Raw genomic sequence first — 71,809 nt, 5'->3', positions numbered from 1 at the left:
TTCGGGCGACAGGCTGCCGCCCCAAGCCTCGCTCGCCCGCCGGGACCTCCCGCCGGGCGCGCAAGGCTTGCAGACACTCGCCCGAAGCACGGGGAGCCCTCCGGAGGGCTCCCCGTGCTTCGGGCGACAGGCTGCCGCCCCAAGCCTCGCGTGCCCGTCGGGACCTCCCGCCGGGCGCGCAAGGCTTGCAGACACTCGCCCGAAGCACGGGGACTTGCTGCCCGCAAGCCTTGTGAGCCTGCGGGAACTCCCGCCGGGCTTGCAAGGCTTGCGGATAGCTTCCTGAAGCCTGGAGAGCGAGAGGGGTCGGTGCGCACCGATGCCTCTCGCTCTCCAGGCTTCAGCGAAAGCCTGCATTCGCACCATAGGACGCACACACATTTCCCCTTCATTTTTGGAGGGGAAAAAGTGCGTCCTATGGTGCGAAAAATACGGTAAATTGGTGAGAATGTGTAGGATGAGTAGTAAGACATGTTGGAAATGTAAAGATAAGGTTGGAGATTTTTACCACATGTGGTGGACATGTGAGAAAATCAAACAGTTTTCAGAACTGATTTATAACAAATTGAAAAAGATGTTCAAATATACTTTCCCTAAAAGCTGGAAGCCTTTTTGCTAGGCTTGATGGGAGAGGAAATAGAAAAAGCAGATCAGAGGTTATTTATGTATGCTACGACTGCTGCTAGAACTTTGTACCAGATTTGCCAACAGTGGAGGAGTGGCAGACGAAGATGGTGGATTATGCAGAACTAGCAAAACTGACCTGCAGGATCCGAAACCAGGAGGAAACAAAATTCCAAAGAGAGTGGAGTAAATTTATGGATTATATAAATAATAACTGTAGAAATTTGAAGACTCTAGCAGGACTGAAATAAACCTTACGATGTAGACTGGACTGGATATAATAAGAAACTGTGGAAAGGTGACTGAAGTAAGAAAACCTGTTGAAGGGAGGGAATGAAGTTAATGCTTGGCAGTGTGTTGGGAAAGAATGTGGGTAAATGATTGCTAAATATTATTGTACTTTGTTTGTTTGTATTAAATGAAAAATCAATAAAAAGCATTTTTTTAAAAAACATATTGTTTGGTTTTCAGAGGCAAAATCCCTTTGTGGGGAAGAGAAGAGACCACAATGTTGTCCCCCCCCCCCAAAGCTCTAACCTCTTTGTCCTGGAGGGCAGGGGGAGAAGTTGGAATTAGCTTCCCAATAAAGCCAGAAAGCTTGAGCCTCGAGTTCGCTGACCCTTCCCTGAGTTGGGCAACACATTTGAAAGTTCCATTTGGGGGAGCCTGCAGTTCTAGGATTGTCACATTCAAACTATTCACGTCTGCAATTTGCAGTCAATTATTGTCTGCTTATTATAGTATTTGAACACAAGCATTTCCTAGAAAGAAATTATAAAAGAAGCAATTTCCTAGGGAATTGTACAACATATGTTTCGCTTTTTGTGTGCGGCAGCTGTGATCCCCCCTCCCCCCAATTCTCTGTGGCTATTAATTCATTTGGCTGCTGTCAACATCTTGCACAGAGTGTTTTTGGCATGTCCCTTCCTTGTGTGTTAACACTTCACATGACTGCATGTGAAATGCAATGTAGAAGCAAGACACTCATTGTTACCAAAAAAACCCTCAGTTCAGTTGGAACTCTGCATATGCCCTGGAAAAAAAGTCTATTTTTGCTTGGTTTTGAGCAATGTGTATAGTACTATGGCCAAGAAATCAGAGAAAACCAACACTGATTGGTTTTCTCTGTGGTGGCTGCTGTACAAGAAACAGCCTTGGAACTCTTGCTATATCTAATAAAAATACATATCTGTATAGTGGTACCTCGGGTTACAGACGCTTCAGGTTACAGACGCCGCTAACCCAGAAATAGTACCTTGGGTTAAGAACTTTGCTTCAGGATGAGAACAGAAATCGTGCGACGGTGGCACAGCGGCAGCGGGAGGCCCCATTAGTTAAAGTGATACCTCAGGTTAAGAACAGTTTCAGGTTAAGAACAGACCTCCGGAACGAATTCAGTTTTTAACCCGAGGTACCACTGTACTTAGCTAGTAATTAATTGCAGAAAAGAAACAGAGAGACTTCCTCCAGTGCATATTTTCCACTGATTTTTGGATTAAGTCTAAATTTACATTTACGGGAAAACATTTCCACCTTCCCCTACAATACCCAAGTTACCTGGCTGGGAGTTACCGTATTTTTTAAAACAATTTTAATTAAAAGTTTTCAACATAAGGGACTTCCGGGTTAGCGCCATCGGCTAATGGCGGATTCCCTCCGAGTTCCGGAGGGAATCGGCTCCATAGGAGTTGGGTCTTGCCACGGCGGCGACGCGGGGACCCTCAGAAATCACAGGCGGTGAAGCCTGTGAACCTGGTGACTCGGCGGGCACCATTAGCACCCCCCCGACCCGCGAAGGAGCCTTTTTAAAGGCTACGGAACGGGGGACGGGGTGAGTGGCGCGGTGCTGAGAGTCGACTGCTTCTCCTGCGGAGTGAAGCCACGCTGCCATGGCCGGAGAGCGCTGACTTTTTCTTGTGAATTGGACCTCAAAACAACAACCCGTGAGTAGTACGGAATTTGGATTTGAAAAGAAAATCTTTTTTGAATTAGGCACGATCGGGGAAGGCGTAAACAGGAAGCCCGTCTCCCCGTCCTGTAAACAACTTAAAACAAGGACCTGCTAACTAAGGTCGTGAGAATTCTTTCTCTTTTATTGGGCAAAAGACACTAATTTCATGATTTGGCACTACAAGTAATTGTACTGGAGGATAAGAGCTAATTTTGAGCTGAGGTACCACCCCCCCCCCAGACTCGGGAATGATCCGCGAGAAAGCCTGTTGGAAAGGTACTGAAGAATTTGACAGCTGTCAAACTAGCTGTCAAGACGGAAAAAGGGAACTTTGTTTCTACTGCTTCTGCTGGCTATATCTGTGACAATTTGATTATACTTTGTTGAAAATAAGGAAGAACTGATACAAACTAATTTGGCTTTTGGATTTGAACTGGAAGGAATACTAAGTAACCAAAATCCCTCTAGAGGGGGTTTTGGGACATTACAAGAATGGCTGAAGGAGGGGAAATTCAAGCTAAGTTGGACAGAGTCTTTGTTCTCTTGGGAAAGTTACAAGGCCAAGTTGATGTTTTGGCTACAAATGTTGCAACTCTGGACTTAACAGTAAACAAATACATTGAATTTGATAAGGATTTGACTCAGGAAGCTTATGCAGCTGGCCAAGAAGAGAAACTTGAGAGATTTGAGAGTGAGGGGAAAGACGTATATGTTGTTCCTGAGGAAAAGGAAGGAGGAGCTGCAATGTTGTCAAAGATAAAGGAAGGCCAGAGGCCTGACATGATGGCTACAAAGGAAAATAAGAACTTGATGAAGAAAATCTGGTTTGAATCGGAAACTGAAAAATGGAGGGATCTCCTTATGTGGAGATCTGAAGACCTAAGGATTACAAATCTGATTAAGGTGGAAGGTGGAGCTTTGGGGACATTTGGACTTGAAAGGATTAAGAAACAAGATTCAGGCTCCACTTTTAAGTATGGAGGTCTGGCTGGAAGAAACATGGACCCTATTGGACTAGAGCTTCTCCGAGATTTGGTGCTTAATACCAAGGACTATCAAAAAAACCGGCAGAGAGGAATTGAGAGAGAATTAAGAGCCTCGGACGTGAGGTCTCCAGGCTGATAGTAGATGGACTGATGGACGTTTGTTGGGGATTGAAACCGGGAAAGGGGGGGTGGAGTTTGGGAATCCAAAGGGTGTATAATCTAACTTGTTCTGTTTTTATTTTCTTTGGATATTTGTATGAAAATTGGGGAAATCGTGGAAGGGAATTTAGGCCGACTTTAGAAAAAGGTTTAAAGAATAAGCAATGATGTATAAATATGAAGTCTATAAGGCAAAATTGGTTTTTTTTAAAGAAGAACTAAATATAAAAAGGTTTAAAAATAGGGATAAGAACTTGTTGAACCAACAATCTGACCTGGAATACAAGAGGGAGAGGTGTGGGGAAGTCAGGGAAATATGTTATAGAAAATAAGGATTGTGGGACTTCCGGTCGGCGCCAGCGATTAATGGCGGGTTCCCTCTGAGCTCCAGAGGGAACCGGCTCCGTGAAGCTTGGGTCTGGCCGCTGCGGTGAAGCGGAGACCCGAAGAAATCACAGGCGGTGAAGCCTGTGAACTTGGAGACTCGGCGGGCTCCATTTGCGCCCCCCCCCGACTGCAAAGGAGCCTTTTTAAAGGCTTCTGAACGGAGCGGGGGTGAGCGGCGCGGAGCTGAGAGTCGTCTACCCTCTTCACAGGGTGAAGCCGCAAGCCATTGTCGGAGAGCGCTGATTTCTTTCTGGACAATTGGGACTGAAAGCAACTACCCGTGAGTAGGAGCAAGAAGCTTAAATTTTAAAAACGATCTAAATTGGGTACCGAAACGGGAGAAGTATAAACAGGAAGTCTGCTTCTCCCGGCTTGTAGATAGAGCAAAGCAAAGAGATTGTAAAGCAGTAACTTTGAAAGACGCTTTTTTAAAGACCTTAAATCCACCACCAAAAAAGAAGTATCCCCCTCCTCTTGGCAGGGGTGGAGGGGAGAGTTTTGAGCATTAATTTCCTGCAAGGACAGTGAGAAGTAAAGTTTTATCTGCTGCCTCTAAAATCTGGGAACGGACTGCGTTTGACAGCTGTCAAAGTGTTAAGGGCAAAGAATATTGATACAAAGAATATTGATACGACTGCTTTCAGAATGGATTTGGACTTAAAAGTAACTTTTGATTGAAATTGTGTATATCTAGAGAACAAAGGGGAGCTACTAGGACTTTATTTGTTGCAACTGAAATTGGAAGTGTGTCCCCCTAGAGGAGATTATTTTGTAGCAAGCACCAAGCTACTAAACAACTGAGCCTGGAAAATTCCTTTCCAAAACAAAGTGACTAGGCGTGAGACTGACCTTGGACTGTTTATGGGAGTGCTATGGCAGATGAGAAGGGCAAGATAGAAGAGACGGAAGAAAAGACGCTCAGGTCTGGTAAACAATACAAAATAGATATCGCTCAGCAGAGAAGGGCCTCAACATCCGGAGCAGTAAGTTCAGTAGGAGCTGCGGCTTCACAACTAAAGCCAAAGGCTATGTCATCACAAGATCCATTGGCTCAGGCACTTAGTAAAATTAATGCATCTCTGGAAAATCTAGCCAAACAGGTTGCAGAGACAAATAAACAAGTAGCTGAGGCCTCAGCAAAAATTGATTTGAACACTACAAGTATAATTGAACTGGGAAAGAAGGTGAACTCTAATACACAGTCTATTGATAAGTTATTGGAGGAATCGGCCTCGACTCGGAAATTAGCTGAGGAAGTGAAGGAGATTGCAACTGCTGTCCAGGAGAAGATACAACCGGTATACAAGAAACTTGAGGACCATGACTTGACCTTGTCTATGATCGAATTGCAAGGGAAAGAGAGGAACTTAAGACTCAGGGCAGTACCGGAAAAGGAGAAGGACAATTTGGTGGACTATCTTACAAAGGAATTTACAGACTTCTGGCAAAAAGACCTGGGGAAGGAAGAATTCAAGATAGTGAGTGCATTTAGGATTGGCAGAAGACAAAGAAAGAACAGAGCAAGGGACTGTCTGATCACTTTAAGAACAAAAGAAGAAAGAGATAAAATTTTGAATCTACAGTATCAAAGAACCCTGGAGATTTTCAGGGACATACCTAAACTTATACTGGATGTTAGGGCCCACTACAGAGATCTTGTGGGCCTATTGAAAAGAAATAGAATTCTCTTTAGATGGGAATTCCCCCAAGGCCTATCTTTCAAATTTAAAGGAAGGAAAATAAGAATAAGGACAGTGGATGATAAAGACAAATTTTTGAACGACCACGAGGAGGATCTACAGAAGGGGGTGGAAGCTGGAGAGGAGCCAACCGCATCAGAAGGAATTGGAGACATAGCAAACTTATCATTTGGACTTCCTGAACCGGGGAAAGATACACCACCGACAGAAGAAGAACAACAACTTGGTGCAGTTGGTGGGAGGAGCAAGTGACTCACTATGGCTCTGCAACTTCTAAGTTGGAATTGTAATGGACTTAATTCCCCTCGAAAGAGAAAAAGTGTTTTTCACATATTAAGAAAAGAACAATTGGATTTGATCTGTCTACAGGAAACACATGTAATGAGGCTACACAGGAAGATGCTTATTAATAAGAGATTGGGACAAGAATTTATTTCATCTGATAAGGTCAAAAAAAGAGGAGTTGTGATATATGCAAAGGAGAAACTTTCACCGAAACAAATTTTTAAGGATGAACAAGGAAGATATTTGGCTATTGAAATTCAACTTCAAGGAGAGAAATTTCTGATTGTAGGGGTGTATGCACCGAACGAGGGGAAATCTGAATTTTTTAAGAAGCTGCATGAAGTTCTTCTGGACTATATGGACTATAATATAATCTTAATGGGAGATATGAATGGAGTTGTTTCTACAAATATGGACAAGGCACAAAGACAGGTAATCACCAAAGATGGTAAATTACCAAAGACTTTTTTTGAATTGACTGACAATATGGACCTGATTGACATCTGGAGAACTAAGAACCCCCTAGGGAGAGAGGGAACTTTCTTCTCTGAAGCTAAAATGACCTGGACTAGAATTGACCAAATTTGGAATACTAGAGGAATGGCACCAAAGATAAAAAAAAGTGGAAATCTGCCCTAAGACTTGCTCAGACCATAATGCAGTAAAGATGGAGATGAAGCAAATGACACCCGGCTCCTTTAGATGGAGGATGAATGACACTCTATTGAGAGATGAAGAAGTATATAAAAAGGCCTAAAAAACCTTGAGAGATTATTTTGAAATAAATATGACTACTAATGTTGAAAAAAGAGTAATCTGGGATGCCAGTAAAGCCGTGATGAGAGGGTTCCTGATTCAACAGAATGCAATAAAGAAGAGAAGCCGAAATGAGAAAAAGGATAAAATTCTGGAGAAAATAAAAGAAGGAGAGAGAAAACTGAGAGTAAAGCCAAAGTCACAGGAGATCTTGAAAGAAATAAAGTTACTTCAGGTACAATACATGGAATTGATGAACCAGGAAATAGAATGGAAAATTAAACAAATGAGACAGAAGACATTTGAATCAGCAAACAAATGTGGGAAACTACTAGCTTGGCAACTGAAAAAAAGACAAAAATTAAATACAATTACAAATCTGGAAGTAGAAGGGAAAGATATACATAACCCAATTGAGATTAGAAACTGCTTCCAGAAGTATTTTAAACAACTATATGCACAAGGGCCACAGAACGAAATGGACATAGATCGATTCTTGAAGATAAATGGATTACAAAAAATCTCACAAGAAAGTAAACTTATGTTGAACTGTAAAATATCTGACCAGGAGATAGAAGGTGCCATTCAAAATATGCAAGTAGGCAAGTCTCCAGGACCGGATGGGTTGACTTCCAGCTATTACAGACTCTTGAAAGAGTGGCTATTGCAACCATTGAAGGAAGTCTGTAATGAAATCTTGGAGGGGAAAAGGGCACCGGAATCGTGGAAAGAGGCCTATATTACACTAATACCAAAAACAGAGACTGAAAAGACTCAATTTAGGAACTACCATCCCATATCCTTATTAAATGTGGATTACAAAATCTTTGCTGACATTTTGGCTAAGAGATTGAAAAAAGTACTGATTGAGGAGATTCATAAGGACCAAGCGGGCTTTCTTCCGGGTAGACATCTTTCTAATAACTTGAGGAATATAATTGACATTTTGGGAAAGCTAGAAGTGAACATAAATACTAAGGCAGTTTTGATATTTGTGGACACGGAGAAAGCCTTTGACAATATTTCTTGGAGTTTTATGAAAAAGAACCTGCAGGGTATGGGGGTAGGCCATGGTTTTGAGAATGGTATAGGTGCAATATATTCAGAACAAACGGCCAAATTAATTGTAAATAATGTGGTTACAGAACAATTTAAGATAGAAAAAGGGACACGACAGGGATGCCCAATTTCCCCACTGCTCTTTATATCGGTCCTGGAGGTTTTGCTGAATATGATTAGAAGGGACCGAATGGTTAAAGGCATACAGGTCGGAGCTAAACAGTTCAAATTGAGAGCATTTGCAGATGATCTAGTTTTGACATTACAGGAGCCAGAATCTAGTACCAAAAGAGTTTTAGAATTAATTCAAGAATTTGGTCAGGTTGCAGGGTTTAAATTGAACAAGTTAAAAACTAAGGTTCTTGAGAAAAACTTAACACCGATTGAAAGAGAGAAGTTTCAGAATGAAACAGGACTGACTGTGGTTAAGAAAGTGAAATACTTGGGGATTAATATGACAGCTAAAAATGGGAATTTGTTTAAAGATAATTATGAAAAATGTTGGGCTGAAGTGAAAAAAGATTTAGAAATTTGGTCAAATTTGAAGCTTTCCTTGTTGGGTCGAATTGCAGCTATAAAGATGAATGTATTGCCTAGAATGTTGTTTTTGTTTCAAACATTGCAGATTTTGGACAAAATGGACTGTTTCAAGAAGTGGCAGAAAGACATTTCTAAATTTGTCTGGCAGGGCAAGAAGCCTAGAATAAAATTTAAGATATTAACTGATGTAAAGGAAAGGGGTGGATTTGCCCTGACAGACTTTAAACTTTATTATGAGTCAGCAGCATTCTGCTGGTTGAAAGACTGGCTGCTTCTTGAGAATACAGACATTTTGGATCTTGAAGGCTTTAACAATGTATTTGGGTGGCATGCATATTTGTGGTACGACAAGGTTAAAGCACATAAAGCTTTCAAAAGCCATATTGTCAGGAGAGCATTGTTTAATGTTTGGATTAGATATAAGGATCTATTGGAAAATAAGACTCCAAGGTGGTTGTCACCAATGGAGGCTAAGGCTCAGAGAAAACTTAACATGGAGGCCAGATGGCCGAAGTATTGGGAAATTTTGGAACAAGAAGGGGACAGACTGAAATTGCAGAGTTTTGAGAAATTGAAAGATAAAGTGCGAGATTGGCTTCATTATTAACAGATAATGGAGGTTTACAATTCGGACAAGAAAGTTGGTTTCCAGGTGGAAAAATCTAAATTGGAAACAGAATTGTTAGAATCCAAAACTAAGACTTTGTCAAAAATGTATAATTTGCTGCTGAAATGGAATACCCAGGATGAGACGGTTAAATCTGTAATGATTAAATGGGCACAAGACGTTGGACATAATATTATGTTTGCTGACTGGGAACAGATGTGGACCACCGGGATTAAATTTACGGCATGTAATGCCTTAAGAGAGAATATTATGAAAATGATATACAGGTGGTACATGACCCCAGTCAAGCTTGCAAAAATCTATCATTTGCCCGACAATAAATGTTGGAAATGTAAGGAAAATGAAGGTACATTCTTTCACCTTTGGTGGACGTGCCCCAGGATTAAGGCTTTTTGGGAAATGATATATAATGAATTGAAAAAGGTATTTAAATATACCTTCTTGAAGAAACCAGAGGCCTTTCTCTTGGGCATGGCCGGCCAAGTGGTGCCAAAGAAGGACAGAACTTTTTTCATGTATGCTACAACAGCAGCAAGAATACTCATCGCAAAGTATTGGAAGACGCAAGATGGAAGAATGGCAGATGAAACTGATTGACTGTATGGGACTGGCAGAAATGATGAGCAGAATCCGTGACCAGGGAGAAGAGTCGGCAGAAGAAGATTGGAAAAAATTTAAGGACTATTTACAGAAATATTGTAAAATTAAGGAATGCTGGATGATGTTGGATTGAAATTGAGTGGTTTCTAGCTGTAATGATATAAAGGAATATGGATGGAAAAAAAGGGTTTGGATAGAAAATAAGGTGATATTATAAGCTGTAATGCTTTAATGTAAGGATTTGCTGAACAAAGAATTTAAAAGGGAATACAAGAAGGGGGGGTATGAGGAGGTCAGAGAAATATGTTATTGAAAAGATTGTATTTTGAACTATATGTGTTTTTTAAATTTTTTTGTTTGTTTTTTGTTTGTATAAAAAATTGAAAATCTTAATAAATATCCTTAAAAAAAGAAAGAAAAGAAAAGAAGGATTGTGAACTGTATGTGTTTTTAAACTTTTTTTGTTTTTTCTCTTTTTTGATTTTTTATTGTACTATGGTGGAAATTTTTAATAAATATCATTTAAAAAAAATAAAAATAAAAGTTTTCAACATAAAATACAATAAGGCAAACTAATCTAAAGCAGAGAAATAAGAAAAAAGTAAGGAGAAGAAATACAAGACCCTCAACTGCAATTATATCTTAACCTATATTCCACGTGCAGAAGAATGGACCCTCGCAGCTCTCACCTGGGAGTTTTGCCCTCTTCCACCAGCCTCCCTCCCTGGCTGGGGGATGCTCTCTGCCCTGCCCCTCACCCAGGGACCGGGAGCTCTGCTCAGCTAGAAACTACTTAGGATCCTTTGGCCATTATATGGCATGAAACTTGCATCGATAGGTTGGGTAGAGGCTTACTAAATGAAAAGTACTTGGCATTCCAGGCCCTGCCCATCCACTATTGTCCTTAAAGTCATCAGCGTTTTGGAAGGAATTGCAGTCCCTGCTTTGTTCAGTTCTTAGGGTAATCATTTGCCAGACTGCTCCAGGCCACTCTTCCTCAGCCTTCCTTCATCGTTTTCTGTTCTGGGAAAACTTTCTTTGGTGGATTCTGAGGAACACCAGGTGGTGTGCAAACTTATCTCAAGGGAAGCCTGTGGAGACTTGGCTGCTTCTGGTCCCACCTTTATCACATGCAGCTTGCACCCGCTTCATGTTTCCACGCAGCTCACCTGCTCACTGACTAGAAGAGCCATATGGATTGGCCACCAAAGAACTGGCTCAGCCTCCAGAGTCCACCACAAGCACTGGGACTCTAGCAGACCCTGAGACACACATACACACACATTCTTTTTTATATATATAAATATTTATTGGAATTTTCAAAAAATAAAGAAAAAACAAAAAAAAAACCATAAAATTTACATTTCTTACTGTCAATGACCAATTTCCTTGACTTCCCCACACCTCCCCTTCTTGTATTCCAGTTCCAATTTTTAGCTCAGCAAGATCTTGTCCCCAAACTTTACCTTATTTTCTCTGATTCATTTTAGTTAACCAATTTTAACTTATAAACCTCAATCTTTATACATCAGTACTTATTCTTAAAAATCTTTTTCTAAGGTCGGCCCCAATTCCCTTCCCCGAATTCCCCATTTTTATGTTAGTGGCAAAACAAAATTAAATGAAACAGAATATAATTGTACACCCTTTGGATTCCCAAAGCCCCACCACCCCCTTTCCCGGTTTCGAACCCCAACCAAAGTCCATCAGTCCATCTGCAGTCAGCCTGGCGACCTCACGTCCGAGGCTCTTAATTCTCTCTCAATTCCTCTCTGCCGGTTTTTTTGATAGTCCTTTATATTGAACTCCAAATCTCGAAGAAGCTCTGTCCCAGTAAGGTCCATGTTTCTTCCAGCCAGGCCTCCATATTTAAAAGTGGAGCCAAAATCTTGTTTCTTACTTCTCTTAAGTCCAAATGTCCCAAAAGCTCCAGTTTCCACTTTAGCCAGGTTTGTATTCCATAGGTCTTCAGATCTCCACATAGGGAGATCTCTCCATTCTCCATTCTTCAATTCAAACCAGATTTTCATCATCCTGATCTTATTTTCCTTTATATCCATCTTAACCGGCCTCTGGCTCTCCTCAATCATCTGTGCCATTATAGCTCCTCCTTCTTTTTCCTTCAAATCATCATGTTCCTCTTTCATCACATTCTCAGATTTCTCAAATTTCTTTTCTTGTTCAGCTGCAAAAAATTTTAATTCAACTGCAAAACTTTCCTGTTCAGCTGCAAAGACTTGAGTCACGTCCCTCCCAGGCTCAGTAACTTTATTTACTGTTCCATTCAGTATTGTAACATTTGTAGCCAAAACATCACTCTGTTCTTGCAACTTTCCCAAGAGAAAAAAAGTCCTCTCCAGTTCAGCCAGTGTTTTTCCACTTACAGCCATTTTGTAATGTCCTAAACCCCCTCTAGAGGGATTTTAGTTTCTTAGTATCTTCCAGTTCCAACCCAAAAGTCAAGTTAGCCTTTTCTTCTTTATTTTTAACAATTTGTTACCAAATTGTAACGAATATAACCAGCAAAGACAACAGAAACAAAGTTCTCCTTTTTCCCCAACTTTGACAGCTAGTTTGACAGCTGTCAAAGTCTTTATGTCTCTTCTGCAGGCTCTCTCACCGATCGCTCCCGGGTCTTGGGGGAGGGGTGAATTCCGCTCTCAATGTTAGCTCTTATCCTCCAGCACAATCACTTATATTGCCAAAACGTGGAGTTAATTGCTTTTATCCACAAAAAAGAAAGGTATTCTCTCAACCTTAGTTGTAAAATCCTTGCTTTAAGATGTTTACAAGGCGGGTAGGCGGACTTCCTCTTTACACCTTACCCGGTCGTGCCTAATTCCCAAAAAAATTCCCTTTTAAGTCCAATTTCCGTATTACTCATGGGTTGTTACTTTTAGTCCAAATGTTCAGAGAAAGAAGTCAGCGCTCTCCGTCCATGGCATGCGGCTTCACTCAGTAGGGGAAGCCATCGACTCACAGCACCGCACCGCTCTCCGTCCCCCGTTCCGGAGCCTTTAAAAAGGCTCCTTCACGGGTTGGGGGCGCAAATGGTGCCCGCCGAGTCACCAGGTCCACAGGCTTCAGCGCCTGTGGTTTCTGAGGGTCCCTGCGTCGCCGCCGCGGCAGGACCCGACCCCTACTAAGCCGATTCCCTCCGGAGCTTGGAGGGAATCCGCCATTAGGCGATGGCGCTAACCCAGAAGTCCTCCATACACACACATTCTTGACTGAATTGGAAATATCAGGCTCAGTTAACGTCAAAACCTGCGTTCGCATCCAAAAAAATTTTTTTTGCAGAAGATTAGATAGATAGATAGATAGATATCTTTCCAAAATCAAGTACTGCTAGTTTTTGTTTCCATTTGTTTTCCAATGTATTTCAAATCAATGAAAAAATTGGTGTGGCACAAACATATTTTTATTCTGTAAGTGTGGCCCAGAGAAAACAGTTTGAGCATCATTGAGTTACAAGAATCCGAGAAAAACCTAGCCAACCTTGAAGAACAATTTATTCTAGAATGTGACATGACTGGGTCAGACATTGAACAATATGGCATGCAAAGTTCTTGGTGACAGGCCAGTGTTATTAAAGGTTAAGAACTCAGAACACTATTTCTAAATAAAAAGAGGAAAGGACAGGAGTTTCATATTTTGACTGCCTATTTTGCTGAAGAGTCAGACATAAGAGGGAATGGTCAAAGGACAACATTCAACACAAGACTAGTTTTCTAGCTGAAATTTATGTCGCACTTTTGCGAAATGCATGACAACAGCAACCTACACGGAGCCTTAGATATTAGTTAAGCAAGTGTGCATGTGTGGACATGTGTGCACATGTGTGCATTGATTTCCATTCTGTACATCAAACAGAAGTGAAGAAGGGCAATTTCAGCCCCTATTTCCATTTTTTTGTGAGGATTCTCTGACATACCTACAGTAGAGTAAGTCCCACTGAAATCATTCGGGCTTCCTTTTTAGTTGAGATACAAAGAATTCACTGTTAGAAAAATTTGAACTGGACACGTAGAAGGAAGCAGAATCCAGGAACCAATAGAGTAACATGACACTCTTTTAGAATAAAAATTTTGTTTTTAAAACCTGTTCCTTTGGACTGTAAGTGAATGAACACCTTAGAATTCTTTTAATCGCTGTAAAATATCAAAGTGGGCTATTTTTTCAGACATTTTTTTTCTAACAACAGTTCCCCAGACATTTTTAAACATTGTGGATTCAAGCCTTGTGATAAATGCTTGACCTATGACTAAATTGCCTATTTGTTGAATTAAAAGGGATGTTTAGAGAACATGAGAACAATATTAAAGTATGTGAACTCCAACTTGTTTACTTACAACTTATACCAACAAATCAGATGTACACACCAATATGTACAAAGCTAAGCAAAATTTCATAAGACTTTTGAGAAGCATTTTCTTACTATTGGGCATAAATATTTGCACCGTTAATGATCTGGTTCACTTTGTTGACTTTGGCATGTGCCAGTTAAAATAAAGTTTGCTGAAGTTGTGGTTCAGAATAATTCATAAGAGTTGTTTGACAGTGGAACAGACTGTGGTGATCACACAGGGTCCCCGGACGTTTCACCGTCAATTGATCCCTGTGCCACCACTTTATTTCTTGCTGCCACCACCCAGGCCCTACCTGGTAAAATACTGAGTCCAGTCAGGGTTAAATTGGAACATAAACTTCTGTTTATTTATTGCAGTTTAACAAGCGTGTGGTTTTCATAAACTGTCTCAGTCAATTACAATCATGGGGTGTCTATCCAGACCTATAACTTCCGCTACCTGCTCTCACTCACTAAACTACCTTTCAGATATTTACTTGCCTTCCTAGCTCCTAACTATTCCTGACTCAGCTTATTTCGCTACACTAACTCAACCTACCCACAGACTCTATCCCAATTCACTCCCACTCAAACCAACCACCCAACTCCCAATGAACTCCTCCCTTCGCCCCTCCCAGAGCTGGTTTTATAGACCCTCTGACTCCACCCCCCTGGGTTCTGATTGGGTAACCTGTTTAACTATTTCACCTCCAGCACTCTCATATGTTAACGTCACACAGACTCCCTCAAAAGGTGGTGGACTCTCCTTTTTTGGAGGTTTTTAAACAGAGTTAAATGGATTAGATGACTCTTGGTGTCCCTTCCAACTCTACCATTCTAGGACTATGATTCTATATCACCGGCTAATACAGGCCCTGTTGGGTAGGGGTAGCTTTCAGTCCACATGTGTTTTACTCCCTATCTAGCGTTTTGATCCACCTGCATCCTCCTCCACCTTGAGTAAAAAAAGGGTGCCTGACAGTTAAGTCCAGTCGTGAATGACTCTGGGGTTGCAGTAGTCATCTCGCTTTACTGGCCGAGGGAGCCGATGTTTGCCCGCAGACCTTCTGATTGGCAAGCCCAAGGCTCTGTGGTTTAAACAATTAATGGTTCTGTTGTCTCTTCAGGCAGTGACCCTGATATATAGAGATGGACAAGCAAGACCGTGAACTCCATTCCCTACCAAAATCCATCCTGCCTCCAGTTCCCAAAATGCAATATGGGTGTCTAAAGAATTAGAGTTGAATGTAAGGAACAATATCAGATCATAACCCTGTATCTTTAGAAATGCAAAATGAAACTCAATCCACTTTTAGGTGGAGATTAAATGAGGATTTGTTAGAGGATTGGGTTTTTTTTAGAAAAAGCACAAAAAACTTTAGAAGATTATTTTGAATTAAATCTTAATAAGGATACCAAAATTCAGGTAGTATGGGATGCCAGTAAAGCAGTCGTGATATTTATTTAGAAAATACATACAGAAGGAAGCAGAGAGGATAAAAGAAAAGGGAGATTTTAGAGGCATTAATGAAAAATGAAAGAGAAGTTTGGGAACCCAGGGAATACTATAACCTATATTCCAAAAAGCTCGCTTCTCAATTGCAACTCTGACCACTCCTAGGCTAAAAACACTGAAAGAAGTCACAGCAAGGTTGGCTCAACTCACAAAAAATGTTTAGATAGTTGTCTGCACAGTTCTAGGAGAGCTAGAGACTTACTTTCTCTTTGGTGCAATTGCACCATTATAATCTGGCCTTGGTTGTGGGATAATTAAAACTGTTCCTATGACGCTGTTAGAAGAATTTAAACCCAAAAATGTTACCTTCCTTAAGGGAAAATGTAACCACCAAAAAGACACGCTTTAGGCTCTTGGTCGGGAATAAAGAATAGAGACCAAACCGGGAAATTCAAAGCAAGGTGGCTTGTAAGCCTGCTCTTTATTGCAAACAAAGAGAATTCTGTTGTAACAGGGTTCCTTGCTTCAAGAGAAGGAACCCCGAACAAGGGACAAGCCCTGATATTTATACACTTGGTTTTACATACAGGACAATGGATTACAGAAGACGTCAGGCTAGGCACAGAGTGAGTGGATTTGCAGGTGAATGACATTTCAGGGTAAACATCCATGTTAACAACAGTGCTTGTGGGTGATTTACATTGTTTTCCCTGGGTGATGTCAGCAAGAAGCTTATGCAAACTATTTTGTGACACATTTACTGGTATGTTTCTGTTTGCAGAGCAATCCGTGTGATACTTGGAGTGGGCTGATAAGGAGAGACATGATTTGAATGGTTTGCCTGTAGGCTGTCAAGGATATGCAGGATGATAGTAATGATTTTCCTTTGTAAATAAAGTTGTATTTTGTGAATGGGAGTTTGTGTTCTTTGTGAATGAATGTATAGTTTTTATGAATGAGATTCATGGCTAGCAGACTTAGTGGGTGTCGCTGCGCATTTGCGTCCATTCTCTGACAGGTTTTCGTTACTTTATCCTTCCCATGCAACATGATGGCTACATTTTACATCTAAAAGTGACAAACTTACACAGACTTACATTACTAAAGCTACATTTGATACAGACACACAAGCTCATGGGTAGGCAAACTAAGGCCCGGTAGCTGGATCCGGCCCAATCGCCTTCTAAATCTGGCCCACAGACAGGCCAGGAATCAGCGTGTTTTTACATGAGTAGAATGTGTGCTTTTATTTAAAATGCATCTCTGGGTTATTTGTGGGGCATAGGAATTCGTTCATTCCCCCCACAAGATCTGAGGGACAGTGGACTGGCCCCCTGCTGGAAAAGTTTGCTGACCTCTGCACAAGCTACTATAAAGTTCAGAAAAGTTACAGCCTTTTAGCAAAAAAAGGCAAGGTCTATACAGTGTAAAAAAGAAACGAAGGGAGGGAGGGGGACGGGAAAGGAGAAGGGGGGGAAGAGGGCAAGGAGAGAGAAATGGAGTTTACAGGTTTCGATACAGTGTGAGAGCATGTGGAAACTTCGTTGTGGCAGCAAAGATCTGTCCTTTATTAGTACAGGGACATATGCTGTTATTTTCCTTAAATCTCTTTCAACAACCCCATAGCCCAAACAGATGTTGAATAAATAAATACAACAAATGAAACAGCCAACAAGAAAGCACAGAGGCAAGGGGCAGAAGGATTTGTCGATATTCTTCTGCATGCAGCGTATGTGTTTTGTCACATACCGTGACCCCAGGCTTGGAGAACAATTTTGGTCTTGTATGCCAGATCTTTATCTCCCCCCCCCACACACATACACACCCAGGGGTCAACATCTAACGTCATGGTGTTGTCAGGTGACTGATGGGTGGGCAGTCAAGTTGGCTGGTGGAGGAGGGGTCTGCTTCACCAGCCCATCTGGCAAAGCAGCACCAGCAGGACTGAAGCCTTCACTCTCCAGTGGATGAAAGGAAGTTCAATCCACAGTGCTGCAGTTGTCCCTCCATGGAATGTGCAGATGAAGCAGCACCCAGGAGGACTGAATCCTGCCTCCCACTGGGTGATGTCTGCGGAGGGGCAGACGGCATGGTTTGGGAGAAATGGCCCGGCAGGGCAACATCATGGACCCCTGGCAGACAAAGAGGGTCCCACAGACCAGAGGTTCTCCACTTCTCTTCTCTTCTGTACCGTCCCCAGTTCAACAGGAAGACACATATACGCCTGAAGAAGGCTCTTAAGCCAGAGAGGATGGAAGGAAGATGTCTAAGTGGTGAGGTTGTAAATGTTGTGCATCTGAAATGTTTTCAAGGGTTACCAATCATTTTTAAGAGAACAATTTGACACCTCCCTTCAAATATTGTTTCCAGCTGTATAATGTGATTTTTTAAGTACAAAAACAAAGAAGAAAAATTCTAAAGACTAGGCATATAATTTTGATTCCTATTTTACCAAGGAGATGTATGTTGTATTAGAAGTAATTCAATTAAAGTTGTATCAGCGCATTAAGAGCTAAAGCAGTTGTTTATTAGGTGACCCAAGTGCTAATTCTCTCTGCTGCTGGGACAGAGGGATACACCATGTACCTTATTAAGTTATTATTTAATATTCTGCCTTTCTTTTTCCTGTCATTGGTTTTCCTAACACACATACTTATAACTAATAACACATTTGCATTTGATATACCCACGAAAATAAAACCTCACAGCAGCATCTATTATGCTACAGAGAAAAAAACAGAAAAACATCATGCTATAACTGCTGTTATCTGTATTTAACTGCAACTACTATTATAGGAAAAGGGATGTGGGTGGCACTGTGGGTTAAACCACAGAGCCTAGGGCTTGCCGATCAGAAGGTCGGCGGTTCGAATCCCCACGATGGGGTGAGCTCCTGTTGCTTGGTCCCTGCTCCTGCCAACCTAGCAGTTCAAAAGCACATCAAAGTGCAAGTAGATAAATAGGTACCGTTCCGTTGGGAAAGTAAACGGCATTTCCGTACGCTGCTCTGGTTTGCCAGAAGCAGCTTAGCCATGCTGGCCACATGACCCAGAAGCTGCATATCGGCTTCCTTGGGCAGTAAAGCGAGATTGAGCACCGCAACCCCAGAGTCATCTGCGACTGGACCTAACGGTCAGGGGTCCCTTTACCTTTACTATTATAAAGGTAAAGGTACCCCTGCCCGTACGGGCCAGTCTTGCCAGACTCTAGGGTTGTGCGCTCATCTCACTCTATAGGCCGGGAGCCAGCGCTGTCCGCAGACACTTCCGGGTCACGTGGCCAGCGTGACAAGCTGCATCTGGCGAGCCAGCGCAGCACACGGAACGCCGTTTACCTTCCCGCTGGTAAGCGGTCCCTATTTATCTACTTGCACCCGGAGGTGCTTTCGAACTGCTAGGTTGGCAGGCGCTGGGACCGAACAACGGGAGCGCACCCCGCCGCGGGGATTCGAACCGCCGACCATGCGATCGGCAAGTCCTAGGCGCTGAGGTTTTACCCACAGCGCCACCCGCGTCCCTTTTACTATTATAGGAAGGAGCAATTCAGAAAACAGTTGTCTGTCCAAGGATTTTCCAGCTGGCTTCCTCAGAAGAGTTTTTATACAGAAAGGAGCGTTTAGAAATGTGATTCCCCCCCCAAAAAAAGTGCACAATGAATATGGAGTGAGCTTGTTTTCTCCTGGTCAGGAGGATGGAACCCGAACCAATGGATTCAAGTTACAAGAAAGGAGATTTTGACTAAAGTTCAGGAAGAACTTTCTGACAGTAAGAGCTGCCACAGAAGGGGGTGGACTCTCCTTCCTTGGAGGTTTTCAAGTAAAGCTTGGATGGCCATCTGTCATTGACTTTAGCTGAGATTCCTGCATTGCAGGGGGTTGGACTAGATGACCCTCAGGATCCCTTCCAGCTCTAACAATCTAATTGGTACAGCTTGTTTTACCACCTTGTTCCCACCTCAGTTTGTTACACAGGAGAAGCAGCCCTGGGGCACCATTTCCCCTGACCCCCAGTCTGCAACCCCTACAGTATAAGCTTGAGGGAAAGTAAATGAAATGCTTGGGGCCCACTCTAAAAATACAATGTTTTATTACCATTACAGATTTCAATATCCTGGTTTGAGACGGGGAAGCAGCTTCTCTTCCCCATCTCCTCCCTCTGCACCCCCCCCCCTATTTCTTTAGATATTAACAGATTTTAAAATTTTGGTAGCTACATAAAAGCAGCATATTTTCTTCTTCTTCTCTTTTCTGTGGCTTTATTCCCCGAAAACCACCTGAAACTTTATCCTGAAGCTGCAGCAATTTAACATTTGGCTAGATTACAAAAACCATGCAAACCTTCAATGAGAAATCCCCAGGAGGCAAGCTGGAAGTTTATGTGGTCATATGCTAATTCTATAGTCCCTCAAAGTACATTAAAATGTAAAGAATAACAAATTTCTGTAATTTAGCATTTTAGACCTCTTACCAAAGCATCAAAGGGTTCTAATCTGTTGAGCAAGCACCATTTAGGAAGGCATAAAAAGAAAGATACATCATGAAAAAGGACAATCCTGAGCCAAAAAGGACTACAGAGTCAAGCTTCCCCAGGGTTGTTCCTTCAGTACCAGAGTGTGGAATATCTGGCTGGGGGGCAGCCCCCCAACTTCCCCAACCCCAGGGGGGTTCACCAGCCCCTCCCCCATCACTGACCAGGCTCCACACATTCCTCCAGTGTTTCTGCCTGCCTGGGATGAGCCTTGATCTGTAATGAAGCCACAGTGGGAAAGCAGGAACTGTAACACATGAATAGCCATCTCAGAAAAGGAGCACAGCTGGAGAGCCTGCAAGCGGGGGCTGCCAAAGGTGCTCCCAGCTGCCCGTTTTCCTTCAGAGGTTGCTCAAGGCCGCTATGCGAATGGAACAAATGCATGTGTACACAGGCACACGCCATGAAGGCGCAGCCCATAGGAAGGCATGGTCAGACCATGACGGGTCTGTTAGGTTTCTGTTATGCCACTGTGCAGTTATTGGAGTCACAAGACTCTGTTGACATTCCAGACTGTTGGAAGTCTCACGGGAGATGGGAGACGGATGTTGATGTTACTGGTTTCCTGTTTCTTTGTTTCTGTTGTTTTTTCTGTCTCTCACAGAGAGCAGACGCATATTCTTTTCTGTTCTGCATAGTTAAAAATAAACATAGCAATGTAGCACATATTTCGGCTCCTTCTGCTGTCCGGATACTCTGCGTAATGGGGAACGTGCCTGAAGCCTCATTCAAAGGCTTAGGTTGTTAATCAACGTCGGAGGAGATTCTGAAGACACGACCGGAGGAAGAGCCTGGATACAGCTCGGTCGTAAGGAGGCTCCGACAGGGTCAAGTGGACAGATGATGTCAGCTTTCTCTGCTACATGCGAAACAACCATTAGCCCAAGGCCAGCCAGCGCCTTGTGGGCTCAGGGAAGGTGCAGGCATTGCAGGCTGGGCAGAGGTTGAAGTGCTGTCTGCAGAGTAGGCCTCCTGAGATTCTGAGCCAACCTCAGAAGAAGTTGGGAGGCCTCATTTTCATAGAATCATAGGTCATGTAGTCCAACCCCTGCGATGCAGGAATCTCAACTAAAGCATTCAGGACAGGGGGCCATCCGGCCTCTGCTTAAAAGCCTCCAAGGAAGAAAAGTCCAAAACTCCCTGAGAGAATCCATTTCACTATCCAACAGCTCTCATTGTCAGAAAGTTCTTCCTGATGTTTATTTGGAATCTCCTTTCTTGTAACTTGCTCCATCTTCCATCCTCCTTGAGATATTTGAAGAGGGTTGTCATATCTCCTCTCAGTCTTCTCTTATCCAGGCTAAACATACCAGCTCCTTCAACCTTTCCACATAAGGCTTGGTTTCCAGACCCTTGATCATCTTGGTTGCCTTCCTGTGCACACGCTCCAGCTTGTCAACATCCTCCTCAAATTGTGGCGCCCAGAACTGGACACAGTATTCCAAGTGTGGTCTGATTAAGGCAGAATAGAGTGGGAATTTGACTTCCCTCAGTCTGGACACTATACGTCTGTGGATGCAGCCAAGAATAGTGTTAGCTCTTTCTTGCTGCTGCATCAAACTGTTGACTCATGCTAAGCTTGTGGTCTACTAAGACCCCTACATCCTTTTCACATGTGCTGCTGGCAAGCCAAGTACCGTATTTTCCCCTCTATAACACGCAGATTTTTTCTCCTAAAAAGGAAGGGGAAATGTCTGTGCGTGTTATTGAGCGAATGTGTGGTCCCTGGAGCCAAAAAATCAGGCAAAAATCAAATCGCGAGTCACGGAGAAGGGAAACCTGAAAAGCGGAAGCGGCTGCTTTCCTGCATTCTGCCTCAGGGTCTTACTGACCACCCTCCTCTGTTTCGTTGCTGTGTTTGCTCAAACGGAACAAAGAGCAGGGAAAGCCCCTCCCCTCCAGGCAAGCAGAGGGGAAAGCAGAGTGTCGTTCCTTCTAATTCCTGTCTGTGCTCCGGTGCTGCTGAAAACATGCAGGTGGGGGAGAGAGAGAGAGAGAGAGAGAGAGAGAGCTGGCTGGTTTGGGTGCTTGGGTGGGGGGAAACTTTTGCCTTTCTTTCCTCCCTCCCATTAAATCCCTCTCCTGTATTCTTAGCCAGCTGCTTCTCTGCACACCCCTCTCATGCTCCTTTTCCCTTCTTTGTTTTTCCTTCCCTCCCCACTTAAAATGTGGTTACAAAGCATAGATCCACATGGATCCTCAGGATCTTTGCATTGGGTCACCCCAAATTCACCATCAGATCACATAGCATGTCCATGGCTACAGCCTGCCCCCCCAAAATCACACACCCACTGTTGCCTGGGGCTGCAATGGTGCAAAAACGTGGTTAAAAAGCATGGATCCACATGGATCCTCAGGATCTTTGCATTGGGTCACCCCAAATTCACCATCAGATCACATAGCATGTCCATGGCTACAGCCTGCCCCCCAAAAATCATGCACCCACTGTTGCCTGGGGCTGCAATGGTGCAAAAACGTGGTTAAAAAGCATGGATCCACATGGATCCTCAGGATCTTTGCATTGGGTCACCCCAAATTCACCATCAGATCACATAGCATGTCCATGGCTACAGCCTGCCCCCCCAAAATCATGCACCCACTGTTGCCTGGGGCTGCAATGGTGCAAAAACGTGGTTAAAAAGCATGGATCCACATGGATCCTCAGGATCTTTGCATTGGGTCACCCCAAATTCACCATCAGATCACATAGCATGTCCATGGCTACAGCCTGCCCCCCAAAAATCATGCACCCACTGTTGCCTGGGGCTGCAATGGTGCAAAAACGTGGTTAAAAAGCATGGATCCACATGGATCCTCAGGATCTTTGCATTGGGTCACCCCAGATTCACCATCAGATCACATAGCATGTCCATGGCTACAGCCTGCACCAAAAAAATCACGCACCCACTGTTGCCTGGGGCTGCAATGGTGCAAAAACGTGGTTACAAAGCATGCATCCACAGGAATTCTCAGGATTTTTGCATTGGGTCACCCCAAATTCACCATCAGATCACATGTCTGTGGCCACAGCATGAAGCACAAAAATGATACATCCACTGTTTCATTCAGAATGTTTTTTCCCTTGTTTTCCTCCTCTGAAAACGATGTGTGTGTTATGGTCAGGTGCGTGTTATAGAGCGAAAAATACGGTATATCCCATCTTATATTTGTGCATCTGGTTCTTCCTGCATAAGGGCAGAACCTTACATTTGTCCCTGCTGAAATTCATTTTGTTAGCTTGTGCCCAGTTTTCCAATCTGTTAAGGTCATATTGAATCCTGATTCTATCTTCCCATGTATTATCTACCCCTCCCAGTTTGGAGTCATCTGCAAATTTAGGGAGCATCCTCTCAGTCATTTATAAAGACGTTGAACAACAACGGGTCCAGGACAGAACCCTACGGCACCCCACTTGTCACTTTTTTCGAGGATTTTGAGGGTTCCTTGGGTTCTGTCTATCAACCAGCTACAAATATGGCTTATTTACACATATATACAGCCTGAGCCTACTTATGGGGGGGGGGCTCACAGCAGCACCCCATAGAACAACTTATTCCATAATAACAGCACCTTCCTTTCTCTGCAGCCTCTCTTGCACTGCAGAGCATAACCCAGCCTAACTGCCCCATTCTTTGTTTCCTGGTTGCCTGACTCCAGCTCTAAGCCCATAGCTTCGCTGCTTTCCTTTTCTACCTCAGGGAGAGGCCTCACATTTGCATTCTCACACATATTTCCTTTGATACTGTGTTGTGTTCACACCTAATCCTTTGATACTCCCTGTTTATCCCCTTCGGGCAGTCACCTCACAAGGAAGTCAGCCTTTGTGTTCATTAACACTTGTTGATTTGGCTAAGATTACAATGTCCAAGACACCAACCCAGGAAGTGTGCCTAGGTTAATTAACTCTACACACATGCTAATTCCAGGGGTTTAACAATGGCTAGTCCACATCTTGAGGGATGCGGGTGGCGCTGTGGTCTAAACTACTGAGCCTCTTGGGCTTGCCAATCAGAAGGTTAGCGGTTTGAATCCCCGCGACGGGGTGAGCTCCAGTTGCTCAGTCCCAGCTCCTGCCAACCTAGCAGTTCAAAAGCATGCCAAAAAGTGCAAGCAGATAAATAGGTACCGCTTTGGCAGGAAGGTAAACGGCGTTTCTGTGTGCTGCTCTGGTTTCAGTGTTCCATTGCGCCAGAAGCGGCTTAGTCATACTGGCCACATGACCCGGGAAAACTGTCTGTGGACAAACGCCGGCTCCTTCAGCCTGTAAAGCGAGATGAGCACCGCAACCCCAGAGTCACCTGCAACTGGACTTATCTCTCAGGGGTCCTTTACCTTTACCTTTTAGTCCACATCTTAAATATGCATGTGTCTTTCTATTACCTGTCCTAACACACCAGTTCTAATTAAATACAAACATTTATTAAACACAAGCATTTAGCCCCCCCCCCCCCCCAGATCTATAACAATAATATTAGGAAATCCCTGTAATGGCTTCATGTACTTTCATTCATCCATTGTATGCTGCAGAATTCAGATATTTCAGTTTCCTAGTAAGTAAAGTTGCTCGTGTGCAGTCATATGACACCAAACATTTTAACAAAGCAAATTTACTCTTCTGCACCATTGAGACTATGCAGATCAGTTTGGCATTTAAATGTATAAACCAGAGGTCGGCAACCTAAGGCCTATGGCCATTCTGTGGATCGGCGTGGGGATTCCGTGCTTTTTTCCCGCGGTGCCATTTTTTTTCTCGCTGCAGCGACCGACTTCCGGAAGTGTGTGCGCATGCACACAGACGCTCCTCCATCCCGGAAATGTGCTGGAAATAGTGTGTGTGCCTACACAGGCGCGCACGCTCTAGCCCAATGAGAGGTCTGCCAGGGAGTGGACCGGCCTGGCCTCAAAAAACATTGTTGACCCCTGGTTTAAACAAATGTGTCGCAGTTCACCCAACATTATGTGTCCTGCTTCTGTTTCCCTGTAAGGTCACAATGACTTTAACTTGTTCTGTGAGCCTAGATCTGAGTGTTTTCTTTCATTATGAAAACCCAAAGTACTCATGTAAAAATCTATTTCCAACTGCTGCAAACCCATGTTTTATCCCATGTTGATGGCCTTTCAGCTGATTCCCTGGTGGCCCACTGGAATGTGGAGTTAACCAGGGCTATTGACTGTTTGGCTCTGAAGCGCCCTCTCCGATTGCATGGAGCCCGGACATCCCCGTGGTTTTCCATGGATCTGAGGGCAATGAAACAATCGCTGAGATGGCTAGAGCGCTGGTGGCAGATAACCCATTCTGAATCTGACTGGACACGGGTTAGAACTCAATGTTGAGCCTAGCAAGTGGCGACAGCGACGGCGAAGAAGACTTTCTTCACCGCCTCTATTGCATTTACGGAAAACAGCTGCAGGAGACTCTTTCAGGTGGTTCGCAATTTAGCGGAACCACCTGTTCCATCAGGGCCCAGTACGGGCCACATGACCTCCTGCAATGATTTTGCAAAGTTTTTTGCAGATAAATTCACTCAGATTCGAGAAGAGGTAGACTCCGCCGTGGGAGCAGGGCCGGGGGGGAGAGTGCTAGAGTCCTGTCCTGTTGTGTGGGATCAATTCCAATCTGTTACCCCCGAGGTTGTGGACAGGCTGCTTGGACGAGTGAAACCAACCACTTGTCTCCTGGATCCTTGCCCATCCTGGCTTATAAAAGCTAGCCGGGAAGGACTGGGTGATGGGCTTCGTGGGGTGGTGAATGCTTCCCTCTGTGAGGGAGCCTTCCCAGACCCACTGAAAAAGGCGGTTATTAAACCGCTTCTTTAAAAACCATCTTTAGATGCAGCCATGATGGCCAACTATCGCTCAGTCTCAAATCTTCCATTCTTGGGCAAGGTGATTGAGCGAGTGGTTGCTGAACAACTCCAGGCACACCTGGAAGAAGCGGACCATTTGGATCCCTTCCAGTTGGGATTCAGGCCTCATCATGGGACTGAAACTGCCTTGGTCGCACTGCTTGATGATCTCCGGCGGGCTAGGGACAAAGGTGAGAGCTGTTTCCTAGTTCTACTGGATCTCTCAGTGGCATTTGATACCATCAACCATAACATCCTTCTGGACCGTCTTGAGGGGCTGGGAGCTGGGGGCACTGTCATACAGTGGTTCCGCTCCTTCCTCCTGGGCTGTGTTCAGAAAGTGGGGGGGGGGTGAGTGTTCAGACCCCTGGGCTCTCACTTGTGGGTGCCTCAGGGTTCTGTCCTCTCCCCCATGCTTTTCAACATCTACATGCAGCCGCTGGGAGAGATCATGGCGGTTTGGGCTGGGTGTTCATCAGTAAGCGGATGATACCCAGCTCTACCTCTCTTTTAAATCAGAACCAGTGAAGGCGGTGAAGGTCCTGTGTGAGTGTCTGGAGGCGGTTGGAGGATGGATGGCGGCTAACAGGTTGAGGTTCAATCCTGACAAGACAGAAATACTGTTTTGGGGGGACAGGAGGCGGGCGAGTGTGGAGGATTCCCTGGTCCTGAATGGGGTAACTGTGCCCCTGAAGGACCAGGTGTGCAGCCTGGGAGTCTTTTTGGACTCACAGCTGTCCATGGAGGCACAGGTCAAATCTTTGTCCAGGGCAGCTGTTTACCAGCTCCATCTGGTATGCAGGCTGAGACCCTATCCGCCTGTGGACTGCCTCGCCAGAGTGGTGCATGCTCTGGTTATCTTCCGCTTGGACTACTGCAATGCGCTCTACATGGGGCTACCTTTGAAGGTGACCCGGAAACTGCAACTAATCCAGAACTCAGCAGCTAGACTGGTGACTGGGAACAGCCACCAAGACCACATAACACCGGTCTTGAAAGACCTACATCGGCTCCCAGTACGTTTCTGAGCACAATTCAAAGTGTTGGTGCTGACCTTTAAAGCCCTAAACGGCCTCGGCCCAGTATACCTAAAGGAGCGTCTCCACCCCCATTGTTCTACCCGGACACTGAGGTCCAGCTCCGAGGGCCTTCTGGCGGTTCCCTCACTGCGAGAAGCCAAGTTACAGGGAACCAGGCAGAGGGCCTTCTCGGTAGTGGCACCCTCCCTGTGGAACGCCCTCCCACCAGATGTCAAGGAAATAAACAACTACCTGACATTTAGAAGACATCTGGAGGCAGCCCTGTTTAGGGAAGCTTTTAATGTTTGATGAATTACAGTATTTTAATTTTTTTTTGGAAGCCACCCAGAGTGGCTGGGGAAGCCCAGCCAGATGGGCAGGGTATAAATAATAAATTATTATTATTATTATTATTATTATTATTATTATTATTATTATTAATTGCCCAAGGCTGTACTTAAAAGTAGGCATGCCAACACTTGGGTGGATGCAAATGCTGACAGGATAAATGGTTAGGGCCTGTGCTTAGACAATATATACTTGGAGATAATTATTTTCTCATACTGTTGGCTCAGGGATTTGTCTTGGCAACATCACTGAAAAAGCAGGTATATGAGTGGTTTTTCTAATTTCTTCAGAAGCATTGAAGTGTGTACTACTGGCAAGCCAGGTGTCTCCCATCTTATATTTGTGCATCAGGTTATTCCTGCCTAAGTGTAGAATCTTACATATGTCCCTACTGAAATTTATTTTCAAGTTTTGGCCCCATTCTCCAATCTCTTAAGGTCATCTTTAGTCCTGATTCTGAGGTATTAGCTCCCCCTCCCAGTTTGGTGTCAGAACCCTGCAGCACCCCACATGAGAAGCTATGAGTGAGCAGTCTTTGGGTTCCCTCAGTCAAACAGCTACAAATCCATGAAACAGTAACATTGTCTAGAGTCCAGACCACATTTTACCAGCTTCTCTGCTAGAGTATCATAGGGGACTTTAGAGTATCATAGGGGACTTTGTCAAAAGCCTTGCTGAAGTCAAGATACACTATGACCTGAAGAATTTGGAGCAAATGATTCAGCAGAGGAAACACAGCCCAGAATAACTAAGGAGATAGTACAAGAATACTTGGCTAGTCTAGATGTATTCAAGTCTCCAGGGCCAGATGAACTGCATCCAAGAGTATTAAAAGAACTGGCAGATGTGATTTCAGAACCACTGGCAGTCATCTTTGAGAATTCCTGGAGAACAGGCGAAGTCCCGGCAGACTGGAGGAGGGCAAATGTTGTCCCTATTTTCAAAAAGGGGAAAAGAGAGGACCCAAATAATTACCGCCCAGTCAGTCTGACATCAATACCAGGGAAGATTCTGGAGCAGATCATTAAGCAAACAGTCTGTGAGCACCTAGAAAGGAATGCTGTGATCACCAATAGTCAGCATGGATTTCTGAAAAATAAGTCATGTCAGACTAACCTGATCTCGTTTTTTGACAGAATTACAAGCCTGGTAGATGAAGGGAACGCAGTGGATGTAGCCTACCTTGATTTCAGCAAGGCATTTGACAAGGTGCCCCATGATATTCTTGTAAAGAAGCTGGTAAAATGCGGTCTTGACTTTGCTACCACTCAGTGGATTTGTAACTGGCTGACTGACCGAACCCAAAGGGTGCTCATCAATGGTTCCTCTTCATCCTGGAGAAGAGTGACTAGTGGGGTGCCACAGGGTTCTGTCTTGGGCCCGGTCTTATTCAACATCTTTATCAACGACTTGGATGATGGACTCAAGGGCATCCTGATCAAATTTGCAGATGACACCAAACTGGGAGGGGTGGCTAACACCCCAGAGGAGAGGATCACACTTCAAAACGACCTTGACAGATTAGAGAACTGGGCCAAAACAAACAAGATGAATTTTAACAGGGAGAAATGTAAAGTATTGCACTTGGGCAAAAAAAATGAGAGGCACAAATACAAGATGGGTGACACCTGGCTTGAGAGCACTACATGTGAAAAGGATCTAGGAGTCTTGGTTGACCACAAACTTGACATGAGCCAACAGTGTGACGCGGCAGCTAAAAAAGCCAATGCAATTCTGGGCTGCATCAATAGGAGTATAGCATCTAGATCAAGGGAAGTAATAGTGCCACTGTATTCTGCTCTGGTCAGACCTCACCTGGAGTACTGTGTCCAGTTCTGGGCACCACAGTTCAAGAAGGACATTGACAAACTGGAACGTGTCCAGAGGAGGGCAACCAAAATGGTCAAAGGCCTGGAAACGATGCCTTATGAGGAACGGCTAAGGGAGCTGGGCATGTTTAGCCTGGAGAAGAGGAGGTTAAGGGGTGATATGATAGCCATGTTCAAATATATAAAAGGATGTCACATAGAGGAGGGAGAAAGGTTGTTTTCTGCTGCTCCAGAGAAGCGGACACGGAGCAATGGATCCAAACTACAAGAAAGAAGATTCCACCTAAACATTAGGAAGAACTTCCTGACAGTAAGAGCTGTTCGACAGTGGAATTTGCTGCCAAGGAGTGTGGTGGAGTCTCCTTCTTTGGAGGTCTTTAAGCAGAGGCTTGACAACCATATGTCAGGAGTGCTCTGATGGTGTTTCCTGCTTGGCAGGGGGTTGGACTCGATGGCCCTTGTGGTCTCTTCCAACTCTATGATTCTATGATTCTATGACTACAGCATTCCTGTTATTCACCAATTTTGTAACTCCATTAAAAAAAGAAATGAGGTTCGTCTGGCATGATTTATTTTTGAGACACCCATGCTGGGTCTTAGTAATCACAGCATCCTTTTCTAAGTGCTAACAGAGTGACTGTTGAATTATCTGTTCTAGGACCTTTCCTGGTTTCGATGTCAAGCTCACTGGTCAAGTTACCTGGGTCTTCCCCCCCCCTTTTGAAGATGGGGACAACATTTGCCCAGCTGCAGTCTGCAGGGACCTCCCCTGTTCTCAAAAAAAGCACAAAGATTATAGGCAGAGGCTCTGAGATTACATCTGCAAGTACCCTTGGGTGCAGCTCGTCGGGCCCTGGAATTGTGCATTCATTTGAAATCATTTAAATCCCAAGATGTTCCTTTCCCACCTCTTTTCCTGTCTTGGGCTGCAGCTTCTCTTTGCATCATTCATTGTATCATCACCAGGCTGGGCACTGGTTTCCTGTTGATGACTGAATCTGAATCCACGTATTCAAACATACATTTAAAGTAGTATGACACCACTTGAAGCAGTCATGGCTTCTTAAGAACACTCAAGAGTTCCAGTGAGTTCCAGCTGCGGGGGGAAACCTGTTTCTGTGAAGGAAATAGGAGGTCTCTTAACAACTGAGTTCCCTTAACAAAGTTAAGAGTCATTCTTTCGGGGCAGCCATGGCTCTTTAAAGTAGTATCACAGGGCTTATTCATCATAGGATAAGGATGTGACTGTGGGGGAAGCAAGATCCTGTGAGGCCCTCCATGGTATGCTAAAGTAGTATATTTGTATAAGTAAACCACAGATCCTAAAGACGCCACCGTCTCTGTTGTCCCTCCTTCCAAGGTAACTGAACCCTGAGTAAGTGCCTGGAACCCCTGGAATCTTGCATTGCTTGGAGATTGGAGTAGCACTAAACAAGAAATTCCTATTTTTTTAAAAAAAATGGTTGTGCAAGGTGAAGCAGATAAACTTGGCTGCTAGCTCTGTCAAACTCTGCTCCTGCATTGGTGCTCCCATGGGCAGGGGGCGGCTCCTCTTGTGGGCAAAGTGGGGCATCTCTGTGCCAGGATTTTGAACGTCCCAAAGCCTCTAGACTAGAGCCTCCAAAGTTTGTCCTGTCACCCTCAATAATATCAATACATTTCCAGTGACTGACAGGCTCCTGTCCATCTTCTCTCCTTAAACAAACAAACAAACAAACAAACATAAATTTCTGTAACTACATACGGCTATGACCACTTCTTCAGCTCGTCTATAGCATCTTGCTAGGTAGTGAGAATTATATTATGCTGCTACTCTGCTTCCTTAAATTTCAAACCCAGTGTGGATTTGTAAAGAAATTCTCTTCAGCACTTGGAAGGGCTGCTTTTGCTCCATTACCCTGCAAGTGGTAAGGAGGACTTTTATTGATCTTAGTTTATAAAACATATACACAGATTTCTGGTAGTAAAACTCTGAGGTGGTGTACAAGGGCTTTACCAGGCAAGTCCAGATCTATGCTAAGATGGGCAGCTGACTCCACAACTTGCTATGTGATTACATAAATACAACGGTCAAGTCACCACTTTGTAGCTGGTTGTCTGCATTAATCTTTGTATGCTATGAATGCTAATTCATTTTAATTATTTTAATGGTGGGTTTCTGCCTGCTGAGTGCTTATAAAAGACTATTTAAAAACACACACATAAACTTTCCTCTTCCCCCAACAGATGATGAAGCTCAGAGCATTGCATTTCAAATACAACCGCTAATATCAAAGAAATGTTTGCAAATCTAATAGTACAAAGCCCAATGTTAGAAATGGGGCAGGCTTTTATTTCTGAATATTCAAATTTATTTTTGCTCTATTAATTCAGGTATGAAAGGAAAGTACTTCTTTTAACATTCCTTCTGTGAGTTTTCTCCTCCTTTTCCATGTCACAGAACTGTTTGCAGCTGCAGCTGAACAGCTGTGATACCATGACCTGAATGTACACCCTTGAAATAGCTCTTATTTAAAACAGCTGCTTCATAGACTACATTTCCTTCCATAATGTGCCTTTCAGAATAAGAGGGCATGATTGTTGATACAGAAAAATTAATCCACATCCACACACAATGTCTTTTCTTTGCAAATGTTTTAGCAACCGATCATTGCTAACCAAATGGATTCCACTAAATATCAGCATCTTGAAAGTTTTGTTTTGTGCCTTTTTAGTGTTTCTCTCCCCCCCCCCCGCAAGTTCTGGGGAGGGGGGTGTCTTGCAACACATGCTCCCTTACTCAAAAGAAAATGTAAACAACTGAGCTTGGACAGTTTCAATTAGGCTTGGTCTCAGCCACATTGTCTGAGTATGAACTTTTCCAATGGAAAGAGAGATGTTGGAGTGGAATCTACGTCTTTGGGCTGGGTCCAAGCAAAATGTCCTATTGGGAAACGGACTTCTCATTCTGCTGTTGCTTAGAATGCAAAGCTGCCAAATTCTTTTACAGCTCACGTAGCCTGGAAATGTTTCTGGAAGCGGCCAAAATGAGAATCCTCTATGGTAGGTTTCTAACTGAACCGCAGCTAAAATTCCCTGGACTGTACTTCAGGCTCCAGGTGGAAGGATCACAGATTTGAATGCTCCCCCATTCCCAAGCGCAGCACTCAAGCCCCCCCCCCACTAATGTTCATTGTATGCAGCAAGTATTCCAGGTGTGTCAGAGACTGAATGTATGTATTCCATACTTAGGGTGGCTGTTGTTGTTTATTGAATTTATACACCCCCCTATACTCAAAATACATAATAAAAATAAAAACAACAACCCAACAGCCCCCCCCAAAAAAACACATTTTAAAAGGGCATATGATGTAAATTGGATCAACCACTAGCCTGGTTAAAAAGGAACATTTTTGCCTGGTGCCTAAAGATGTATAATGAAGGCACCAGGCGGACTTCCCTGGGGAGAGCATTCCACAGATGGGGAGCCACTGCAGAGAAGTCCCGTTCTTGTGTTGCCACCCTCCAGACCTCTCGAGGAGGGGGCACATGAAGGAGGACCTCAGAAGTTGATCTCAGGGTCCGAGTAGGTTCATATGGAAACCTTGAGGTTATGCTTTTGGGGTGCCCAGTATAAGAGACTGAGATGTCCCAGAGCATTTATAACCCCTGGTTGTGAGATGAGTGGGGGGAGTGATTGCTTATGCTGCTGCTGAGAGATGAGGTGGGTGGCCTGCATAATATTGTTTTGTTCTGTTTCCTCAGCTGAAGGGTTAACATTTTCATGGTGGCCTGTGTGTAACCAGGTGAAGGTGGCTGATGGGTCTCAAACCCTCGGGGAGTTAAGGACTTCCCCTGCATATGAAGACAGGCCCTGGTGGATTGAGCTGGCAAGACCAATAGCGGGTTCAAATGTCAAGAAGGAAGGTGCAAAGCATCTCCAGGAACTGAATGCTGCTGTTATTGTTGAGAAATCTATGGTCTTATGTTATCACATTCCTTTGAAGATGCTAAGGGCTGTTAATGCCTCCCTTTAAAGCAGGCCACTCAAGTATGCACCTTTCTTCAGTTTAATAATTGGTTTAATATTTGAATAGAGCAAGATAGATGCACTATCCATAGATGCATTCAGGCAAACACATCTTTATGATTTGATTACATTTTGTGTGCATTGATCTCCCTCTGTTTATGAAATTGCATTGAGTATTGAATATTGCATAATGTTTTCTGTCTGGCTGTCACGTATATCATCATATTCCATTTACTTTTATATCCATAGTAATTTGCAGCTACAGGAGAGAGCACTGGAGAGTCCATTGTACTTGAAATGTTCTGTTAGGCTCCAATGATGTCAACACACTTCAATCTTTTATATGTGAAGCAGATAACTGGGTTTTTTTTAACGGAAATAGCTGGACCTGGGAAGTGGAGATTCAAAAGCAACCAGATGAAGCTGGTTGCTCTAAATGCTTCATGAAACCAAGGGTGTGTAAATTGTCACTTCTTCTTTGGCGATCCCTTGTAGCCGAGTAAGATTGTCTTCTGCGAACACGGTTTTAACAGTGAATCTGCAAGTGACTGTGGAGGCCAATTCTGGATCCACACGTCCTTCCACAGTGGGGACATAGGTTTCTGGGCAGGGGCTGATCAAGGTGAGGGTTTGCCAAGCGTCCCTTCCTCCTAGCATGTCCTTTCGTCCTGAGTTTGTGTGTTTTCAAAGCCTTTGGTAAAGGCTGTTCTCCAGTTGGAGCACTCACAGGCCAGTGTTGCCCAGTTATCTTTTTTAAAAATATATATAATTTTTATTAACAGGCCAATCAAATCACATCATTTCCAAATCACATCAGTTCCAAATTATACAGCCAAATTTTTAAATTTTTGTTGGGAGTACCCATACTTCAAGCTCCGAAAAGGTGTCCAAACATCACTTATATTGCTGCTTTAATTAGACACATCTATCCAGTTCTGTCCAGATAGTCTCTTTGTTACTTTCCTCCTCTTCTTGTTGTTATCATATATTCCTTTCTTTGCGATCTCTGATAATCTTCACAAGCGGGTTGAAAACAAACATCCTCTGCGTGGGTTTTACACTCTCCAAAGATCATATCACATAAGGACAGCCACCATTTCCACACCTTCGTAAAGAGACTTTCCCTTGGTCTGTCCGTTGATTTTCCCAGGCTTGCCAGACATGTCTCAGAGGGCTCTGCCAAGGTCTAGATCGCATTCCTATAAGCATTCACATTCCAATGACCCTGATCCTCCTCCCCCATCCTTCTTAGGCAAGCTTGTCTCGGCGAGACGGCATTTGAAACTGCGTCATAAAACCTTCCTCCGTTCTCCTCCATTCTCTGATGTTTACCAATCCTCTCTTTGATCGATAATTCACTCCACATAGTTCCTGAATTCCTGCTTGTGATTAATAAATTGCAACGATTCTTCTTTCTGGGGTGGAGGGTTATTAATACTCACATAAGGCAAAGAAAAAGAAAAGTTTTTTCCTCCACCCCCCTTTCCGTTTCGCACCAAACATACCAGTCTTTTAATGGTGATTCATCACTTGATTTATTTGTCCCGCCCGTCGCTCTGCTCCCAGAGATCCATTAATCAGCAGTCTTAAATCCCAATCTTCGCTTGATGTATGTGCTTTAGCTTCTTTCCAATTATATATTTCCAATTATCTGTTTCGAGCTAAAGCAACCAGTGCGCTGATTGGAGACAGCGTCCGGGAAGAGCCGACTTCACACAAGGGCTTGTGCCAAGTGTCCGCACCCCCTTCTTTCGAATCCGGGGGTGAATTATGGACACTGCTGGCAAGGCAGTCCCCCCCATCCCCTTGGGGGGGCAGGAAGACTGCATACTTCCCATAGCAGCCTCTTAATTACCTCGTGTGGGTCGGAGAGATGTTATTGTCGGCCATCTTCCAATGCGCCCCCTGGTGGCCCCCCCAGTGTTGCCCAGTTATCAGTGATTATACTACATTTTTTAAGATTTGCCTTGACAGAGTCTTTAAACCTCTTTTGTTGACCACCAGCATTACACTTTCCATTTTTAAGTTCGGAATAGAGTAGTTGCTTTGGAAGACAATGATCAGGTATCTGCACAACATGACCAGTCCAACGAAGTTGATGTTGAAGAATCATTGCTTCAACACTGGTGATCTTTGCTTCTTCCACTGATATTAGTTCGCCTGTATAGTAGGTGGCCAAAAATGGTGTTCCTGAGCATGTGCATAGGCTCCCCATGTAGATTCCACTTATCTCCACTAGACTAGAAGGAGACCTACATCCATGACCCTGTAATCCCTCCACCTCAGCTGCACACTCCCTCATGCATGAGCTGTTTGAACATGGCAAATGTATACCTTCTTCTATGCCTGCCATTAGGACAAGGGCAAGTCAAGTTTGTTACAGTACATTGGGGAGCAGTGGGTTAATGCAGAAGCAGCAAACAATTTTGACACTTTGCAGGTAACCAATTTCTGGCTTCAGTAGGCAAAGATACCTAACATGTATGAATAGGTACTACAGTATGCTTCAGCTTTGTAAGCACTCTGAAACACAGTAACTGGTGAGCAAACCCCACTGAACACAGCAGGGCTCATTTGCGAGTAAGAAGCACAGGAATGCATTGCATGTCTCTTCTTCCTGAGCTTCCTGGAGAGATAGGCTGGAAGCAAATGGAAGGGGGGCAGCTAAGGACAAGTCATGTAACTATCCTTCAGATTACTGGACCTTCTGCAATCGTCCTCAGTTTGTCTTTCTATGAAACTGTCATTCCATATGAAAATTTATATGCTAGGACCAGACCACATCATTACCAAGGAGGAAGGTTTAGTCATTGTTTGAAGGCTATCCCTGCCTCTGGGGCTGGTCTTGACCAGAAGGATGCTGGAATCAACAAGAGTGACCCACATGACCTGAAGGTGCTGCTGTGCAATGCCAGGTCAATTATTCATACGACCGCTGCCATCCATGCCTTGATCATGGATTGAGAACTTGACCTGGCATGTGTAACAGAGACTTGGTTGGATGAGACAGATGGGCCTGTTCTTGCCGCTGCTTGTCCACCAGGTTTATTTTGTGCACAGCAATCCAGGTCATGTGGGTGGGGAGGGGGGTTGCAGTGATTTTTAGAAAGTCCTTAGTTTTCACCAGGTGTCTTATTAGGGAGACCCAGTTTTCTGAGTGCATGTTCTGGAAGTTGGGCAATAGGGGCAGTACAGGATTCCTACTTGTGTTCCAACTTCCCCACTGCATCAAGGATACCCTGCCTGAGTTACTTTAGGTCATGTCAGATGTTCTTCTGGAGACACTTCTCAGTAAGAAGTGCTGTCGGGCTCACTGATTTCTGTGGGATTCTCAACTTTTTTTTACATACCCACTCTACTCATTAACTCAAACAAGATTAAGAATCCATCGGGAGGGGCGGGGAGACAAGTCACCAAGCCAAGTATCCATTGAATATATGAATATATGAATATATGGTCAGCTTGAGAATTACCACTGCAGCTGGTCCCTCCCTGATCTTCAAGACAAGAGTTGTACAAGACAGACCCTGCATAGACTGGACAAGGGAGACAACCTTTCTTTGCACTTGAGAAGATATCTATAGAAGGGAGGCACCACTTTAGGAAGGGAAATCTAAACTGAGCATAGTGAATGAGCGTATCAACATCCTAGAAATCTAGGATTTTAGCATCCATGCCAACATTACCTTTTTAAAAAAAACAACAACAATTTTTATTAATTTTTACACATATTTTCCAGCATAACATCCTTTTAAACATCATTTTGAAATTTTTGGCTATCACAGCCTTCCTTCAACCTCAACTGATGGTTTTCTAAAGTCTTTCTAATTATGCATTTTGTTACTATAATTATTGTTATAAACTCAAATTTCCAATACATCTATTCTTAATTCTTTTCACAATAATTTATAAATTACTCCTTACAAAACTTCTTTTAACCCTACAAATGATTTCAATTGATTACAATTGCTTTCCAAATATATCAAAAACTTATTCCATTCCTTTAGGAAAGTCTGGTCCTGCTGGTTCCGAATTTTCCCTGTTAGTCTCACCATCTCAGCATAGTTCATCAGTTTCTCTTGCCACTCTTCTTTAGTTGGTATTTCTTCTTGTTTCCACATGCCAACATTACTTTAAAAGGGCCTGCTCAAGACTTTGTGGAAAGCATTGCGTCCGTGGGGCTGTCCCTGAATAAATCTGGCATTACTCATGAACATGCCTTAGATCTGGTGTTTACCTCTGTTGACATGGGTGATTTAACCCTAAGTTCCAGTGGAACAAAATAATTGTCATGGTGAGATCACTTCCTGGTGCAACCAGACTTCTCTGTAACCCTTCCCCTCTGTGGGGAGGTGGGACTGATTTGAATGGTGTGCCCTTGCCACTTAATGGATCCACAATAGCTTCTATAGGGGATGTCTTATCCCATGCTGATGGCCTCTCAGCTGATTCACTTGTGGCCCGCTAGAATGCTGAGTTAATCAAGGCTAACAACTGTCTGGCTCCAAAGCGCCCTCTCCAATTGCATGGAACCTGGACAGTGCTATGATTTTCTCCAGAGCTGAGGGCAATGAAACAATCGCTGAGAAAGCTAGAGCGCTCATTCTGAATCAGACCAAACCGGGGTTAGAGCTCAATGTCAAGTCTACCAAGTGGTGATAGCAAAAGTGAAGAGGACCTTCCTCACTGCCTCTGTGGCATCTGCGGAAAACAGCACCAGGAGACTATTTCAGGTGGTTTGTAGTCTAACAGAACCACTGTTGCCATCAGGGTCCAAGAAGACTCCAAGATCTCCTGTAACAAAGTTTTTTTGCAGATAAAATTGCTCAGATTCAGAAAGAGGTAGACTCTACCATGGGAGCAAGGCCTGGGCGGATGAGTGCCAGAGCTCTGCTAGTCAAGTTGCATGGGTTCAGGACCAAGCGGGCTTTCTACCGGGAAGACATCTATCTGATAATTTGAGGAACATAATTGACATCTTGGAAAAGCTAGAAGTGAATATAAACACTTTTGACAATATCTCTTGGAGTTTTATGAAAAAGAACCTACAGGGTATGGGGGTAGGCCAAGGCTTTGAGAATGGTATAGGTGCAATATACTCTGAACAAAATGCTAAATTAATTGTAAATAACGTGGTTACAGAACAATTTAAGATAGAAAAAGGGACACGACAAGGGTGCCCAATTTCCCCATTGCTTTTTATATCGGTCCTGGAGGTCCTGCTGAATATGATTAGAAGGGACCGGTTGGTTAAAGGTATACAGGTCGGAGCTAAACAGTATAAACTGAGAGCATTTGCAGATGACCTAGTTTTGACGTTACAAGAGCCAGAATCTAGTACTAAAAGAGTTTTAGAACTAATTCAAGAATTTGGTCAGGTGGCAGGATTCAAATTGAACAAGTCAAAAACTAAGGTTTTAGAGAAAAACTTAACATTGACTGAAAGAGAGAAGTTTCAGATTGAAACAGGTTTAACTTTGGTTAAGAAAGTGAAATACCTGGGGATTAACATGACAGCTAAAAATGGGAATTTGTTTAAAGACAACTATGAAAAATGTTGGATGGAAGTGAAAAAAGATTTAGAAATTTGGTCAAATTTGAAGCTTTCCTTGTTGGGTCGAATTGCAGCTATTTAATTTAATTTAATTTAATTTAATTTATTTACGGCTATTAGCCCATAAAATATGTACAAACATAAAAACACAGAGACATAAAAACCGATATATCCGACAACAGAAGGTGAACACCACGATGCAAGGGTGGGTCATTGAGCAGAGCCAAATGACAGCTTGGGGCCAGGAGAGCTCCAAGGGACGGATCACAGAAAAAGGAAAACTGAAGACGAAATCCGACATGCACTCTCATCATAACAGTCCGATTAGTTTTGATGTTGTTGTTGTTTTCTGGAGGTTTTTGAGTGTGAGATAACCGCATTCAGGAATCTCGCCACCTGCAGAGTTACAGAAGGATCTGTATCCTGCAAAAGCAGTGCGGCGTGTGACTCAACAGGCCTGCCAACCAAGCGCAGTAAAGCAGGACCCAGGAATTTAGTCCTGGCTATGCTATGTAGGGGACAGTTGAACATTATATGTGAAAGAGATTCAACAGTCGAATTGCAGCTATAAAGATGAATGTATTGCCTAGAATGTTGTTTTTGTTTCAAACATTGCAAATTGTGGACAAAATGGACTGTTTCAAGAAGTGGCAGAAAGACATTTCTAAATTTGTCTGGCAGGGCAAGAAGCCCAGAATAAAATTTAAGATATTAACTGATGCAAAGGAAAGGGGTGGATTTGCCCTGCCAGACTTTAAACTTTACTATGAATCAGCAGCTTTCTGAAAGATTAAGGCTTTCTGGGAAATGATCTATAATGAATTGAAAAAGGTATTTAAATATACCTTCTTGAAGAAACCAGAGGCCTTTCTCTTGGGTATGGTCGGCCAGTTGGTGTCAAAAAAGGATAGAACTTTCTTTATGTATGCTACAACAGCAGCAAGAATACTTATTGCAAAGTACTGGAAGATGCAAGATTTACCCACTCTGGAAGAATGGCAGATGAAGATGATTGACTGCATGGGATTGGCAGAAATGACTGGCAGAATCCGTGACCAGGGAGAAGAGTCGGCGGAAGATTGGAAGAAATTTAAGGACTATTTACAGAAATATTGTAAAATTAATGAATGTTGAATGATGTCGGATAGAAATTAAGGGGGGTTTTAGCTGTAATGCTTTGAGATAAGGATTTGCTGAATAAATAATTTGAATTGGACTACAAGAAGGGGAGGTATGAGGAGGTCAGGGAAATATGTCATTGAAAACTAAGTATTGTGAACTATATGTGTTTTTTAAACTTTTTTGCTTTTTGTTTGTATAAAAATTGGAAATTTTAATAAATGTCTTTTTAAAAAAAAGTTGCATGGGTTCAATTTAAAACTGTTACCTCCGAGAATATGGACAGGATGCTTGGACAAAGGATGCTTTATCCTTGCCCATCCTGGCTCATAATGGGCTCTGGGGTGGTGATTGCTTCCCTCTATGAGGGAGTCTTCCCAGACCCCCTTGAACTAGTGGTTATTAAACTGTTTCTCCTAGTGAAATCACTAGAAGAGATCATCAGGGGGATTTGGCTGTGTGTTCACCCGTATGTGGATGATACCCAGCTCTACCTCTCCTTTAAATCAGAACCAATGAAAACAGTGAATGTCCTATGTGAGTGTCTGGAGGTAGGTGGAGGGTGGTTAACGGATTGAGGTTGAATTGAATCCCTAAAGATAGAAGTTTCTGGGGGACAGGGTATGCGGGGGGTGGGCTCTCTGTTCCTGAATGGGGTAACCATGCCCCTGAAGGAGCAGGTGCACTACCTGGGCGTCATTTTGAATTCACAGCTGTCAATGGAGGCACAGGCCAATTCTGTGTCCAGGGCAGCTGTCTACCAGCTCCACTGGGTATAATGGCTGAGACTCTACCTGCCCACAGACTGTCTCGCCAGAGTAGTGCATGCTCTAGTTATCTCCCACTTGGACTATTGCAGTGCGCTCTACGTGGGGCTACCTTTGAAGGTGACTTGGAAACTACAACTAACCCACAATGTGGAAGCTAGACTGGTGACTGGGAGCAGCCACCAGGACCATATAACACTAGTCCTAAAGGATCTATGGCCTACATTGGCTTCCAGTATGTTTCTGAGCACAATTCAAAGTGTTGGTGGTGACCTTTAAAGCCCCAAATGGCCTATGCCCTGTGTACCTGAAGGAGCATCTCCACCTCCATCGTTCAGCCCGGACACTGAGGTCCAGCTCCGAGGGCCTTCTGGTGATTTCCCCATTGCAAGAAGTGAAGCTATAGGGAACCAGGCAGGAGCCTTCTCGGCAGTGGGCCCACCCTGTGAAAGACCCTCTCATCAGATGTCAAGGAGATAATTAACAATACAACCTTTAGAAGACATGTGAAGGCAGCCCTGTACAGGAAAGTTTTTAATGGTTTATGTTTTATTATTTTTAATATTTTGTTGGGAGCCACCCAGAGTGGCTGGGGCAACTTGTCAGATGGGCAGCATATATAAAAAAATATGATGTTGTTGTTTTGTGCAAATCTTGTCCTTCAGAAGAGACGGAAAGATGGCAAAAGTTGGCTCGCCAATGCATATATGCCTCTGAATTGAATTTCTGTACCATGGGATTGCAAAGCCCTGTAGACCAGTAAGGAATCTCACAGATGATCTAGCTGTGATTCCTGCATTGCAGGAGGTTGGGCCCTTGGGTTCTCTTCCAACTCTACAATTCTGTGCTATTAATAATCACAATTGGTGTGCATTACTCTTACTCTGCAATGGTTTTTTCCTGCATGTTATAGTGCTGTGCTGAAACCTGTCCTCTGATTTCTTGAGAGTGGTCTTCACCCATGAAGAAAGCTTCCATTTTTCTGCCTTCCTTGTAGGAATTTATTGAGAAATTCAGTGGGTCCAGGGTTAAGCTCACCTTAAAGTTATGAGATGACCAAGAGTGGACTGCATATTTTTCTTTCCATTAAACTTTTTGCCAATGCTCTGCAGGCTGTGCATGTTTCCATGATGCCATCGCCTGGACTTTAGTGGAAGTTCAGGAAGTGAAGGAGGCTGGAATCAAGTGCTTGACACCCGTGCAGTCACCAATTTTGTTTTGAAGGGAATTTTAAAAAATCAACCAAAAAACTTTTCTACATTGATTTATTTCAAACTAAGAATACTTCACTTTAAAAACCAACAATGAACAGCTGGCAAGCACATTGCAGGCAGTATTCCTACCTTCCAACGTCATGGAGTTTTCAGGATTTGTGAGCAGATGGTGAGGCTGTAGAATGCAGACTATAAGAGAGATGACTCAGAGGATGAAAGGAAGGATGCTCACAAAAAGTTAAACGCAACAAAAACCATGAGAATTCCTCTGAAATTTTCTCTCCTCTCGATAATTTTCAAATTTGGGACAGCAGATTTTCATTTGTAGCACAACTTGCCACTCTGCAAGGATAGCAGGGTCAAATGTTTCATATACCCCCTGCCACCCCTAAATTTCATCTTTCTCCACATGTCATTCTGGCTGTTGCTTAAATCACTTCCAAATTGACTTTAAAGGTGCTAGTTTTTTCAAAACCTCATATTGCCAGCATGCATAAAATTGAATCCATGGCTGAAGCCTCACCTGAAATTCAAGAGAAATGTGTGAATGTTTTGGTGCCCTCCTCCAAATCTTCCTCCTGATTTTCATATTTGCAGACACAACAGTGAACAAAGACCTCTCAAGGCACGCGGTAATAAAACCCTCTGCTGTATTCATAAGTCTCACTTAATGATTTTTTTCTTTCTTTGCTTAATCTATCTATCTACTCACACCCACTATGGCCATCTGTGGTGTCCTTTGTCTGAGGATTTGAGAACAAGCCAAAGTCAGGCATTCCCTGTCATTGAGACTCAAGCTCTTGTGGTATCTGAGATATTTAACCAAGACTCAGGCGAGCATAAAAGCCACTTTTCACCACGGACCCCATCGCTGTCTAAAAACAACATGGGAAAGTTTGTTTAGCCCCTGCCCTCTCGAAGCACAATTCCCCGAACCAGCCCTGTAACTTAACTGTGCTGGCTCTTGCATGCTAGCCAAACACAATTGGGTTTGCTTTTTTGTTTTTAAGATGTTCAGATTCTGATCTGTCAAGCATTTTGAAAGGCTGGCTCCAGAGCCCCACATTAAAATGTCTGTGGGAGCAATGATGTCATCCTTGTGACAGGCTTTAACTGGAGCAATGAAAGGAGCTCTTATGCTTCTCCTAGCTCAGCAGGTGTGAAGCCAACACAAAGGCCATTCACACAGGAATTCCCTTACATGAAACTTAACCAGACCTCATTCTGAATGTTGCCCTCCGCTGCTTTCCCTTGCCTGAGAAATGAATGGGGAACAAATGCTGATTCATTATATTTTGCTATAGAGTATCCTGCACTGGGGGATGGGAAAGAGAGACATAATTTTTAAAAGTCATGAATTCATAGTCTCGCTTTCCCTTCATCTCAATTTCATTTCATTCTGTTCTGTTTTCTTCTTAATCCCCCCTCCCTACACATGCTACATAAAATTCAGGGTTTGACATTATTGAAATCAGACCTGTTAAGCTTCACTTGGACCATTTTTCTTCCTTTTTAGGTTTTTGCAAACCTAATTTTCAAAGCAGGTTTAAAAGTCCACCGCATGGAGCCTGATTTAAATTTCTTTGGTTGTAATCTATTGGGGTTTTGTCTGGAATTAAGGGAACAAGGTGAAGAGGGTGAGAGTGGCATATAGTGATTTGTGCAATATCTCATATGTGAGACTATTGTTATTATTCCAAAAGCCACAGTTGAGCAAATTTTTTTACTACAGAGTCATGGTGTGTTAGCTGGGACAGAACTTGATCCCTGTATGGACTTTATTATGACCAACCAAGACATCACAAAACTGTTGTAAGCTTTTGAGGTCTTCAGAATTTTTCATTGGCCAAGGTGTTACACAAAGCAAGAAGCCATGGGGTTGAAGGAAAATAAAGCACAAAAAGAATACAAAAATTAGGGTGGATATTGTAGTGATAAGGTCAGTGTTGACATTCAGGGCTGGCTGCCCACATTTGAGCATCAGTTAGCTGTTAATCCATGTTTTCCCCATTCAAATGAAAATTGGAGTCAGGGGTGCAAACTTGAAAAAAATATGGGAGGGGCAGGTAAGCCCCACCCTTCACAATTGATCACATGCCATGGTGTGCGCACAACATTTGAATGGCAATCCCCCCCAATATTTTATTGGGGGGGCGAAGCCCCCTCAGCCCCTAGGAGTTGGCTCCGATGACTGGCGTAGTCGAACCCTGCACATTGAATCCGCAGGAGTAACGACTTTGGCCTCTCCCTGCTTTACTCAAACTTCAGCCATGGTTTAAAACAGACACCTTTTTCCTTTCAGTATATCTCCCCGCTCCCTCTTCCATTCCTCAGCTGCCTCAAGTGAGACCAGTGAAGGACATGGAGCCCTCAAATATCCCATAATACCTCCCATATTTCCTTCACACAATGCATTTGACTCCTCTCGTCATGTGGTTGCCTCCAGCATGAAGTTCCAGATTACTAGTTGAACTGACTTTAACTGAATAAGCTAACTGACAGGCTTGGTCTTAAAATTCAAAAGAGAGAGAAATATATATTCATTCAGGAGCACACCAGCAATAGTTATGAGCACAGCCAGGAAAGAAATGAAAGCACTGAGGAAATTGTGGGCACAGAAAGGGCAGCAGCAGAAAGTGACAACTGATCCATGCACCCCAAAACACAGAAACATATTGTTACACACCACCCCAATCTCTGAATAGTGTGAGATTTCAGGGGTTCCATGTGTTTAACCAGAGTTTGGTTTCCATGGCTAGGGCAACCCAGTCAGATGGGCAGCATATTATTATTATTATTATTATTATTATTATTATTATTATTATTATTAACATTAACAGTGGAGACTGTGGTGTCTTTAGTCTATATGGTTTATTTACACAAATCTACAACCTGAGCCTATGATAGAGGGGTTCACAGCATTCACACCCCAAGAGGGACTTGCTTCTCTCCTAGCCATAGCCTTGGATTCCAGCAGAAATCAGGCATAGCTCTCCCTCTATGGTTTCTGCCTGCTTCTAGCCCAGCACTCACTCACTCTCTCTCTCTCTCTCTCTCTCTCTCTCTCTCTCTCTCTCTCTCTCACACACACACACACACACACACACACACACACTACTGGCTATTGTCCTTCTCACTTTCAGACAGTAGGGATCCCACCCATTTGCCCTCCAGCACAGAACAACTTCCTTCTACTAAAGACCCATATGTAGGGTCTATTAACTTACCAAGAAACCTCCCTGGCTCCTTCAAATAAAGGAATCCCCCAAACTCATCACAATATTGTGTGTGACACCAAGTGCTGTTGTTTGGAGCATGATTTCCCCTACCTTATCAGATTCTCTTTGTATCAGTTAAACCTGAATTTACAGAGAGAAAGCAGCAAGATTTGTATTTGTTAGGGTTGACTACACAAATGAAATGGGAACAAAACCAGCTGCAAACTTAAAAGATGGAGACTGTCAATTCACTAAGTATCTGCTAGGTGCTACAAAAGGCATTTCTGTGCGCTCTGGTTTCCATCACGGTGTCCCATTGCGCAGGAAGCGGTTTAGTCATGCTGGCCACATGACCAGGAAAGCTGTCTGCAGACAAACACCAGCTCCCTCAGCCTGAAAGTGAGATGAGCGCCACAGACCCATAGTCACCCTTGACTGGACTTAAATCGTCCAGGGGTCCTTTAGCTTTACCTTTACCTTTACCTTACTGTATTAATATCTGTCTTTACTTGTATTATTAATACTGTCATGGTACTTTCTACTTCTGCTCTCTGTTATGTTTCACTTAAGTTGTGGCTCAGATGTGGGTAATGGTTGTGCTTTATGTTTTCCAAACTGGGGAGTAGCCATTGCTTCTTTGTCCCAAAAATCTGTATTTACCTTCCTGCCGCAACCGTACCTATTTATCACTTGCACTAGTGTGCTTTTGAACTGCTAGGTTGGCAGAATCTGGGACAGAGCAACGGGAGCTCACCCCATTGCACGGATTCGAACCACTGACCTTCTGATTGGCAAGTCCAAGAGGCTCAGTGGTTTAGACCACAATGCCACCCTCGCATACCTATTAATACAGTACTGAATGCTAGAGTAGATAGAAGAGTCATTAAGAGTATTAACACGTAGTTGAGTGAAACTATTAAATTATAAGGTCTATCCTAGGGTGGCTTATGTTACTTGGAGGGATGTATATAAATAATTGCAATAAAGAAGCAAACAGGCAAAGCAATGTTTGTGTCACTGATTATAGCTATAGTTAGAAATTCACCTGAAAACAATAAATGAATAGCTCTTTTGGCTCAGGGCAGCTGTTCAACAAAACTAGCAAATTGCATCTAATACAGTCCAGTCCTGGATGCTTTTGACCAAATACATAACAACTATTCTCCCTCATTTGGTTTGATTCCTGCATTTTGTGGATGGTAAATTCCAGGTGTTAATTGCAGATTCTATGACAAAGAATTTAGTCTGTCTTCAATATGCTAACAACTAATTTCACTGGATGACCAAAATTTATAGTGCTCCCTATTCATTTTCTCCACATTTATAAGTGAATAAGCTACTGCAGTGTTTTCTCATATGCCCCAAACAATACACGTTTATCACATTTATCCTACTAAATTCCAGCAGCATTAATTCCCTGAAAACACTGAATTTTCTTCTGAATGCTTTGAAGGCATATGCTATAACTGGCAAGTACATTTTCTCTAAAGCTTTGGTTTGGAGCTGCTTCTGATTATCTCCCAGGAATGCACAACTTTACTTCGCTACCAGCCTGACATCAGAACAGATCCCATCTTAACTCCTGGTTCATGCACTCTGCTTCTAGTCAATCTATCCAGTTCTGTTTCTCATTCTGGGCAGGACTTGACACTGACAAGGAATATAAGTATCTATTGATGAAGAAGTATCTTTTATTCTTCTGTACAGCATGGAAAGGGAAAATGCATCACTAAAGCTTCAGACTAGAACATTCTGGAAAGGAGAGATCATGGGACAATCTTCTTCTTCTTAACACCCTCCAGCTGCCTTGTTTCCATCTCATGACATGGGTGTAACTGAATTCCTTTTTTCTGTTCTCAGAAATTCTATAGACGATATGGGATTAAACACATGGCATTGTACAGTGAATGGGATCTGAACAATTTTGTGTCTCCTGCAAATTTTCAAGTGGAATAATTAGCAATGGGTAGATATAACATGGAGCACGCCTGGATTGGGAAAGTGGCTCATAAATGGATTCACTCAAAGGGATCAACAAGCAGAATTCAACTTTGTGGAGAAATATTTATGGCATACCCTCCAACATTTTTGTCCCCAAAATTGGGACGTCAGGAAGGGCGTGCCTTCTGGTCCAGGCAATTATCCACAGGGTTGGGCCAGAGTGCCTTCTGGTCCCTGCTGACTTCTGCCTTTTGGTCTGATGCTTTGCAACAAGGACTTGCATCAAAGCGCTGGACAAAAATATGGGACATTCTGAGATCCAAACAGAAGCCAGGATTGACTTCTGTGATCCGGGATGCCCTGCTTAAAATGGGAAACTTGGTGGGGAGGGAGGCAGTATATAGAAATCACCCACAATATTAATCACAGCGTATATTCTGGTGCATTTGTAAATGGTTTCATGGCCATTGCTTCTCCTCAAATAACATGGACAAATGCAGTTCTGTGCCTGGGAGCAAGGAAACCCTTCACAAAATTCTCAACACTCTCACCAAACTGCCATTCCCAGGATTCATTGTGAGACATTACTAAAGTCATTGGTTTAAATCCAATATAGATTTTTAGCATGAAAGCAAGAGAAGTGAAATGAAAGTGAGAGAAACCAAAATGTTTCTTGTAAGACTAATATCCGATCTTGGATAGGGATTATACACTCATCTCCAGAAAGGACTGGTGAACCAGCCAAGCCAGTGCCTTCAGGAAGGCTTGTTAAGTAAGACTGGCCATTGACAAATCCAAAGAGGTTGCCCTCGAGACAAATGGGTGGGCCTTTTCCCACCTCACCTGGCTGGCTGCCAGGGAACAAGAGGGCAAAGAGGGGAGGGGAGTTTGAGAGTTGGCTGGCGCTGGAAGCTGAAAGATGTGACTTGGGGCTTCCCAGTAAACCTAATGGGGAAGTGGGAACTGCCAGAGTGTTTATGCTGTGGGTCCCTCCAGCCTGCTCAGGTGTATATATGTGTAAATAAAGCCATATATCCTAAGAACATCACCGTATCAATTGACCTTCTTTCCAAGAAACCAAAACCTGAAGATTGGGAAAGGTTGTGGAAGAAAGGGGTTAAGTTTACTGCATGTACGGTGTTAAAGGAAAACGTTATGAAAATGATGTATAGATGGTACTTAACCCCTGTAAAACTAGCAAAGACCTACCACAAGAGTGATAATCTATGTTGGAAATGTAAAGAAAAAGAAGGTACCTTTTACCATATGTGGTGGACATGTCCCAAGGTGAAAGACTTCTGGGAAAAGATTTATAATGAATTGAAAAACTGTTGAAATATACATTTATTAAGAAACCAGAAGCCTTTCTACTTGGAATAATAGGTTTGAAATTGCCCAAGAAAGATGTTAGATTGTTTTTGTATGCCACAACTGCAGCTAGAATTTTGCTGGCCAGAAATTGGAAACTACAAGAAGTACCAACAGTGGAGGAATGGCAGATGAAGATGATGGACTTTTGAGAGCTAGCTGACCTGATCGGAAGAGTCCGTGACCAGAAGGACGAGGAGTATCAAGAGGAATGGAAGAAATTTAAAGATTATTTAGTTAAATATGTTAAGATTATTTAAACAGAATTACTTGTGAGTAACAGATTGGCCTAGGATTTAAATACCGTATTTTTTGCCCCATAAGGCGCACCGGCCCATAGGACGCACCTAGTTTTTTGGGGGGAGAAATAAAGGGGAAAAAATTATTACCCCCCCAGGAGCGGGGCTGGGGCGGGAAGCTGTCCCCCGAGCTTGTGGGGCTGGCAGCGGGGAGAAGCAGGCTCCTCCCCACCGCCAGCCTTCAAACCAGGTCAGGGGACAGCGGGAAAGGAGCGCTGCGCCTCTCCCGCTGTCCCCCAAGCTTGCGGGGCTGGCGATGGGGAGGAGCAGGCTTCTCCCCACCGCCAGCCTCCAAACCAGGTCGGGGGACATCGGGATGGTGGCGTTCCGCCTCCCCGCTGTCCCCCAAGCTTGTGGGGTTGGCAGTGGGGCTCTCCTGAAGCCTGGAGAGCGAGAGGGGTCGGTGTGCACCGACCCCTCTCGCTCTCCACGCTTCAGTGAAAGCCTGCATTCGCCCCATAGGACGCACACACATTTCCCCTTCATTTTTGGAGGGGAAAAAGTGTGTCCTATAGTGCGAAAAATACGGTATGTGAAATTGTATATTACTGTGGATAGAAGTCAAAATGAAAAGAAAGATGTTAATTGAACAAGTAAATCTTATATGAAAATAGTGTTGGAAAACTGCTACAATGAGCTATATGGAAACTCAGCTAGGGGGATCTGAGGAAATCACCCAAAAATGATAATAAAAGTGGGACTATAACAGTTAGGATAAATGTTTGTTTGCTTGCTTTTTGATATTGTAATGTTTTTCTTGTTTGTTGTCATGATTGTTATAAATTTGGAGAATCAATAAAAAAATTTGGGGGGGGGGGAGAAACCAAAACCTGGGTTAGTGCAGGCACCCCTGGAGTCTTTCACCCCTCAGAGACTAGGGATGTTTAAACCACTTAGGCCACAAATCTCTGAAATAGCCTACCCACAGTGGCAGCCCTAAATGGTTGGCTTCCCTACCCTCAGAAGTGCACTAGGCATTGTCATGGGATAGTTTTCGGACCAGCTCTTTCGCTGAATTCTTATTATTCATAATATGTTTGAACGTTATTACTTGATTTATATTATTACTTGATTATTATTATACTATTTCATTGACTCACCCTCCCTGCAAACCCCGTAATTGGTTTACTAAAACATAATCTGTCATAGCAAACTGTCCTAAATAATATAGTGTCATGAGTTCTGTGGCACCAGACACCTATAATTCCTGGGTCCAGTAAGTGTTAAACTCTAAGGCGGACCAACCTTCTGGTGAGGGAATCACCCACGGTCATGAGCCACTAAGAAAAGAAAAGAAAGGGGGTGGCCCATTAAGAAGCTAAGGTGAGGGAGCTCCAGACAACAGATGGTAGGGGCACCTCCTCCATCTCTTAGATAGTGAGAAGGCAAAAGCCAGAGTAGAGAGTTGGCTGTGATGTGACCTGGGGAGTAGGTTGCAAGCTGGAAAAGGCAGAGAGATAGCCCAACGTTTGATTTGTGTTTGAATCCAAGGCTACAGCTATGGGGGAAACTAGACCATCTCGGGGTGTTCATGCTGTGAACCCCTTCATTGTAGGCTCAGGTTGTATATATGTGTAAATAAGCCATATAGTTTAAAGACATCACAGTCTCGGCTGTGCCTCATTCCCGAAAGGAAATACGAACCCTGGGGACACGCCTGGAACCTCTGGAATCTCCCACCACTCAGAGATTGGGGTGGCGGCCAACAATGCTGTGTTCATGAGCCTGGAGCCTTTTTCTGCATTTCAAAAAAAGTTGACCCCTTTATCACTTAGAGAATGTTAATATAGGCTTTATACACCAAAATATACTATAGTACCCATTATTTGCATGTGTCAACAGATGCATTATACACACAAGCCTGCAAGGGCAATTAATCCATTTCCCAACCATTCCTGCCTCAGAGGCCTGGGAACTGTCACTTTAAACAAACGTGAACTACATTTGTGGAGTTTAAATAGCAAGTCACATTTATTTTGGGTCTTTTGCAACATGGTCACTCTGCAAAATTTAACATCCATTAAATGGCCTCTGTGTTTGAGTGAATAGGCTCAACTTAAGGAAGGAACCTTTATAGCTGGCTCTTCTCCAGGCCTTGAGGCTTGAGGCTGCATTCCTATGATTCGTTGTGCATGAGCCCTTTTTTGCTGCAAGTAGGTAAGCCTCTGTTAGAACACGGGGCTGCAAATCAATGTCCTTTTCATATTACTCTTGCCCTGCTTTCTTAACCTGTTACAGTTCAAAAACCAGAAAGCTTGTGCCTCATTCCTGCTATATATCATGCCATTAATTTCCTGTTGATTGACAAATATGCTACGAGTGTTTACTAGTGGTCCTCCCCTAATCATCATGTTCATTCAGCACTTCCTGGCAGGCCAGACATCTGCCCTTGGGTCAGCTAAACTCCGCCATGCAAGACGCAGCTAAAGGAGGATAAAAATAGTAGTACCACTTTGGGAAAATGGTTAGAAGAGGGAAGGGGGAAGCCAGTCACTAGCTTAACTTCCTAAAGAATACCTCGGTTGTCGAACATAATCCATTCCGAAAGACTGTTTGACTTCCAAAACGTATGACAACCGAGGCGCTATTGCTGGTCAGCAAAATCCATTGAAAAAATGGAGAAATGCGCCTCGGAAGCCATTCAACTTCTGAGGCACGTTCGAAAACGGAAGCATTCACTTCCGGGTTGTCGGCATTTGAAAGCTGAAGTGTTCGACTTCCGAAGCATTTGACAACTGAGGTTCCACTGTAAAGTGCTTAAGTTGAAGACTCTGCAGAAAATCAAAGGTGCAAAAATCAAAGGACGGCAAATATTGATTTTAAATTGCAAGCATAGAGCTGTTTTACACTTGGTGCTTCATTCAATAAAAACAAAGTGTGAAGGCAAAATGTGGGTAAAGGTAAAAAGTCGAATTTCACTATGTGGTGTGGCACTCATCTCCCTTCATGTCGAGGAAGCCGGCGTCATTCACAGACAGCTTTCCAGGTCATGTGGCCAGCAGGACTAAACTGCTACAGGAACACAGAGGGATGTGATGGAAACCAGAGCACACAGAAATGCCGTTGACCTTCCCACTGCAGCCATACCTATTTATATACTTGCACTGGTGTGCTTTCAAACTGCTAGGTTGACGGGAGCTGGGGCAGAGCAACAGGAGCTCACCCTGTCACGCGGATTCGAACCACCGACCTTCTGATCAGCAAGAGGCTCAGTGGTTTAGACCACAGCACAACCTGTATCCCTGAAAAATGTGGCGCACAGACTGGGGCTCTCAATCAGCCACCTCCAATGTCTGCTGCATGTTTAAAGACTGTGCCCACTCTTCATGTTTTCCACATTTGCTGCTGGGTACCATGGCCAGACATGGACATAATGCTGGAATTCTGGAAGTTAAGACCCAGATGGGGGACACAGGGCTCACTAGCAGTACATGTGAAAAAGATCTAGGAGTCTTAGTGGACCACAAGCTGAACATGAGTCCACAATGTGAAGCAGCAGCAAAATAGGCTAATGCTCTTCTAGGCTGCATCAACAGAAGTCTAGTGTCCAGATCAAGGGAAGTCATAGTTCCACTCTATTCTGCATTGGTCAGACCACACCTGGAGTCCTGTGTCCGATTCTGGGCACCACAATTTAAGAAGGGTGTTGACAAGGTGGAACGTTTGCAGAGGAGGGCAACCAAGATGATCAAGCAAACCAAGCCTTATGAGGAACAGTTGAAGGAGATGGGTATGTTTAGCCTGGAAAAGAGGAGACTGAGAGGAGATATGATCAGGGCTGTAGCTAGGGGGTGGTGAGGTGGGTCTCTGCCAAGGGTGCAGGCGAGGGTGGGGGCAAAATCAGCTTTAAAATATGTCCATAAATAAAAATATTGATTGCCTCATAAGAAAAGGTTTCTAATAGAGCGTGAATTGAAGGGGGGGTTGGAGAAGAGGCAGAAAGAAGAGCTAATTTGTAAGTGGCTAGCGGGCACAATCTGGACAATTCTGCCGGGGTGCAAGATCACCTAGCTATGGCTCTGGATATGATAGCCATTTTCAGATAGGACTGTCACATGAAAGAGCAAACAAGCTTGTTTTCTCCTTCTTGTTTTCCAGGAATGAGTGCCACCATTTTGTTGAGAGTCAGAGTTTGTAGCTGCAAGGGATGGTAAGGGAAATGCTATCTTATTAATAGGTGTTCTGCCTGTGTGGTATTATTTGCAGCCAGTGTCCTTCTACTATGCTGAGCAATCAATTTGAAAGGGAATCCCCAGTGGTAAGATATGCCTTTGTCATGAAGTACAGTAACTCAGCCCGCAGCGGGGTGAGCTCCCGTCGTTCGGTCCCAGCTCCTGCCCACCTAGCAGTTTGAAAGCACCCTTAAGTCAAGTAGATAAATAGGTACTGCTTTACAGCGGGAAGGTAAACGGTGTTTCCGTGTGCTGCTCTGGTGCTGGTTCGCCAGAGCAGCTTCGTCGCGCTGGCCACGTGACCCGGAAGTGTCTGCGGACAGCGCTGGCTCCCGGCCTCTGGAGTGAGATGAGCGCACAACCCTAGAGTCTGTGAAGACTGGCCCGTACGGGCAGGGGTACCTTTACCTTTACAGTAACTCACAATTTGTGTGCATTCAGCTTTATGCAGTTGGGGAATTAAGGGGGAGGGGACATTAGCAATCCTAATGTGTTTTGACTACACACGATTTTGGCTTTAGACACGATCCCCAAAACGTAGCCCCCGTGCGCACTGAGAGTCGCCTGTACTGGAGTGAAGGGATGAAGCAAGGAATGTCTCTGAAGCAGGTCCATGCTGATGTCTTGGAAGACTGAGATGATATTATTTCCACTAGTTAGGTCTTCGATATTTTGCAGAGCCTTATATATGGTGTCTCTCATGGGAGCCAGGGTGTTGCAGTGGTTAGTGTGCTGGACTAGGACCCATGAGACTAGGGTTCAAATCCTCAACTGGCCACAGAGCTCACTGGGTGGCCTTGGGCCAGTCACTGCCTCACCGCCTGACCTACCACCACACCCAGGGCTGTTGTGAGGATAAAAAATGGGCAGTGGAGAACCATGTCTCCCACCTTGAGCTCTTTGAAGGAAAGGTGGGATATAAATGTAACATAACATAACGTAATGTGTAAGTTCTCTTGAAACTTGCGATGGTGTCTCTGGGTGAGACACCGTGTGGGGTGAGAGTGCCGTGTGGGGATCCTGTAGGATCTCTTGATGTGTGACAGGTTTAGCGTTATGCCTATGGGTAGGTTATTAAGCCACATTATGAGATAAGATTTGAGCTCTGACCCTTCCTGTTTTTCCTTCAGGCCACAGATGTGGAAGTTCTGCCTCCACCAGCTGGTTCCTCAACCCTAAGCTTGAGGTTCATTGCTGTCGTCTTTAGTTTGTCTATTTTATTTTGGTTGCGGAGGCCTAGTTCATGCACAGTATGATTGGTATGTGGAATGTCTGAATTTAGCTGACAGCATTTTGATTTAGGACCCCAGCAATTCAAGGGATATAGCCCAGTTTCTGTAGATTGGTTCACGTCAGGCTTCCACGCTCACCTATTGATTGTTCACCACCTATTTCACCGTGACACTGAGGCAAACCAAGACAGGCCTCTGAATTTTAACTTGGCAGCAGGGTCCTGTTCACTGACACGGCTGACAAAAATACCTTTGTGCATATGGCAGCTTCCTCTCTTTCTGGTCTGGTCTAGGAAGAGCTGCAGTAAGTCCTCCTTGGACTGGACCCCAAAGGAGTGGATGGACAACCACACATACACAAAAGTCAGCTCAGGCTCAAATCTGAGGGGCAAACCAAATGCTTGGATCCTTTGCAGTCAGTACCCCTGTAGCTTCTGTTTATCCTGTTCCTGACTGCCATGTCCTTCTTCTGGAGCATAAATGTGCACTAACTTTGAAAGCTGCATGGAGACACGGTCAGATCAAGAGCTTGGTGCTGTAGGAGGCCTCAAATATTTCTGCTAGGGTTGCTTGTAACTAATGCATAACAAAGGAAAAGGGATGCCTTTGGAACTTGTTACTGCAAACAAATTCTTGGCATAAGAATTCTTGCAAGGTTGGCTAAAGCCGATAGGATGTAATGCCTCATTCTTTAGAAATGGCAAGGCTAAATTCCATCTCTACTGTGTGCTTAAACAGAATGAAAAGTCCTATAATACAGGCTTTCCTGCGAAGAATTTGCCTAAGCAGGGAGATCCTCTGCTCCTCTGCTAGGTTTTTTGCCTGTTCCTCTCAAGCAAAATTGCTTTTCAAAAAAGTGATCTTTAACAGATCTTTGCAACCCTGAAATAATCTGTAATGCAGGAATAACAACTAAAGAATCCCTAGCAGATGGCCATCCAAGCTCTGTTTATAAACTTCCAGAGAAGCAGAGTCCACCACCCTTCCAGGGAGTCCCTTCCACTGTCAAACAGCTCTTACCCTCAGAACGTTCTTCCTGATGTTGAGTTGGAATTTCCTTTCTTGTAACTGGAATCCATTGGTATGGGTCCTACCTGTCAGGGAGCCAGTCAGCCAGAAATCCACAGAGTATGTGAAGTTAACTCTTTATTAACAGAAACCAGGCCAGCTCAGGGGAGCCAGGCCTAATGAGCACAGCAACCCTTCTCATAGGTCTTGCCTCTATTAGGCAGTTGTGGAGGCTGAAGGTCCCCACCTTCCACAGCTGCCAAAATTCCCTCTGCCACCAGGTCCTTTCCAAGCAATCTGAGAATATGCCAGCACACCTGTCTCTGCTCCTCCCTCTTCTCATCTCGGGAGACCAGCAGGGAGGGGAACTGGTCACAGGAGACACCCTGGCTTCTTCACCAGTCTGACTCATCTCTGCCTCTTGGCCTCTCTCCTCTCTTGCTTCAATTTCTGATACTGACTCTGGACTTCTCTCTGCAACAGACACTTCCTGCTCACTAAGACCTGTTACCTCTTCAGCTTCTGCCAACTCCTCTTCTCAGTCTTCTCCCTCTTTTTGCCCATCATGGTCCCACCACCAGTGTGCAAGCTCTAAGCCTTCTTCCCTTGGGAATTCCCCAAAGGGTGCCTCCCACCATTCCTCTGTGTCCAGCAAGTCTTCATGCAACGCCCTGGGAGATGCAAGCCTGGCCTCCGGGGGGGGGGGGGCTGTGCAAGCTTTCCTGCTTGGATTGTAACTTCAGTAAAGAGAGGCTCAGCCAGCTACCTTCTCAGGTGCCCAATGCAAGAAACATGAATGCCATCTAGGAAAAATGGCCTCTTCTAGTGTCATTGCTGCCTTTCATGCTGGGGCCCATTTGGATACTCTTCCCTAGTGAGAAGTGGGCAAGTTTGCTCTGCTCGCATCCACATCAGTCAGGGCAACATGATCGTCAGGCTTCCACGCTCACCTCCCAAACTAGGAGTCCCCTCTATTTCCAGGACACACCCTCTTTTTCAGGGGTAAAATTTGATACAAATTGCACTTATTTGCTTTAAATGGCTGTCATAGCATCCTCTTCTTTGCTCTTCAAAATATGGCAACCCTAGACATCTTCCTTCGCTTTGTGAAACGGATATTCTTTTCTATGCCACAAAATTATTTGTCCTTAATCCTGATTAGAGAAGAATGACCGCTTATGCTCATGGACAAAGCATAAATTTAAAGCTTCTGGCTTCTGTGAAAGACTCCTGGGAACTGTAGTTTGACTATTAGAGCTAACTACAGTTCCCTTGAGCAAACTACAGTTGCAGGGAGTCTTTGGCAGCCATGTGCTTTAAATAAATGGTGCATATGCAACCTCTGTCTACATCTGGGATGGGAAAAACCTGATGCTGCTGGACTCTGGTCCTCATCCTTTGCCATTGGCCATGTGGGTTGGAGGCGATGGCTGTCCATCCCTGGTCTACGAGGTTATTTTGCAGACTGTCCCAGGCTGGAGGTCTTTGAGGACAGAATCATTGGCCAGATAAAACTTGTATTTTTCTTTTTGTATGGAAGTAGGGAGAAGGCAATAACCAATGAGGATGATATTCATCTGTGCGCCCACTACTAACCTGTTTATTTATTTATTTTATATTATTTATTGCATTTGTATACTGCGCTTCATCTGAAGATCTCAGGCCGGTTCCCAGCATAAAAATACGGAATGAAACCACAAAGCAGACCCCGGCGCGGCTGGTTTTTGAACTGCCTTGAGTCACAGCTTTTATTTCCTGACTGCTCGCTGTGCGTCCAGCGGGCCCTGAGAGAGTCCCGCCCTCTCTCTGCGAGTCCCTCTTTCCCCTCGGTCGGGGCCACCTTGGGGCCTCGGCGGCGCCGGCCAACCTCAAGCTCCGCGGACCGCGCCGTCATTGGGCAGCACCGGCCACGTGGCGCTCATTGGCCGGCCGGCATGAGGCGCGGAGGAGGGCGGGGAGCGTCCCTCCGTGCGCGGGGGCTGCCGCCTTCCCGGGCGAGTCGGAGCGTCGCCGGGAAGGGCGCGGCCAGGCGAGGGGGTCATGGCCCCGGTTGCCCCGGAAGTGCTCCCAAGGGGCCTCGAGCAGCGAGAGGAGCTCCTAGAAGGGTCCCAACCCCCCTGCCAGGCAGGCAGAGGCGGCGCCCCCTGCCCCGGGGGTCCAGTCAGTGAGGGGGAAAGGCAGGCACAGAGTAATGAATAAGAAATAAGAATAATGTTTTTATTTAAACCTCGCCCATCTGACTGGGCTTCCACCACCACTCAGGGTGGCTTCCAGCGAAATAATAAAATGTCAGGCATTAAAAACTTCCCTGAACAGGGCTGCCTTCAGATGTCTTCTAAAAGTCACATGGTTCTTTATCTCCTTGACATCTGATGGGAGGGCGCCACCACCGAGAAGGCCCCCTACCTGGTTCCCTTCAGTAAAGTGGTACCTCAGGTTAATAAATTAATTCATTCTGGAGGTCTGTTCTTAACCTGAAACTGTTCTTAACCTGAGGTACCACTGTAGCTAATGGGGCCTCCCACTGCTGCCGCACGATTTCTGTTCTCATCCTGAAGCAAAGTTCTTAACCCGAGGTACTATTTCTGCATTAGCAGAGTCTATAACCTGAAGCGAACGTAACCTGATGTACCACTGTACATTGAATGGACTTATCTTAATAATAATAATTTATTATTATATAATATCTGAAGGCAGCCCTGTTTAGGGAAGCTTTTAATATATTTTTTTATTTTTTAAAAATAAATTTTATTAAGTTTTCCATCATCATAACACAAACCACAAAGCAAAATGATACATGGAAGCTTTTAATATTTGATGAATTATTATATTTTAATATTTTGCTGGAAGCTGCCCAGAGTGGCTGGGGAAACCCAGCCAGATAGGTGGGGTATAAATAATAAATTATTATCTTTTATTTTCTAATTTTAGTGCGCCTGTGTGTGTGTGTTCTCCACTGCTGCTGGTCATAATGTCAAAATGCAGCAGATGGCAGTACTGTACAAGGAAAACTCAAGCTGTGTAGCATGTTACATGGCTTGATATTCACAGGGGTTAAAGAGTGATGATGCCCCAAGCACCTGTGGTGTTACCCCGTGTGTTGATCTTGCAACAGTGTGTAGTATTCTACAAGTATAAATACCAATTTTAACGTACCACGTGACTTTCACCTATTTGAAATGTCCCTTTAGATCTGTTCTACACCTTAGTCGCTTTCAAAGGGCCTGTCAAGATGTACCAAGGATGATCAGCTTCACCTCATTAGGGCTTCTGTGGTTCTGGACATTTCCTAGTGGAGGATTTTGACTGGTGCCGTGCGATGGCAGTATGGAGATTTGAAAACTACCTTTCTGTGAAGATGCACACAGGGGCACAAAAGTCCTCGTATTCGAAGGCGGACCACAGTGGCATTCTAAAGGCCAGTGTGTGACATAGGAAGAAATTGGATTTTATTTCTTTAAAGCAGCGTTCTGGAGTTTGGTCCTTGGGCAAGCATATGAACATAGAAGAGAACTCCTGAACTATGATTCTAAACCATTGACAGCGTTTTGAAATAAGCCCATGTAAAGGTGCATTTGCAGATTTATAAACCTCTTCGCAACAAAAAGTCACTGAAGCAGTGTTCGATAAAATAGAATACGGGAAGTTACAGGTGAAACTCAGAAAATTAGAATATCGTGGAAAAGTTCATTTATTTCAGTAATTCAACTTAAAAGGTGAAACTAATATATGAGATAGACTCATGACATGCAAAGCGAGATATGTCAAACCTTTATTTGTTATTGTGATGATCATTGCGTACAGCTGATGAAAACCTCAAATTAACTATCTCAGAAAATTAGAATATCAAATGAAATCAGCAAAACAAGGACTGCAAATAGAGAAATATTGGACCTCTGAGAAGTAGAAGCATGCACATGTAGTCAGTACTTGGTTTGGGACCCTTTTGCATCAATTACTGCCTCAATGCGGTGTGGCATGGATGCTATCAGTCTGTGGCACTGCTGAGGTGTTATGGAAGACCAGGATACTTCAATAGCAGCCTTCAGCTCTTCTGCATTGCTTGGTCTCATGTCTCTCATCTTTCTCTTGGCAATGCCCCATAGATTCTCTACGGGGTTCAGGCCAGATGAGTTTGCTGGCCGATCAAACACAGTAATCCCATGGGCATTGAACCAGGTTTTGGTACTTATGGCAGTGTGGGCAGGTGACAAAGTCCTGCTGGAAAATGAAGTCAGCATCCCCATAAAGCTTGTCTGCGGAAGGAAGCATGAAGTGCTCCAAAATCTCTTAGTAGATGGCTGCGTTGACTCTGGACTTAATGAAGCACAGTGGACCAACACCAGCTGATGACATGGCTCCCCAAATCAACACAGACTGTGGAAACTTCACACTGGACTTCAAGCATCTGGCATTGTGTGCCTCCCCATTCTTCCTCCAGACTCTGGGTCCTTGGTTTCCAAATGAGATGCAAAAGCTGCTCTCATCAGAAAAGAGATTTGATCCTGTTTCCGCTGCTCCTTGCCGGGGCTGGACTAGGGGCCCCGGGGCCCCTTCCAGCTCCACGTGGCCTTTCCCGGAGGATGCAGCACCTTCTCCCCCTCGCTTGCCGGGCGGGGCTGCGACGGGCTTGAAAGCCCCTTGCTTCCGCAGTCCTTCCTGCGACACGGAACAAACTACAGTTCCCAGGAGCAGCGGGGGCCGGGGGGGCGGGTCGTGCTTGACGCGCGTCCTGGAGAGAAAGTGCCGAAGGAGTGCCGGAAGTTGTGGCCCGCGCGTGCGACTCTGCCCTTTCTTGGCTCTCCCTCCCGCCCGGAAGCGCCTCCTCGGCTAGAGCCCGGGAAGGGGGGCGGGGCTCCCTCGGCGCGGCTCCATGGCGGGGCCCGGCCGCCCTCCCGCCGCGGGCGAAGCCTCCTTCGGGCGCCAGCAGCCCCGGGCGGGCCCCGCTGGTAGGACTCTGAGCATGGGCAGAGCGCCTTGCGCCTTGGGCGGGACTCCGGGAGAGAAGAGGGTCAGGAGCAGAGCTGGGAGGGCGGTGCTCCTGAGCGCGTGCAGAGCGCCTCCCTTGGAAGCGGCTCAGCAGTAGCTGCCTGGAGCGCTGCCTCGGCAAGAACAACGAGGCTCTTTGTTGTAAAAAGCGCTTGAGAGGAAAGTGGCAGCCGAGGCTCCTGCGAGAGAGAGGAGGAGGAAGCCCCCTCTGGGACTAGTCCTTTGCTTTTGACTGCTTTTGTATTAAAAGGGGCATTATTTTCATTATTAACTAATTAAATTAGTACAGCACCCTTCTTCCAAAACCCCAGGGCGGTTCTCCCCACTGAATCCCCACAACAGCAGCCCTGTGAGGTAGGTGAGGCTCCAGAATCTCTCCCGTGGGTAGGCAACCGAAGGCCCAGGGACCAGATCCGGCCCAGGCGCCTTCTAAATCTGGCCCGCAGGCAGTCCGGAAATCAGTGTGTTTTTACATGAGTAGAATGTGTGCTTTTATTTAAAATGCATCTCTGGGTTATTTGTAGGGCATAGGAATTCGTTCATCCCCTCCCCCCAAAAAATAGTCCCATCCCCCACAAGGTCTGAGGGACAGTGGACTGGCCCCTGCTCAAAAAGTTTGCTGACCCTTGCTCTAACTGCTAGGCGTCTCTCCTGTTTTTTCCAGGGGGAGCCATAAAAGTCGCCCTTATCATAGTCAAGGCAGGTGTGTGTTTGCAGCTGCAAGCAAAATGAGCATCCCTGGGGTGGGGCTGGGCATTCCCCCCCCCCCAGTCCCAGATCTTCCCTCTTATTCCTTCCCCTGTTTGTAAGGCTTCCTTCCTTCCTTGGCTTCCTCCTCCAGTTGGATCTTCCATTGCACCTGAGGAGGAAGAGGCCAACCCCTTCTCCTTCAAGGAGTTTGTGCGGAGCAAGAACCAGTATTTGGCAGCCCCTGTCCTGGAGGAAGCAAAGGGGCTGAGCGGCGTTGCCCTGGCCTCCTCGGGGTCAAGCACCAGCAGCCCCAAGGTAAGGCCTGGGGGGCAAAGCGGGCGATGGGGGGCACCAGGAATCAAGGGGGCAAGTGGCTGAGTCCCCGTCCCCCCCCGGAGGAACCTCCCACACCTCCCTGCACTCACGGGCCTTCCTCTTTCCTGCGCCACAGGTGGGAAGAGTAGTGGCTCTGCAAAGAGAAGGCTACTGGCGGAGGAAAGGGGGGGGCGGGAGGAGAGACCTGCCCCAGGTGCCAAGGGGCTGCGCGGTGAGAGGGGGGCACTGCTGTCCTGCATGGCTCCTCCTTTCCCTCCTCCTCCAGCGGTGGGAAAGCTGTGCCTGTGCTGCCTGCACCCCCTCAGGCTCAGGCAGGCCCTTACAGCCCCCTCTGGGAGTCAAAGGCAGGGGAGAGGGGAGAGTGACACACACACACACACACACACACAGTGTTTGGGAGCTGCAGTGGAGCCGCTTCTCTCTGGGCTGCTCTTAAGCAACTACAGTCAGGTATCCATGGGTTTCTTTTCCTGAGGGATGGGCTGCGTTTTTGAAGTATCCCAAGGCTCTTCCTTAGGCTGAGAACAGATTACCCCCTTTGACATTTTAGGATTCCTCCAGGTTCTCACTCCTCCTGGACGACAGCACCTCGTCCCCTGGGTCTTTGGATGTGGCCTTCCACAAGCTGTTTCCCCCGAACCCAATGGCAACTAACTCCTCGCTGGAGGATGAAGAAGAGGACAGCGAATGGAGCAGCACCTACCAGCCATCAGCCGTTGAAGAGGCCCACCTGGGCAGGATTCCCAGCACCTCCTTGGACAGCACCCGTGACTCTCTCTGCTGCAATCCCTCTGACCTGTCTGAGCTCCAGAGGTTTACTCCGTGGAAGCTGGGGGCCAAGGAGGACCAGAGCTTGCCTGTGGGTGGAGCTGCCGGGGGGGACAGCTTTTATCTGCCTCCTTGCCAGCCGACTTACGAAGAAGTGAGGAAGATGGGAATCTGAATTGTAGGCTGCTTGGGTCTCTTCCTAATGCTCCTCCTTCCACGTCTCCTGAATGAGCTGGGAGGCCAGGATTGCTCCCTGGCAAATGGGTCTGCTTCAAGGGTCTCCAGTCCCAGGCTGGGCAAGGGAAGGAAGTGTTCTGTAGCCCTTCTTAATTCCTGCCACCCAATTTATTTTTGCCGCCGCCCCTGTTGGAGGCAGTAATGCTTCTGAGCTCTTGCTCCAGTCCTGTTTTGGGGCTTCTCGTTGTGGCATCTTGGTTGGCCACTGTGAGGACAGGAGGCGGGACCAGATGGGCTCCCTTTGGGCCAATCCAGCTTAGCTCTCCATATGAACATTTAGTGCAGGCATAGGCAAACTCGACCCTCCAGATGTTTTGGGACTACAACTCCCATCACCCCTAGCTAACAGGACCAGTGGTCAGGGATGATGGGACTTGTAGTCTCAAAACATCTGGAGGGCTGAGTTTGCCTATGCCTGGTTTAGTGGGATAGCAGGAGCCTCCCTGCCCAGGGGCAGTCTACCCCGGAATGCCAGCTGGTGGGAGCACGGCTGAAGAGTTGCTGTTGCACTCAGGCCCCGCTTGTGGGCTTTCCATTGGGGCCTCTGTGTAGGCTGGACCATATGGGCCCCCAGGGGCCTGTGTTCACCTCAGGCTTTTCGGGAGGAGCAGTATCTCCCCCCCCATTAATTTTTTGTTTTATTCATATGCCTCTTGAATGTAACAAATCCTATGAGTAGCTTACAATAAACATTAAAATTATTAACAAGACTGTTGTAAACTAGTATTTAAAAACATCAGAAGGTTGTTATAATTAACAGTGAGAGTTGTTCCACTCCCCACTTCCCCCAAATCACACACACTTTTGAAACTCGCCCCAGGGACTGCTCAAAGGCTACTTGGAGGCCCTGTACTGGTGTGGATCCCAGCCAGGAACCTGGTTGTGGAGAGATGGGGTTTTGGTGTCTTAAAGTAGGCTTGCCATACATCAGGAAAATTCCTGATATGTCTTGGTTTGTTTGAAATACGGCTACCCTAAAGGCACCTTCAACATCCTGACTTCATACTGGCCCTCTGGGCTCCATGAACTCTGGATTCTTCCTCGGTTCCTTTTCCCCCCTAATAATTCAAAATCCCTTTAATTTTGCAGACAGAGCAAACTGAGTCAAACCTGGGTCCTTGACCAAAAATTTGGATATTCATGTTTTTCTTTATCCCAAAATACACATTGTCTTAATCCAGTTTCATCCAAACAACTTTGCTACTGATATACGAGGCAAACATTTGTTCAATTAGGTATTTCTTTTGCTCTTCCTTTTGCAGTTAAAAGAAGAAAATTCCAAGTTTAGGAGTAAGATCAGCCATCTTCAAGCAGTTTCTGAGAGTCAGGCAGAGAGGTACACATACTGTGTTTCTTGCAAAAAAATTCCTCCAACATAGCTAAATAACAAGCCCTTAAAAAAACAAACAAAAAACAAACCTCGAAAAGTATTTTTGTTATGACTTCAACAGTGAATCAGTCACTTGGATTCATTGATTAAGAATGCCTTTAAGTCATCTTAAAACGTGTTCCCAATCAATTGAGCAGCACATATAGTATTATTTTTAATATAAGTCCTTAATATTTGCACCTGCAATTTTTTTGAATCTCTTGAAGAGTCATTTTCTCTTGCCTTGAATGGGCCTGCGGGGGGAGAGTCATCTCTTCTGAGATGATGGCTTTCACACTTGCAAAGTATTGCTATGCTCTTGCAAATTTATACTAATTGAATTGATCCTTTATCAGCTAGGGTGATTACTAAAATGGCCAATCCCACTGGGAGGCAGTGAGATGGGGGGGCGCTAAGAGGCAAGGAGGAGGCAGCAAATCTGTTTTGTTTAAAAGCTTCAATTGTTAATTTGTTTTAAATAGTTTTAATTTGATTTTGAATGAAGGTGCAATAAATTGTTACTGTTTTGAACTTTTTTTGTGCTGTTACCTTAGTGCGCTGTGCAAACCACTATTCTGAATGATCCTGTTTATAGGGTGGGGGGCACCGAGGGGGGAGGAATATATGGAAGCAAGGAGGTGGTGGCCCCCAAAAGTTTGGGAATTGCTGAGCTAGGGAGCCCCCCCACAAAGGCAATGCTTGATTCCCTGCTGTTGCCTTTTGTAAACTAGAATCAAGCAGCTGGAAAGGACCCTGGAGGAGAGTCGGCGGAAAGAGGAGAAGGAGACGCGGGACTTGGAGGCGATGGTGCAGCAGGTGGAGGAGAACCTTGAGCTGATGGCGGTGAGTCTGGGCTGCCAGGGGAGGAAGACCGTGGCCCTCCCAGCCCTGGGATGGCTCTGTAATGGGCACTCTTACCTGTGTCTCAACTGCTGAATAATACACCTGGTTTGTAGGGGACAGTGGTCTCTGTTATTCTCAATTTGTTTCTGAGATCTCAGATGGAAGCAGATCTCTCCACCTGCCCCCCTCGCTTCACCCATCTCTTGGTGGTGGTGGGGCAATGGGCAGCTCCTCCCAGCAGCTCGTGGAGAGGCTGCCAGCCCCAAAGACCCTCCACAGGCCACCCCCAAATCAGCCTTACTTCCTGCCCCCTTGAGGGCTTCTGCCAGCCTGGACGGTGTCCTTGAGAGAAGGCTGCCTTCTGAGGGCCTGGAGAAAGAGGCCAACTGCACAAAAGGTCAACTTTATCTCAGCTGCTCTGCACTCTTTCCTCTGGTCCTGCGTGTGGCCCCTGGAAAGCTGTGCGAAACGGGAATGTGATCCATCTGTAATGGAAGCTGACTCATAACAGCAAGCAGGTGGGGGGATTCTGCTCCTAGACTCTGGTGGGACGCTGCTCCCTCCCCCCCCCCCCGGTGGAAAGCCCACAAGGAGGGCATGTGGCTCCAGGTCGTGAGAGGCCTACTGCCTCTGACTGATAGTGGGACCTCAGGGTCTCCCTGCCCCCCCCCCTTTATTCTTCCGGCTCCAGTGACCAGCCCTGCTCTTCTCTATTCCAGAAACGGGCTATGAAGGCTGAAACCAGCACTGTGAAGCTGAAGCAGCACAACAGCCTCCTCCAGGTACGGCCTGGGGGCCTCCTCCGTTGGGTCTCCTTTTCTTCTCAGTCCTTTTTAAAAGCCAAACATTTGTGTTTCTGAGCACCTGCTAAGGCAAAGCTGAGGAGGGTGGAGAGTTAACCTGGGGGACTCTCCCGCAAGAGGCCATGAGGGTCACCCACCTGGAGGGCTCCAAAAGAGGATTAGACCGATTCAGGGAGGAGGGGAGGACTAAGCTGGCTCCTAGCCAGGATGGCAGAGGCAGCTTCTGAATCCCAGTTGCTGGAAAGTTGGCTCTTGCTTGTGGGTTTCCCATCATGAGCATTTGGTTGGCCCCTGTGAGAACAGGATGAGGAACCAGACGGGCCCCTGGCCTGACCCAGCCCCCAGGCGCTTCTCCTGTTCTGTTTATGAGGCTGAGGAGACATTGCAGGTTGAAGGCGAGACACGGCTGAACTCCTTTGCCAGGAAACTTGCCCAGACCACGTGTTGTGTGTGTGGCTAGCTACACGCCATAAATTCAAAGCACCTGGCTTCTCCCAAAGAATCCTGGGAAACGTAGTTTAAGGGTGCTAGGGGTTATAGTTCTTTGGGGTTAACTACAGTTCCCAGGATGCTTTGGGGGAAGCCAAGGGCTTTAAATACACGTTTTGGCAGAAAAAGCAGGGTGAAAAATGCTTTTTTTAAAAAAAATAAAATAAACCTGCTTAGCAGACTTGCATTGTTTGCAATAACGTTCTCAACTAATCTTGCTTGCTGGCATCTCCAGGATCCTTTGAGCTAGCTCCTCTGTGCTTTTTATCCACATGTCTCTGTAGCTGGGGGTGGTGAGCCACTGATGTATCCCCCCTCCTGTTTTTTACCTTAAAGGTTCAGGTGGAGAACTACAGGTTAGAAAATGAAGCCTTGAAATCTAGCCACTCGGCTAACCTGGCCATAGTGCAGCAAAATGCCAGTGCTGCCTTGCAGAATCTCCTCGCCGTCATCACAAAGTCCCAACCATCCATCAGGTATATTTCAACATCCGGCATCTGTAGATTAAAATCTACATGAACCCCAGTCAACTTGCAACTCAACGAGAGATGGATGAGCCATCTTGTGTGATGTAAACAAATGAGTTAAATGACGCAGTCCAGACCTTGAGTTAGCACATCACACACACACACACACACACACACACACACACACACACACACATGCTCTGAGATAAGGTGCCAGGCAACATAGCAACATCAGCGGTCAGTGGTATGACTTGCAGAGACATTCGCCCTCATTGTTTCAGGAATGAGAAGACAAGGATAACAGTTTCTAGGGCATTGCTTCTGTCTTCTCCTTGTCCGGTCCTGTTTGACTGAGTCTGTGAGGATGGGTTTTACTCAGTAGCATTAGCTAGCATAGAATCATAGAATTGGAAGGGACCCTGAGGATCATCTAGTCCAACCCTCTGCAATGCAGGAGTATGCAGCTGTCCCATGCAGGGAGGGAACCTGCAACTTTGGCATTATCAGCACCATGTGTTAGCAGATCTCTCTGTCCACATGTGTCTTTAATTCAGAGACCTAAAGAACTATATAGTACCATACTGGCCCAAATATAAGCCATACCCATAAATAAGCTGCACCTTTAAAATTTAGGGGGGGGGGAGGAAAAAAATACCCGAATATAAGCCGCTCCCTTAAAATTGGGTTACAGGCTGAAAATTGCTGTGGTTGGTAGAATTGTAACTCTGAGCCAATTTAAGCCTTCGATCTTGCAAGCCAGCAAAAGTTACCAAACAATCACTGAAATCGCTATTCAGTTGCTACAATTCCGCAGGCACTCACACCTGTAAATGGCAAATGTAGAATAAAATCCTGTGGGTTAATTGCACAACAGTCTCAAGCTTGCAAATCGGCAATAAAAAAAAATTGTTCCATTTTACCATATGTCTGTTTCAGCAGCGATATTGTAAAAGCCAATTTTTGTAAGGTAACGAATTTAAGCCACACTTTAACTTTTCACAGTCTGAATTTGGAAAAAAAAAGTGTGGCTTATATTCGGGCCAATACAGTAGTCAGTAGTGTTTAGATTCGTCTTGCGTGTGGAGACAAGAAATACTTGGTTCCTCTGAACTGTGTGGGAGAGGAGTTTTCCCCATAGCCGAGGCATCTCTGAAGACTCTGCTGGGCCTCCAGCACACAGCGAGAGATGTGATGAACTCCAGCCGACTTCCACAAGCCCCCAACAAGCCCCTTTCTTGAAGACCCTGAAACTTCAAAGCAGCAGTCATGTGTTAATAAGGGGAACAGGGTAGAAAGGTAGGAAGCTGCCTTCTGCAGAGTCAGAACCATTGGTCCATCTAACTTCGTATTGTCTACACTGACTGGCAGCAGCTCTCCAGGGTTTTAGGCAGGGGGTCTCCCGCAGATTCCATTGGAAATGGAACCCAAGACCTTCTGCGTGTGGAGCTACATCCCTTCCCCTGAAAACGAAGCATGGTTTCAGTCCTCAGCCCTTGCCATCAAGACAAACTTGGGAAGGGCTGTAGCTCATTGGGCAGAGGGCTAGTTTTGCAGGCAGACTCTCCCAAGTTCTGCCTCTGGCATTTTCCGGCCTCCTGTGTGAAATCCCACAGAGCCACAGATGTTCAGTGTGGACAAGTCCGAGTTGGGTGGAAGCAGAGGGAGCCCAGCATTTTAAGTCCCGTATGTGTCACTAGGGGAGTATTGTGTTTTTTTTAATGATCTGTCTGCAACCGGTATGACATGCCAAAGCCTTGTAAGTACTTGCCCAGCTTTGAGGAGGAGGCGCGGGGGGCTGGGACCCTGGCAGAGCCCCCCCCCCAAGCCCTGCACTTCCCTTACCATTCAGGATGGGAGTTACCGTATTTTTCGCTCTATAACACGCATCTGACCATAACACGCACGTAGTTTTTAGAGGAGGAAAACAAGGAAAAAATATTCTAAACGAAACAGTGGATGTATGATTTTTATGGTTCATGCTGTGGCCACAGACATGTGATCTGACAGTGAGTTTGGGGTAGCCCAATGCAAAAATCCTGAGGATCCATGTGGATCCATGCTTTGTAACCACGTTTTTGCGCCATTGCGGCCCCATGAAGAGTGGGTGCGTGTGTGTTTTTTGGTGCAGGCTATAGCCATGGAAATGCTATGTGATCTGATGGTGAATTTGGGGTGACCCAGTGCAAAAATCCTGAGGATCCATGTGGATCTGTGCTTTGTAACCACGTTTTAAGTGGGGAGGGAAGGAAAAGAACTCAAGGGACAAGGAGCACGCGTGGGGTGTGTGGAGAAGGAGCTTTTCTGCGAGCTGAGCGGGGAGGAGGGAGGGAAAGAGCACTGTTGCTTTAAAGGTATACTTAAGGTATTTGCCCTGTGCCTGGGTTTTTTTTCCATTTAACAGTTTGCAGCCTTTTCCTTCCGCTCCTTGTTTTGAGGCAGAATAGATTTGAGCAAGTGAGGAGGACTTGGATTGCAGGAGATTCACCATTAGCTGTGTAAAAGCGCTCCTCCTTGCAGCCTGAATGATAAGCAGCCACCAGCAGCAATAGAATGGAGCACAAAAAAGCGGTGGGGCACTAGGACCCAGACAATGCTCAAATCTATCCTGCCTGAAAACAAGCTGCTCCGTCCCAGCGGATCAGCTGAGACGCGGGGGGGGGGGGGGATTTGCAAAGTTTTCCCCTCTCCCTCATGCCCTCCCCAGCCTTTTTTTTTACTTCCTGGTTTTCACTGCGCTGGCTCAGAGCTCGAGGTTGGTTTTATTTTGCTGCTGGTTGCTTAAATTTTATCTTTCCTGCCATCCCTCTGCAGCCTCATTGCTCTGTTTAGAGAGCGCACGGACTTTTGCTAGCGTCTGTCCCTCCTCCCGTGTAAGCAGCTGCTGCCGGCTTTGCTGCCATGACTCTCCTTCTCTCCCTCCTCCCCGGCTCCAGGTTGCTTTAAAGCAAGCAAAGCGAGAGCCTCGTAGAGTGTGTAAGCGGCTCCCGCTTTGCGCGACTGACGGCAGCCATGGCTCCGATCCGTGCATTCACTCCGTAACACGCACAGGCATTTTCCCTTACTTTCTAGGAGCAAAAAAGTGCGTGTTTTGGAGCGAAAATTACGGTACCTGTATCTGTAATCGAAAGAGATGGAAGTAATAGCTTGGGCGTCTCTTGAATTGTGTGCTAGGAATGCAGCTCAGTCTCTGCTCCACTTTATCCAGGTTCCCCAAAGTTCACTCAGACGTCCATGTCTGCGTAGGCCAGCTTCTATTCTGAGCCAAATGCTTTCATGGCCTTCTTGAAAACCTGCCAAGGGTGCAGTTGGGGATAAGGGAGTTGCCAGTAAGCCCACTTATTGCTGTGCCAGGTTCAATAGGCCCAGGGTGCCTCAGGGAGCCCCTGAACTCTTCTATCCCAGACCTTTATGCCCCAGCTTGATCACCAAGATCATCTGCAGGAGGGCTGTTGGGCGTTCCTTAGTTGGTGAGGTTCATTTGACAGCAACAAGAAACTGAGCCTTTACTGTCTTTGGTCCAGTCCTGTGGTACTCTCTGCCACTGGAGATTCAGCAAGCCAACTTTTTCAATGCCAACTTTTAAACGCCTGCTGAAAACATTTTTGTTCTGCTAGGCCTCCATGGACAATTTAGAATGCATCCTTCTACAATGGTTAATGGATGTTTGTTTTTAACTTTTTTGTGGTTTTTATTGTATGGTTTTATGTTTTTATTGCTGTAAACTGCTTTGATGTATATCTTTATGATCCAGTGGTCATACAAATATTTTTATAAATAAGTAATTCCTGGCCTAAGCAGTCACTCTCACATTCATCCCACCCCCCTTTCTTTCTAACAACCTCATGCTTTCATTCCAGGCAGCTGCTCTCTGGCGCGAAAGAGCTGCAGCTGGTGGCTGAAATGCTGAAGTCACTGGACAAAATCTCCGAGATACCACAAGGGTCTTCCTAAACATTGTGGCACAGGACTTAAGCAAAGGCTTAATTGGGAATTGGGGTTTGAAAGGGGGGTGGAGGAAGCCCTTTTCCTGCCCAGGGGCTACAGGACCTTGTGAAGGATCATCATCGGTGGGGGCAAAGCCACCTGTGTGTCTACACACCTGTGCCCAACACCTCCAGATGCTTTTGATGCTGAGACACATCTTCTTCCTCACTGGTCTCTGCCATCACTCTCCAGTTCCTTACTGGGTGCACCTCCTGGCTCCTCTCTCATACCTTTGCATCTGCTTTTTCAGCTCTTGCCTCCCCCCTGCCCCCCCCCCGTGGGCTTCTCTTGTGACTGCAGTCTGCTTGCCTTTGTCACTGAATGCATCCTTATGTGTTTCTGGCTTCTAGTTAGAGATGACTGCTCGGTAAAGACCCAGCATGAAAACACTAAAACCTTTTAGAAATTCTGTACAGGCGACTCCCCGTTTACACGGGGGTAACGTTCTGGTCCCCTGCACGCATAAGTGAAATGTGCAAAAATGGGGGGCACCCTGCTGCGACTTCAGCTTGCAAGGAGCTCTTTCCCAAACCCTAAAGAGGAGGCCCTCTGGGCTCCAGGGAGTCTTTGTCGGCTGGAGGTGCATTGGGGTTTTGTAGAAGCTCTTCAGGTCTCTCCCCCATTGGGTTTTTGGTGCTACGCATATGCACAGTTGTGCGTGAATTGAACACACTTAAATGGGGGGGGGGTCCTCTATTATAAAAATTACAGCTTGCAGCATTTAAAGAAAATCCTTCCTGGCAGAAAAAGAAGCAAAGATAAAGTTACACAGCTTGTAAGCAATAGCTCAAAACACGACAATCACATAATCTGTTAAAATTGCAGGGGTTTAAAAGGCCTGGAAGAATTTTAAAAGATATATTTATATGGAAGATGCAGGGAAGGTGTCAGGCTTTGAAGAGAGGTTGGTAAGCTTTTGCTTTAAAGGAGCAATGCAAGGGAGTTCCATTATCACCTTTTTATATAGCAAAAGTTTTGGATTTAACAAACGCTTCTTGAATGCCTAATTCTGAAGCTTTCCTCCTATCCTTCTAGGATTAATAATAGCATTATTTTCAAAATAAAATCAATTTATAACTGAAGAGCACTCTTTTCTTTTCCTGTTTGGTTTTGCTATAATCACACACACCCTTTCACATCTTTCAGTTAGTAGGCAGGGTATATATACAGTGGTGCCCCGCAAGACGAAAAGAATCCGTTCCGCGAGTCTCGTCTTGCGGTTTTTTCGTCTTGCGAAGCAAGCCCATTAGCGGCTTAGTGGATTAGCGCTATTAGCGGCTTAGCGGGCTTAGCGGATCAGCTGATAAGCGGCTTAGCGGCTTGGGAAAAGGGGGGGGAAGGGGAAAAAAACCCCGCAGGAACTCGCAAGACATTTTCGTCTTCCGAAGCAAGCCCATAGGAAATTCGTTTTGCGAAGCACCTCCAAAACGGAAAACCCTTTCGTCTAGCGGGTTTTCCGTCTTGCAAGGCATTCGTCTTGCGGGGCACCACTGTGCTCATAAGTGAATAAATTATGAGTGCAGATTCTAGCCCTTCCTGGAATATCTCCCCACCCAGAAGCAGAGATCCAGGAGCAGGCTGCAGATGTTTCTCTTTGCCTTTTGGTTATATCCTCATTAATAGCTGCTGAAACCAGTGACACAAAAGCCATGTAAAAAGAAAAAAATTTAAAATCAGAGATGAGGTCTTAAAATATCTCAATTGCCTGCATGAGTTTTGTCGAATAGGAAAGCTTTTAGCAGACTGAAATTTTAAAATGGAAGCTGCCTATTGAATTGGGTCTGCAAGTCCTTAAAGGTCTAGATTTAGGGAATTTAAAAAAACCTTGCTCTTCAGCCGAAAGAGGTTCCTGTTATGAGGCTGTAACGGATCATTAACAGTAAAAA

At 45.0% G+C, this 71,809-nt stretch overlaps 1 protein-coding gene across 3 annotated transcripts; it reads left to right on the top strand.

Moving 5' to 3' along the window:
* The first annotated feature begins 59,798 nt into the window (after positions 1–59,798).
* Positions 59,799–71,003, top strand: ENTR1 (endosome associated trafficking regulator 1). Of its 3 annotated transcripts, XM_053359811.1 has the most exons (8): positions 59,799–59,897; positions 60,779–60,942; positions 61,514–61,885; positions 63,231–63,304; positions 64,069–64,180; positions 64,900–64,962; positions 65,809–65,948; positions 69,797–71,003. In XM_053359811.1, exons 1-8 carry the CDS (start codon positions 59,822–59,824, stop codon positions 69,888–69,890), a joined length of 1,095 nt encoding a protein of 364 aa, XP_053215786.1. In that variant the 5' UTR covers positions 59,799–59,821; the 3' UTR covers positions 69,891–71,003. The 3 variants fall into 3 exon arrangements, with proteins under 3 accessions (XP_053215786.1, XP_053215787.1, XP_053215788.1); XM_053359812.1 differs by lacking the exon at positions 64,900–64,962; XM_053359813.1 differs by lacking the exon at positions 65,809–65,948.
* Positions 71,004–71,809: the final 806 nt, after the last annotated feature.

The sequence above is a fragment of the Podarcis raffonei genome, chromosome 12 (assembly GCF_027172205.1).
Source record: "Podarcis raffonei isolate rPodRaf1 chromosome 12, rPodRaf1.pri, whole genome shotgun sequence".
In the NCBI taxonomy this organism is placed as follows: Eukaryota; Metazoa; Chordata; class Lepidosauria; order Squamata; family Lacertidae; genus Podarcis; species Podarcis raffonei.
The sequence above is the reverse complement of the archived record's forward strand: the minus strand, read 5'-3'. Positions and strand labels throughout refer to the sequence as shown.

What these genes read in the sequence shown, in the direction of transcription:
- ENTR1 (XM_053359811.1), top strand. Translation starts at nt 59,822, where the DNA reads ATGGCGGGGCCCGGCCGCCCTCCCGCCGCGGGCGAAGCCTCCTTCGGG. An exon ending in CAAGCACCAGCAGCCCCAAG is followed by an intron (nt 60,943 to 61,513) that starts GTAAGGCCTGGG and finishes TTGACATTTTAG; the next exon opens with GATTCCTCCAGGTTCTCACT. An exon ending in AAGTCCCAACCATCCATCAG is followed by an intron (nt 65,949 to 69,796) that starts GTATATTTCAAC and finishes CTTTCATTCCAG; the next exon opens with GCAGCTGCTCTCTGGCGCGA.